Raw genomic sequence first — 72,089 nt, 5'->3', positions numbered from 1 at the left:
CTCCTTGATCAGACTCCGAGGCCTCCGCTGGGCTTCCTCCCTCAGATGGGTAGGTTCCCTGTGCATATGAATCATCTTCTTCTTCTTTTTTTTTTCTTATACAGCAGGTTCTGATTAGTCATCAATTTTATACACATCAGTGTACACATGTCAATCCCAATCGCCCAATTCATCCCACCACCACTCCCAACACCCCGCCACTTTCCCCCCTTGGTGTCCATACCTTTGTTCTCTACATCTGTGTCTCAATTTCTGCCCTGAAAACCAGTTCATCTGTACCATTTTTCTAGGTTCCACATATATGCATTAATATATGATATTTGTTTTTCTCTTTCTGACTTACTTCACTCTGTATGACAGTCTCTAGATCCACCCACATCTCAACAAATGACCCAATTTCGTTCTTTTTTATGGCTGAGTAATATTCCATTGTATATATGTACCACTTCTTCTTTATCCATTCATCTGTCAATGGGCATTTAGGTTGCTACCATGACCTGGCTATTGTAAATAGTGCTGCAATGAATATTGGGGTGAATGTGTCTTTTTGAATTATGGTTTTCTTTGGGTATATGCCCAGTAGCAGGATTGCTGGATCATATGGTAATTCTATTTTTAGTTTTTTAAGGAACCTCCATACTGTTCTCCACAGTGGCTGTATCAATTTACATTCCCAGCAACAGTGCAAGAGGGTTCCCTTTTCTCCACACCCTCTCCAGCATTTGTTGTTTGTAGATTTTCTGATGATGCCCATTCTAACAGGTGTGAGGTGATACCTTGTAGTTTTGATTTGCATTTCTCTAAAAAGCAGTGATATTGAGCAGCTTTTCATGTGCTTCTTGGCCATCTGTATGTCGTCTTTGGAGAAATGGCTAGTTAGGTCTTCTGCCCATTTTTGGATTGGGTTGATTTTTTAATACCAAGCTGCATGAGCTCTTTATATATTTTGGAGATTAATCCTTTGTCTATTGATTCATTTGCAAATATTTTCTCCTATTCTGAGGGTTGTCTTTTTGTCTTGTTTATGGTTTCCTTTGCTGTGCAAAAGCTTTGAAGTTTCATTAGGTCCCATTTGTTTATTTTTGTTTTTATTTCCATTACTGTAGGAGGTGGGTCAAAAAAGATCTTGCTGTGATTTACATCAAACAGCGTTCTTCCTATGTTTTCCTCTAAGAGTTTTAGAGTGTCCAGTCTTACTTTAGGTCTCTAATTTTGAGTATATTTTTGTTAATGGTGCTAGGGAATGTTCTAATTTCATTCTTTTACATGTAGCTGTCCAGTTTTCCCAGCACCACTTATTGAAGAGACTATCTTTTCTCCATTGTATATCCTTGCCTCTTTTGTCATAGATTAGTTGACCATAGTGCGTGGCTTTATCTCTGGGCTTTCTATCTTATTCCATTGATCTGTATTTGTTTTTGTGCCAGTTCCATATTGTCTTCATCACTGTAGCTTTGTAGTATACTCTGAAGTCCGGGAGTCTGATTCCTCCAGCTCCGCTTTTTTCCCTCAAGACTGCTTTGGCTATACGGCGTCTTTTGTGTCTCCATACAAATTTTAAGATTTTTTGTTCTAGTTCTTTAAAAAAATGCCATTGGTAATTTGATAGGGATTGCATTGAATCTGTAGATTGCTTTGGGTAGTATAGTCATTTTCACAATATTGATTCTTCCAATCCAAGAACATGGTGTATCTCTCCATCTGTTGATATCATCTTTAATTTCTTTCTCAGTGTCTTATAGTTTGCTGCATACAGGTCTTTTGTCTCCCTAGGTAGGTTTACTCCTAGGTATTTGATTCTTTTTGTTGCAGTGGTAAACGGGAGTGTTTCCTTAATTTCTCTTTCAGATTTTTCATCATTAGTGTATAGGAAGGAAAGATTTCTGTGCATTAATTTTGTATTCTGCAACTTTACCAAATTCATTGACTAGCTCTAGTAGTTTTCTGGTGGCATCTTTAGGATTCTCTATGTATAGTATCATGTCATCTGCACACAGTGACAGTTGTACCTCTTCTTTTCCAATTTGCATTCCTTTTATTTCTTTTTCTTCTCTGACTGCCATGGCTAGGACTTCCAAAACTATGTTGAATAACAGTGGTGAGAGTGGACATCCTTGTCTTGTTCCTGATCTTAGAGGAAATGCTTTCAGTTTTTCACCATTGAGAATGATGTTTGCTGTGGGTTTGTCGTATATGGCCTTTATTATGTTGAAGTAGGTTCCCTCTAAGCCCACTTTCTGGAGAGTTTTTATCATAAATGGGTGTTGAATTTCTCAAAAGCTTTTTCTGCATCTATTGAGATGATCATATGGTTTTTATTCTTCAATTTGTTAATATGGTGTATCACACTGATTGATTTGCATATATTGAAGAATCCTTGCATCCCTGGGATAAATCCCACTTGATCATGGTGTATGATTCTTTTAATGTGTTGTTGGATTCTGTTTGCTAGTATTTTGTTGAGGATTTTTGCATCTATATTCATCAGTGATACTGGTCTGTAATTTTCTTTTTTTGTAGTATCTTTTTCTGGTTTTGGTGTCAGGGTGATGGTGGCCTCATAGAATGAGTTTGAGAGTGTTCTTTCCTCTGAAATTTTTTGCAAGAGTTTGAGAAGCATGGGTGTTAGCTCTTCTGTAAATGTTTCATAGAATTCACTTGTGAGGCCATCTGGTCCTAGACTTCTGTTTGTTGGAAGATTTTTAATCACACTTTCAATTTCATTACTTGTGATTGGTCTGTTCATATTTTCTATTTCTTCCTGGTTCAGTCTTGGGAAATTATACCTTTCTAAGAATTTGTCCATTTCTTCCAGGTTGTCCATTTTATTGGCATAGAGTTGCTTGTAGTAGTCTCTTAGGATGCTTTGTATTTCTGCAGTGTCTGTTGTAACTTCTCCTTTTTCATTTCTAATTTTATTGATTTGAGTCCTCTCCCTCTTTTTCTTGATGAGTCTGGCTAATGGTTTATCAATTTTGTTTATCTTAAAGAACCAGCTTTTAGTTTTATTGATCTTTGCTATTGTTTTCTTTATTTCCATTTCATTTATTTCTGCTCTGATCTTTATGATTTCTTTCCTTCTGCTAACTTTGGGTTTTGTTTGTTCTTCTTTCTGTACTTCCTTTAGGTGTAAGGTTAGATTGTTTGAGGTTTTTCTTGTTTCTTGAGGTAGGCTTGTATAGCTATAAACTTCCCTCTTAGAACTGCTTTTGCTGCATCCCATAGGTTTTGGATCGTCGTGTTTTCATTGTCATTTGTCTCTAGGTATTTTTTGATTTCTTTTTTGATTTTTTCAGTGATCTCTTGGTAATTTAGTAACATATTGTTTAGCCTCTATGTGTGTGTGTTTTTTACGTTTTTTTCCTGTAATTGTTTCTAATCTCAGTGTTGGGGTCAGAAAAGAGGCTTGATATGATTTCAATTTTCTTAAATTAACTGAGGCTTGATTTGTGACCCAAGATGTTATCTATCCTAAAGAATGTTCTGTGCGCACTTGAGAACAAAGTGTAATCTGCTCTTTCTGGATGGAATGTCCTATAAATATCAATTAAATCTATCTGGTCTATTGTGTCATTTAAAGCTTCTCTTTCCTTATTTATTTTCATTTTGGATGATCTGTCCATTGGTGTAAGTGAGGTGTTACAGTCCCTCACTAGTACTGTGTTACTGTCGATTTCCTCTTTTATAGCTGTTAGCAGTTCCCTTATGTATTGAGGTGCTCCTATGTTTGGTGCATATACATTTATAATTGTTATATCTTCTTCTTTGATCCTTTGATCATTATGTAGTGTCCTTTCTTGTCTCTTGTAACATTCTTTATTTTAAAGTCTATTTTATCTGATATGAGTATTGCTGCTTCAGCTTTCTTTTGATTTCCAGTTGCATGGACTATCTTTTTCCATCTCCTCACTTTCAGTCTGTATGTGTCCCTATGTCTGAAGTGGGTATCTTGTAAACAACATATATGTGGGTCTTGTTTTTGTATCCATTCAGCCGGCCTGTGTCTTTTGGTTGGAGCATTTAATCCATTCACGTTTAAGGTAATTATTGATACGTATGTTCCTATAACCATTTTCTTAATTGTTTTGGTTTTTTTTTCATAGGTCCTTTCCTTCTCTTGTGTTTCCCACTTAGAGAAGTTCTCTTGTGTTTCCCACTTAGAGAAGTTCCTTTAGCATTTGTTGTAGAGCTGGTTTGGTGGTGCTGAATTCTCTTAGCTTTTGCTTGTCTGTAAAGCTTTTGATTTCTCCATCAAATCTGAATGAGATCCTTGCCGGGTAGAGTAATCTTGGTTGTAGATTCTTCCATTTCATCACTTTAAGTATATCGTGCCACTCCCTTCTGGCTTGTAGAGCTTCTGCTAAGGAATCAGCTGTTAATGAGAGTTCCCTTGTATGTTATTTGTCATTTTTTCCTTGCTGCTTTCAATAATTTTTCTTTGTTTTTAATTTTTGCCAGTTTGATTACTATGTGTCTCGGCATGTTTCTCCTTGGGTTTATCCTATATGGGACTCTCTGTGCTTCCTGGACTTGGGTGGCTATTTCCTTTCCCATGTTAGGGAAGTTTTTGACTATAATCTCTTCAAATATTTTCTCGGGTCCTTTCTCTCTCTGTTCTCCTTCTGGGACCCCTATAATGCGAATGTCGTCACATTTAACTTGTCCCAGAGGTCTCTTAGGCTGTCTTCATTTCTTTTCATTCTTTTTTCTTTATTCTGTTCCACAGCAGTGAATTCCACCATTCTGTCCTCCAGGTCACTTATCCGTTCTTCTGCCTCAGTTATTCTGCTATTGATTCCTTCTAGTGTATTTTTCATTTCAGTTACTGTATTGTTCATCTCTGTTTGTTTGTTCTTTAATTCTTCTAGATCTTTGTTAAACATTTCTTGCATCTTCTCGATCTTTGCCTCCATTCTTTTCCAAGGTCCTGGATCATCTTCGCTATCATTATTCTGAATTCTTTTTCTGGAAGGTTCCCTATGTTCACTTTATTTAGTTGTTTTTCTGGGGTTTTATCTTGTTCCTTCATCTGGTACATAGCCCTCTGCCTTTTCATCTTGTCTCTCTTTCTGTGAATGTTGTTTTTATTCCACAGGCTGCAGGATTGTAGTTCTTCTTGCTTCTGCTGTCTGCCCTCTGGTGGATGAGGCTATCTAAGAGGCTTGTGCAAGTTTCCTGATGGGAGGGACTGGTGGTGGGTAGAACTGGCTGTTGCTCTGGTGGGCAGAGCTAAGTAAAACTTTAATCTGCTTGACTGCTGCTGGGTGGGGCTGGGTGGGCCTGGGTGGGGCTGGGTTCCCTCCCTGTTGGTTGTTTGGCCTGAGGCAACCCAACAGTGGAGCCTACCTGGGCTCTTTGGTGGGGCTAATGGCGGACTCTGGGAGGGCTCATGCCAAGGAGTACTTCCCAGAACTTCTGCTGACAGTGTCCTTGTTCTCATGGTGAGCCACAGCCACCCCCTGCCACTGAAGGACACCCTCCAACACTGGCAGGTAGGTCTAGTTCAGTCTCCCCTGGGGTCACTTCTCCTTTCCCTGGGTCCCGGTGCACACAGTACTTTGTGTGTGCCCTCCAAGAGTGGAGTCTCTGTTTCCCCCAGTCCTGTCAAAGTCCTGCAATCAAATCCCACTAGCCTTCAAAGTCTGATTCTCTAGGAATTCCTCCTCTCATTGCCGGATCCCCAGGTTGGGGAGCCTGACGTGGGGCTCAGAACCTTCACTCCAGTGGGTGGACTTCTGTGGTATAAGTGTTCTCCAGTTTGTGAGTCACCCACCCAGCAGTTATGGGATTTGATTTTATTGTGATTGCACCCCTCCTACCATCTCATTGTGGCTTCTTCTTTCTCTTTGGATGTGGGGTATCTTTTCTGGTGATTTCCAGTGTCTTCCTGTTGACGATTTTTCAGCAGTTAGTTGTGATTCTGGTGTTCTTGCAAGAGGGACTGAGAGCACGTCCTTCTACTCCGCCATCTTGGTTCAGGCTTACCCTACAGTACTTTTTATTACACTATTTGGCAGAGTTCCTAACCATAGGGATGCTATTAATAACCTGTTTATTGCCATATACTGTATGAAACATACCTTCACATGCCTGAGACCTTGTCTACATGGAAATCTTGGTTAATTTAGTGCAAAAACTAGCTTGAGCTATTCATTTTACATAGATTCAATAAGATGTTTTACCAAATGGATTGAATTGGCAGGTTTTAGATGTGAGGACACAGAACATCAGAACTCAGCAGGTAATACTTAAACATGAAACTGAGTTCACTTACTTTTTCTTATTGTGATAAACACGTAACATTTACCATCTTAACCATTTTTAAGTGTACAGTTCAGTAGTGTTAAGTGTATTCACATTGTTGTGAAACAGATCTCTAGAAGACTTTCATCTTGAAAAACTGAAACTATTGATATATACCCATTAAACAACTCCTTTCCCCCCTCCCTTCAGCCCTTAGCAACCACCATGCTACTTTCTTTTTCTATAACTTGAACAACTTTAGATACCTCATGAATGGAATCCTATAGTCTTTTTGTGAGTGGCTTCTTTCACTTAGCATAATGTCCTTGAGGCGCATACATATTGTAGCATGTGACAGGATTTCCTTTTTAAGGCTGAATAATATTCCATTCTATGTATATGTCACACCTTGTTAATCTGTTCATCTGTCGGTGGACATTTGGACTGCTTCCACCTTTTGTCTGTTAACAGTGCTGCTATAAACATGGGTTTGCATATGTCTCTTTGAGACCCTGTTTTCAATGCTTTTGGATATATGCTCAGAAGTGGGATTGCTGAATCATATGGTAGTTGTATTTTAAATTTGAGGACTTTCCACACTCTTTTCCATAGTGGTTGCACCATTTTCCATTCCCACTAATGGTACCCACGGGTTCCCTTTTCTCCACATCCTCGCCAACGCTTGTTATTTTCTGTTTTGTTGTTGTTTTTGTTTTTGATGGCAACCAGCTTAATAGGCATGAGGTGGTCTCTCCCTGTCCCCTGCACTTTCTTTTTTTTTGTCTTAATGAAACCAGTGTTGGGGGGAATTTCATCTTCATTATTAAAAGCATTAATAACCTAATTTGGGAGAAAAGTAACATATTAGAGACAAGATTTTTCCCTACCCTCTAGGGGCCTCTAATTTAATAAAAGAATGATCACTACCTGTATAAACTTCATTTACCCTTTGGCTTGCAGATGATATAAAAATTCTGTGAATAAACCAGCTCCTAGAATTTGAATATTTAGGCAGAGGAAATTCTAGAAATTTCTTGTCCAGTAGTTCATGGTGAAAAAATATGGAATGTAATGGTTTTTGAAAAACACGGTAAAAAGCCTAGTGATTTGGGGGTGGGGTGGCGCCAAGGGATGGGTGACTGGAATTTGGGCCAAATTGAGAATGCAGTTGCGGAGTGAGCTGTGCCTTGGAGAACCCCAGAGGCAAGAGTGACATGAGCAGATAGTCAGAAGAGCAAATTTGCTTGGACGGTGTAGAAAAGCTGGCTTGAGGAGCTGAATGAAAAAAGGAAATAAAGATTCAAGTCTTGAGGCATAAGGCACCGTGGGAACCCATCATCTTGTCTGTATCTCCAGTTCAGTGGTACGCCGATAGAGGCCTAAAGGAGCTGGTGGAGGAAAAAAATCCACTTTGACCTAAATGTTGAGGTTTGAAGAAGGAGATGGGTAGTTCTTTGAATGTGTGCTTCACAGGTAGAGATGGTCAAGGTCTCGTCTGTGGATCTCACTGCAGGGGCGGAAGGGAGGAAGTGCAGGGTTATGTCTTCTGGTTTGTTCACGTCTCCTTTTGATCTTCACAACGACTTTCACCTTGGCTCTTTCATAGTTTGTCCTGTTATGTGCAGGCTTTCTGGCACAGGAAATGGAGTACTTGTTCCAGAACACCAGCATCTGTTGTCATCTTTCTAAAGGAATAATAATGTTTCATCTTTTAATCCTTGCGTTCTGTTGCTAACATCGTGAATGTACATGGCTTGCCTTGTGTTCTTTGACTCTTGTGCTGTATAATTTTTTAATGGCTATGTGTGCCTATTCTTTCTCCCAAATGACCTCTTTCACCCTGTTAGACTTGGGAGGAAGATTGAATGCTGGCTATTTTATTTGGCTTTTGTTGTTTTTCTCAGTGGAAACGAGAAAAGAGTCTGTTGGTTTAATGACACTGAATTCCTTCAAGAAAATCTTAGTTATAGAGCCAAGAAGTTTTTTTCCATTGCCTCATCCCTCATGGTCCTTTCAATTTTTACCTTCTGTGTAACAGTTAGGTTTCATTTCACTGCCTTCCATTTCCTATGGAAGGCTGACAGCAATCCTTAACCAGATTCAACAGCCCATTTTATCTCTATCATTGTTTAAGATGTAAGAATTTAATCAAAGCTGCGCTTCAGGAGAACTGCTAATGTTCTGTACATAAAAGTTTCCTGATACTTATTGGGGTTTTAGGAGGAATTAATAAACAGCACCCCCTCTTATCTGTTTTCTATTTAAAACTTATTAAAAATGATATAGGAGTTTTTAAAAAATAAGGATAAAATGTTTTATTACTGACAAAATTGGCCTGGACATGCCTTGACCTGGCACCTGGTAGCCAACTGGGTTTAAGTTACTCCCTATTCCTCAAGCTGAAACTTATCTGACTGCTCACAAGTTACCTTTCTATGTCTTGCAGCTACTTCTCCCCTCACAGTGAGGATTTCCTGTTTCCTGTTCTTGACTGACAGGAACTGCCCCTACGTTTCCTTCTGCCCCAGGTGGTACTTGCCCCTCCTCTTCTCTGGGGCAAAAAATAGAATGGCTGCAGAGAAAGAACAATTATCAAGAAGGACAACTATGCTAGGAAGTATTTTAAAAATATTCTGAATGGCGTCTGGTCACTATTCTGTCCCTTCTGCCTGCCTGCCACCCCAAACCCCATGCTTGCTTTCCCAGAACATATGGTGCCGATTTTTCACAAGTGACCTCTTCCACCCTCTTAGGCTTAGCCTTTGCTTGGGAGGAAGAGAAGCCATAAGCCCATGAGATTTTTAGAGGGTCCATGGCAGTGTTACACCTTGAATTACAGGCTAAACATCCAGGGCAATCAGATGCTTGCCGAGAACACAGACGTTTCCAAAAGCAGGACGAATCACTGCAATTGGTGAAGCTAGAAGGATAGGTTTTTGAGTAGGTCTAATTTTACAAGATCTTGGTAAGTTCTATAACTCTACACACAGAGACAGAAAACTAAGTAACTTAAAGATGGAATTTTCCTGCTTTTCTATCAAGCACGGCTTGTTCCCACCCTTCTAATAATCATCAGGTTTAATGATGTCTATTTTCTCTTCTGAGGTAAAGATAAAATGGAGAAACTATGACTATTAAGCAAGTGTCAGTAAGATCTGTGTGTTCTTTTCCAGAAAGAGGAAATTCATGTATGGTAACCACTGGAACAAGTCACTTTAGGAATTCATGCAAGAATCTTCCCCCTAAATTGGGCCGGCTGCTGTCCAGCACCGCTACTCAAGTTCTGAGCCTGGTCTGTCTTGGGCCACTTAGAGTCAGGATTAGCCGAGTCGTGGTTATCCCTAGTAGGCAAAACACTTCTGTGGATGTGCGCTCTGCATCTTGTTCTCTTTGCCACCCCCTTGAGTCCACAGGCAAAGTGTTGAGCATGGGGGGCGATCCTGATCACAACCTGGTGTTGGGGGGGTGGGCAGCGGGTCAGGGGGAGGGGGATGGGAACTCTAGAAGAGGGATTGTGGACTCCACTGCCCGTGGCGCCAGGCAGGAAACATAAGTAATCAGGTATCTAAAAATACAACAGTAGCACAAGATGGCTTCAAAAGGCAAGCTCCATGACGGGGAAGACAAAAGGGAGTGGTGGGGAGTGTGGTGAATGGGGAGCACAGTCCTGTCTAGGGAGGCGTCCTCTATTCAGCTCAGGCAGAATGTTGGCTCAAGTACTGCTGGGATCTCTGAAGTCTAACTCTTAAAGGATGGAAAATAATTCAAGTATTTAAAAGCACTAGACAAGCACAAGGAAATTTGTCTGCAGGCAAATTTCACTGATTTGGGTCATTATAAAAAGACCCAATGTTGTAAAGCGAGAGAGGGGCTTGCAGGACTAACACACAAGAAGCCTGGGCTTTCTCTTAATATTTATCTTCTCTCCACATATTCCCTCCCACCAAGTCATAGTTTTCTCTAACTCAGGCTGCCTTTGATTAAGATAGTAAAAAGAGGGGCTTCCCTGGTGGTGCAGTGGTTGGGAGTCCCCTGCCAATGCAGGGGACACAGGTTCGTGCCACGGTCCAGGAGGATCCCACATGCCGCGGAGCGGCTGGGCCCGTGTGCCATGGCCACTGAGCCTGCGCGTCCGGAGCCTGTGCTCCACGGCGGGAGAGGCCACAACAGTGAGAGGCCCGCGTACCACAAAAAAAAAAAAAAAGATAGTGAAAAGATATAGAAGGAATGAGGTTCTCAGCCCTTCTTTTAAGGAGAAAGATTTGAAACGTGTGACATTTGTATCTTCATGGCCGTCTCACTGATTTTTCACACGGAACCTCTTCAAATGTCACAGACCTGTGTTCTGTGTTGGAACCACAGACACACATGTCTACTTATACAGAGGAGAAATTTAATTCACACATAATCTTGTTCTATGAAATAGAAACCAATTCCACTTCTTCAGGAGATACCTGAGTTGTTGACACACACCAGAGTTCTCAAGAGGTTTCCTGCCGACCCCCGAGATGCAGCAGATGTCACTCAGGATTAGTTTAAAACGTTACGTTTGAATGTCGGCAGACAGGCCTCTCCAGGTTTTCTCAGCCCCCAGTCCTGTGGTCCACCTCTTGCCCCACACAGTGGTCTGACCTGCATGAGCCCTGTGGCCATTTGGATTTGTGACTCCTGACTGAAGTATACTTTTCGAAGATCAATCATGAGAGAAATAGATTCCGCACCGTACAATCTCACACCCTCTTCGCCGTCAATATAGACAAAATAAGGTTTACTCTAAAGAGTCATTTGAGTTTAACATGAAGTGTAGCCAGTTACTAACTCCTCACTTCATGTGTCTCTGAGACCTTTTTTACTCTCAATGCTGCCAACCCCCTCTCCGCTCTGAAGACACCAGTCATTTAGGATTATTTTAATTGTATGTAAATTCCGAAGATGCAGAATTTGGAATACAGGCTATATTTGGCCTTAAATGCCTTGGCAGCTGGGTGGGGAAGAAACAGTGTTTAAAATATTTTAAGAAGTCCCTACTCCGTGGTGCCCCGGAAGCCCCATCCACCCTCTAACGTCCTGTAGCCGCGACTGCTTCAGACATAGGTGCTCTCAGCCTGTTGGCTGTGAACATCTGGGTTTGTGGCCCCTGCTTGCTACAAATATAGGGGTTCAGGCTATAGCCCTAGTCAACTGCTTCCCCAGCATCACCATCAGGAGCTTTTGGGAGAGTGGCCATAGATTGATTCTAGGGTTGACCACTCTGAAGACTTGGACCCTCTCTAGGTTGCATCTTCCAGGTTCTCTGAATACTGGAGAATCCCTTGTTCTGAGAGCTCAAGAAGCCTCAGGAAGTCAGGCTTCCGGATGGAGGTCTATGTCTGAATTCTACTCTTCATCCTTCCATGAAAACATTGTATGTCTCCACAGTGTATGTACCTGTCTGTCACAAGGGTAATATCTTCAAAATTTATTAATTCGCTTTCTGCTTTTCCCTTTCTGGATACAAGCTCTCTAGCTCAGCCTTCCGCAGGCAGCCATGGGGCAGAGGGATGGGCTGGGGAACAGAATGTACTACAAAAGAGATGCTGAGGGGAAGAGCAAGGGCATGCTCAGATTTTGATATTTAAAAATAGGTTGTGAGCCATGATACGGTCTTGAGAAATGTTTCCATTCCCTCATCTCCCCTTAATATTCACACATACGACTGGATGGATCAACAAATAAGCCGAGTCCTTCTAGGTGTGAGGAAGATGCCTTGTTTGTTCACGCCAGCTGGCTCCTCTGAGGGGGGATGGGTGGAGAGGACAGGATGCAGGAGAATTAAGAGGGCGCCTAATAAGCACCTACTGTATAGCACAGGGAACTCTACTCAATACTTTGTAATGGCCTATATGGGAAAAGAATGTAAAAAAGAGTGGATATATGTATTACTGATTCACTTTGCTGTACACCTGAAACTAACACGACATTGTAAATCAACTATGCTCCAATAAAAATTAAAAAAAAAAATAGGATGCCGCCTCTGTTTGCTGTCTTGTAAAACTGTGCAGAGAATAGAGAGAAAAGGGAGGAGGAAGATGGTAAGACGCGCGCTGCTCCTTTTTCTTTCACCAGGTTTAGGCTTGAAGAGAAACAGGTATGTGGGGTAAGTGAAGCTAATGCCAGACAGAAAAGACTCCCTGTTCCTTGTTTCTCTGGAGCACGGCTGTGGGAAAGCATGCCGAGTGCTCAGCATAGAGAAGCTGGTACTTGAGCCTTCCTGAGTTGCCCTAATTCCTCTGTTAGGATTGAGAGCCAGTGGGTCCGTGAAGGGGGCTGATACAGCAGCGGTGACCCTCGACTGAGGATGGAAGTAGCTCGTGGCCTGAATCCCATAGTCGCCAAACTATGGTGAGTCAGCACAGAGCACCATCTGAGTCAGAAGAATGAGCCTAAATGACACCAGCTTCAGCAGAGCCCAGGGACCTAGGCCGACTAGGACTATTGTTCTAGAGGTCAGGCCTGCCAATGCCCACAGAGCCCCAGTACAAGATCGGGGGACGCCCCCCCCCCCCGATGTCCCCAGGGACTCAAATACTTGACTCCCCCATCCACCTTGACGCCAAGTCAGGGAGAGAAGCAGGGGCAGGTAGAGGCAACCTGGGACGCTGAGCATCCTTCCCTAGAGAGACTGAATGCTATTCTGAGGAACCATTTAAATAATTGAATCAGATTATGTCTAAAGTGGACTGAGAAGACGTTAGGGACTTGGAAGAAAGATATTAATCATAGACTAATTATTTGTCTACCTTGCACATCTGAGTTGTGTGAGTTAAATTTTTTGACCCTGTTGTACGTATAGACAGATGGAAAAAATCTGGTCCTTCCTCTAAGAAGTCAGCACAATTTTTAGCTACGGGAGTTTTTAGCTAAGGGAGTTAATTAGTTAGCTAGGGGAATTAGATGAACATTTCAAGCCAGGAGACTGTCATTTAGAAAATTATCTCTTGTACTTAATACATAAAAGGTACAAGCCAGCTATGAAATACTGCAGCCCTTTTGAAGGCCAGCCACCAATTCTTTGCTTACTGAATAATGTATCTGTATAATTCTTTGTTTATAAGACACTTTCATAAGAGAAATCTCATTTTATCCCTTTCATGGTAGGAATTCCTGTGAGCTAGATAGGCATGCATATTTTATAGAGAGATGGTAAGGCAGAGCACTAAAGTCATTCGCCCAAGGTACGGAATTTGTAAAGAGTGTAGCTAGGACTTCACCTCACCTCAGATTCCAGGTCTGGCTTCAGCCCAGGGGCCTCTTAGTTTGCTGTTACCAACTTCTAGGCTGGTGGCACACCCAGAGGTGGACAGATGTCAATGCAGTATAAGGAGAATTGTGATAGTGGTAATCACAGGGCTGTGAGGTATGGTGGTAGGGTCAAAGAGCTCGAGCCAATGGAGGATGGTGGACCCAAGCATGCCCTGAGGCTTTCTGTCAGGTCGATTGCACATCCGGGAAAGGTGATGGTTCTGTAAAAGATGGATTCTGTCAATTTGACCTGTTTCTTATGTATTGATATTAATCATTGAAAACATTCCCTTTTGAGATTCCTCAGGTTGCTGAGACCTGATAAGGGCTCCTGCGTCTCAAGGTCAGTGTGGTTCCACAGAACAGGAGAGACCAGGAGTGCTGCGGCAGGAGCGTATGTTCCACACTTGGGTCTCGAGCTAAAAGGATTTTGAAAATGTGTCAACTATGAAACCAGGACATGTGTAAATGGAAACTGGGGTATTTGTGAGAGTTGACTCCGTCCAATGGACAAGACCCCAGTGTAGGACCCTTGGAGGGTGGATCGAGGAAGCGTTCAGGAGGAGAAATGCCCGGGCTGAGGCATAAAAGGCAAGTGGGCATTGAGCAGATAGTGTAGGTGGGTGATTCCAGGCAGAAGAAAGAATACCTACAAAGGACAAGAAGTGAGAGGGGAAAAAGTAACATTGATACGACTTCAAGTAGGCTAGCTTGGCTGGACCATATATCGTCGTCTACCTCTTAAAATCTATCTGGAGATATAAATGGGCCAGATTGAAAAGACCCTTGAGACCCTGTTAACCATTAAAGACGTTAAAATGGCAAGAATCCACCACTTCACACGATGGGCTAGGCACAAAGGGTTTTATAGGTAATTCAAAGCACAAGTTGACTTTGCTGTATCTAAGTGTTTCCAGAACATAGTAAAAAAAAAAAAAAAAGGAAAGCTGCTTGAATCATTGTACAGGGATAGATTACCTTTGATATGCAAACCAGACAAGAACACAAGAAAAATAAAATTATAGGACCATTTCCTTTATGAACATAGATACAAGAATCTTAATATAGTGCATAGACAAATCTAATAGCATTTTTAATGCGTCGTGATTAAATATAGTTTCTCAAGAGAAGGGTGATTCAACATCAGAAAATTTATGAATGTGGTTTACTGCACAGACTGAAAGACAAAAATACCAGAATTAGCTCAGTGATTCCTATTTGCTATGCTTTTTCTTCAAAAAAAATATTTCTTTCTGGATAGGCTTGAAAGTTGAGCTTTAATTTTTATTCTGTTGGTTACTCCTAAGTTATTGAAAGCTGTATTTTCAGTTGTTTCCCCTATCACTTTATAAAGTGTGTCAGTACTATGGCTCCCAACCAACACAAGGGTAGGACTTATAGCACACTCTCATCTTCCTATGGTCTCTTCCTGCCCCACCTCCATTTCCTAATTCCTTTGTTAGTATTTTAAGGTGTTTTTCCCCCTCCCAGATTGTTACAATTGTAGTTTTTCTTTTCCTGTTGTCCCTTTCGATCACCCTCACCTGCACCGCCGTCTCTGCCGCCGTCCTTCCCACCTTCCATCTTCCGTCCTCCTCTTTATTTAAACCACGAACTTCATGAATTTCTTTTTTTTTTTTTGCTTACTTCCAGTATCTCTGCTTCCTTCTGCATTCATTTCTCTTCTTCCTGTAGAACATCTTTCAAACGGCTTCAGTGATGGTGGGTTTTTTTTTGACATCTCACAAGTCTGAAAATGTATTTAGTATGTCTTTGTTTTCAAATGCTAGCATAGTAGGATATAATATTCTAGAGTTAACGATCTTTCTTTTCAGCAGTTTGAAGATACTAGCACTTTGTGTTCATGTATCCAGTGCAGCTGAGACAACTGACATCAATTTCAGAGTGTTTTTGGAAGGACGTTTGCATCCCTCATGTACTTCAGAAGCCTTTGTCTTAATTTTTTTTAATTGGAATGGGTCTCAGTAATGACTGTCTTCTCAAACTTCCTTGCAGTTGGAACTCTTCCCATCTGTGACCTCAAGTCTGTCTTTATTTCTGGAAAAGTCTCATCAGTCATTTTTTCAAATAATTTCTCCCCTTTCTCTTTTTTGACACTCCTACTGTCCTTCATATCTTTTATCTTTATGTTTTCTTTTTCTATACTTATGTCCTTCATGAGGTTTGGGTTGAGGAACTCTCCCAGGAATCTTTCAGCTCACTAATCTGTGATTTAACTTTGTCCATTCTGCTGTTAATTCGTTCTGCTGAGTTTTCATTTCAATGTAACAACTTCCATATCTAACTTAAATTCAGTGACGTTCCAATTCTTTTATCCCACTTTTATGTGTTCAACATTTATTTGGCTTTATGTTCTGTCAGTTCTATGTATTCGTTGTACTTGTTTAAAATCGTCCCATTTAGTTTTCTTCATACATAGGTGGTTCTATTAGTTGTGCTTATGCTTCATAGATAGTCAAGCTGGGCCCGACTGTCTGCCCTTAGCAGCTCATGACCACAGCCCCACAGCCTGAGCAGAGCATCTCATTCTACTGTGGACTCATCAGCCCCAGTGTCCTAAAGGGAAGATATTAGGCAGTGTTATAAGCGGCATGTTTGTGTTTCTCCCCAAGTCCATTTATTGAAGCTCTGACCCCCAATGCCATGGTATTTGGAAGTAGAGCCTTTGGGAGATAATTAGGTTTAGAGGAGGTCATGAGGGTGGAGCTCCAGTGATGGGATGGATTAGTGTTTTGTTTTGTTTTGTTTTGCGGTACGCAGACCTCTCACTGTTGTGGCCTCTCCCGTCGCGGAGGACAGGCTCCGGACGCGCAGGCCCAGCGGCCATGGCTCACGGGCCCAGCCGCTCCGCGGCATGTGGGATCTTCCCAGACCGGGGCACAAACCCGTGTCCCCTGCATCGGCAGGCGGACTCTCAACCACTGTGCCTCCAGGGAAGCCCTGGATTAGTGTTTTTTATGAGAGGGGGAGGAGACTGGAGGTGCTCCCTGTCTGCCATGCGAGCGCACGGGGAGCAGGCAGCCATGTGCGAGCCAGGAAGAGCACTCTCACCAGAGCCTGACTGTATTGGCACCCTAATCTTGAACTCGCAGGCTCCAGAACCATGGGAAAGGTGTTACTTATTGCCGCCTAATCTATGGTGTTTTGTTCTGGTAGCCTAAGCTAAGACAGGCACTCAGAAACTCCAATGGGATCTTCATGTTCTCAGTGGATAATTCCCTTGAAGACACTTACCTGTTAGGCACACAGTCTGGCAGGAATGATGAGGGTGTGGCTAATTTAGTGTGTATGAAGTTCTTTCACTTTAGAGAATTAAAAAAAAAAAACAAAACACTGCTTTATTTCCCATAAAAGTCATTTGTAGGGTGGAACACACAGCATTTGTGCAGTTAAAGCAAATAAAAATGTAAAACCAAAAAGTAAGCTAAGGCTAGTAGAAAAGATGAGGAAAGGAAAGACTGTGTAAGCTGTCTGAGGCAGAAAGAAACACTTATGGATATTAAAATGTAAATTCATGAAAAATCTATATCTTTAGCTCTTTATCCAATAGCTTGAGGGAGAAACACATTTTTTATTCTGTCACTACTTTGACTTCATAGCCTGTCAGTCTCATCAACCAAACTGAGACAAATTCTCTTGAAAACCAGTAGGAACCCAAAGTCAACCTTCAGGGCCATTAGCCTCTCCGTCATCCTCTGCTAATGAAGTCAGATACCTTTTCAAATAAACCATGGATTATCATTTTAGTGCAAACTCTCCTCATTTGCACCTAAGAGGAAAGCAGCAAAGTCATCACTTGGGTTAGCTACAGCCAGCAATCAATAATTCTATCAGCTCTTTTCTGGCAAGTTTATTGTCACCCTTGCATTTTATTTCCCTAAAAAATTTCCTTATTTTCTACTCGGTGCTTTACTTCTAAATACCTCACTTTCTTTCCCCATAGGCTCCTTTTGTAATACCCCATCTTCTGTATGTCTGCTTCTTGTATTAATTTCAGGAAGCATTATTTAAAATACTAGTGTGTTTAGGTTGAACGAAGAGATAGAAGTGGGTAATGGTTTTTATAGTAAATAACATTGTGTATGTGTAAAATAGGGTTAATCCCAGTGCTACTAAAAAAAAAAAACTCATAAGAGTAGGAATTAGATGTTCAGTGGATATCTATACTAAAATCTAGAAAGACCAGAGCTGCATATATAGTCATAAAAATAAGTATGTGTAATTCGAATTTGAGTGGTAATTGAAATGTTTACTTGTTTGCATGTTTTTCTTCCCTAATAGAAATTACATAGTATAAGATTGGAAACCTTGTCTTATACATCTTCATATCATAGAATCTAGGTGTTTCTTATCCCTAGTAGAGGTTCAATAATGTTTTTATAATTAATTAATGAATGAAGATGTGAATTAGCCATGATACTTGAGGTTGACTCTGATCTTCCATAAACTATCCTTGTAACGTTATTGTAAAAGCTAAGAAATGGGAGATGTCAGTTGCACTTGAGCTTAAATCCTGAGATTTCAATTTTGTAGCTGTATTATTTATCAAATTGCTGCTGCATAACAAATTATCCCAAACATTAGTGGCTTAAAACAATATTATTCCTCAGTTTCTGTGTGTCACGAATCCTTACTTGCATCTTCACTAGCTGCAGTCAAGGTGTTGGCTTGGGTTGTGGTCATCTCCAGACTCAACTGAGGGTAGATTAGCTTCTAATTCTAAGCTCGCTCACCTGGTTGTTGGTAGGATTCATTCTCTTTTGGGCCGTTGGATTGAGGGACTCGGTTTACTGCCGGCTCTCGGCCAGAAGCCACCCCTCAGTCCCATGCCATGTGGACTTTCCATAGAGCAGCTCACGTTGTGCATCTAGCCTCACTGGAGCGAGCAAGCTAGAAGAACTAGAGAGAGAAGGCCACTAACTCCAGTCAGTCTTTTGTAACCTAATCTCAGAGGTGAGATCCCATCACTTTGGCTGTATTCTATTTGTTAGAAATCAGTCACTAGTAAATATGAATACCAGGGGGTCATTTCAGAAGACCGCCTACCACAACAGCCATGCAACCTTGGTAATGACACTCTTTTGTTCAATTTCCTCTTTTACAAACAGGGCTACTAATAGGACCTACCTGATGAGGCTGTTGTGAGAAAAAATGAGAATATGCATATCAGTGGCTTAGGAAAGGGCTCAACTCAGAGCAGAAGTCAGTGTATGCTACTACTGTTACTTTTTAGTTATGCCATCTCTTCTGCATGTAGATTCCTTATTTGTAAAGTAACTGAGGATTAGATGACCTCCAAGTCCCTTTGTAAACCAGAGGAATCTATTGATTCTCTAGCCCCTGGAGTTTAACACTTCTTGGACTCAACATTAGTGTTTTTTCCCTCATCTTTATAATATCTCATTATGATCATGTTTTCAAAACTTGTTGTAATTGAAGGAGCTGTCTTATTATTAATGTTTGGAGCAATGCAAACATTGATGTAGGGCCTGACCCTAAGAGTCAGAAGATACATTTTAAGAGTTATATCGTCCCCATACTGCAGACAAGTCCTTTAACACTTCTCAGGCTCAGTTTAACTCATGGGTAGGGGTAGGTGAGTTGGACTGGATGATCTCTAGTACCCCTTCTAGTTATAATAGTCTTTGGACATAATTTCCATTTGCTGCCTATATTGGTCCTTAATTTTTCTTTCCATGTATTTCATACATATTTACTTAGGGGCAACTTTATGAGATTAGTTTTCAGGCATGTTTTAGAATATCCTCAATTCCATAAAGATTACAGGTTTGATAGAAATATAGTTGTATAACTTTAGAAGGAGCTATTAAAATGTAAAGAAAATTATTGTGAGAATTAGTAAACCTCCAGGATATCCTTACAGAGGTCATTTCTATAAAGTCAAAGAAAAATGAAGTCAGGTGATTTCATCTGTGTGCATCAGGGGAAAAATGTCTCCCAGTTGAAGAAAAAGATTTTTGGGCCTTTGGACTGACTGGAATCCAAAGTGAAAATAAAACTGGATTTTTTTTTTCCTGTAACAATCCTAGTCATTGGATTGTAATGGTAGTTTCCTGAGGTCTAACTTGTGCCTTCTTAGAAACTCTAGACATATATAAGCTGCTGCAATAAAATGAGGAAACTTGAATTAAAAACAAACCAGACATTGTCCACCCAAAGACGTTCAATCTCTTCCAGTCATTTTGGTAGGATGCTATTATAGCTTCATCAATTTTGAAATTCCATTTCTGAAACTACCTGCAGAATCTGAGGCAAATCCCTTTGAACATGCTCATTGATTGAAAACTCTGTCCATTTTCTGAAAACAAATCCATATTCAAAGAAATATCATTTAAAAGTAAGCACAGTGGATTGAGTAATCAAACTGGTTGATACTTAGCATATAAAATAAAGAACAACGTGAGAGTGGTTTTATGTTGTACTTAAAAACTAGCTCTACAGGCAATTCAAAAGATAACCTCAAATTGTTTAGAATGAGGAGTCTACATTGAAGAAAAACTCTTACATGCTTTTTGATGTTTCTGAAAAAAATACCACTTTCAGTTTGTATGAAGTGTTACTTGAACCTGAAGCATCTTTACAGTCGATTCAAATTTTGGTTCTGCCCCTTTGGAACTGTGTGAAATTAGTACCCCTGGACTTCATTTTCACTTATAATATGGAATAATAATGTCAGAGATGTGATGAGTATTAAATGAGGTGATAAGTGAATCTATCTTACAAACTCCAATGGGTAATCACCAGGACGGTTATCAACATTAATAGTGTTATTTTATGCATAATTTCATATCTTGATTTTACAAACTCACTAAACTGATAAGTTATATAATATTTCAAAGATGATGATAGTAATAATAATAGTGACATTCTCGGAATTCTTACTGCCTGCTGGCATCATGCCAAGCCCTTAAATAAACACATATTAACTGAGTTTCCATTTTATAGATGAGAAAACTGAGGTTTCGCGAGGTTAATTTTGCCCAGATTATGAAACCAGCAAGTGACAGAGCTGAGATTCAGACCCAGATCCAAATGACCCCAAACCAATTCTCTTAAGCCCTGTGCTAAACTGCTTCCATTTCCAGCACCCGATATAAAGAGAAAAAAAATGCAGGAGCCCTACTGGTTATATTACACCAGCAATTCACAAACACAAGTGGATTACCTGGGAAATTTTAGAAAAAAAACCCAAAGTCCAGGACAGACTAGAAATCTATTTAATCAAATTCCCTGGGGGTTGAATCCAGATATTAGTATTAAAAAAAACAACTCTTCATCTGATTCCAACATGCAGCCCAGTTTGAGATTCTGTGTCTTAAACACTCAGCCCCTGAGGTAGACCAGCAGAGTGATTAAGACTTTGGGCTTGGGAGTAAGATGATTCCAAGTCCTGTATGGTTGTTCACAAGCTGTGCAAACAAGGACAGGTTACCTCACTTCTCTGAACTTTGAAAATGATACTAACAACATTGTATATTTGTGGTGAAAATAAAATAACCCATGAAATGTTCGCAGCATGCTGCCTGGATCATAGGTCATGTCCAGACCTACGTATCTCACATTCGTGCCCTGCACAGATTTTTGTTGCTTTGTGAAACCTTTAAGCACACATTTTTCTGTCCCTGGGTGGAAGTTGGAGGCTATTACTGGGCCCTAAAATCTCTCCCAAATTGTTAATTTTATGCCATTTTTAAAGAATAGCATGAGATGTATTTTATGTAATAAGAAATTGACAATATTTAGCAACAGAAGCAATAGGTTGCTTATTCTGTGAGTAACCCAGGTCACTAACAAGAAGAATTTGATGCCTTGATTAGTTAATATTGATGTTCTGGAAATGACCATTTACAGGCTTTTATAAACAGGTTGTTTTTTTTTAAAATATAGATGTTGCCTTTTCCCCTTATAACTTGTTTACTTTCCTCCCACAGGTGTAGGCAGTGGGTTGTTTGAATTAGTCTTTTAAGTGAGTGTTTAATGGAGATGAGTAATTGCTTGCAGCTGCATATATCTGTAGGGATTTGTTTCTCTTTTAGTAGGGGACAAGATAATTTGCCAGGCAACTTTGGAAAGTGTAGTCTCCGTTGTCCCTGTATGCTTGAGGGTGACTTTGCCTCTTGAATTGAAAAGCCACTGAAGCTTCCCACCTCCACCATAGGACATCATGGCACCTGGGGCACAGGCAGCCAATTTTATCTTGAGAGGGTTTTTTCCCCTTCAGTATGGTTTCGTTTTGAGTGAAGATTATAAATATGGATAGTTGATAGGTTTTCCAAGATGCAGAAGAGCGATTTCAAGGGACTGGACCCTTCCAACTTAGCACCTAAAATATCTTTTGAAGATGAGGTATTCGGATGTGATAGATAGAACTTGAATATATAGATGTGGGCCTGAGGAACACTGGGGTAGGATGAGCCACTAGAATACTGACGTGATGATTTTGGGAAGAGCCTCTCCACCACCTTCAGATTTTACTGGAAGTTCTGAAAATAGCTATTCCATTGCCTCCCGATTGTAAGGCAAAGTAGGATGTGTGTCCTCCAAATGCAGCAGTGCAGTTACTGATCCTGAGAGCTGGCAGATGAAGATTTGTTTCTACGTGCTGATGGATTTAAAGGTAGACGTGAGGATTCACATCTACCTGCTTCCCCTGTCCTAATCTCTCTGTGGCTTGGAGGAGCCATGGCTGACTTAGGAACAGGAAAAGGCAACAGTGGCTCCTTAAAAATGTGGAACTCTGGCCTGATCAACTTCCAGCTTGTTTGCATTCCTCCCCTAATAAAGACTGGCTTTTCCATTGCTGGCAGTGTTGAAAGTAGGCTTCAAGATCTACTTAGAAACAGGATTTTCTAGAGACTTTGTTTACAGAGACCTTGTAGGGGAAAGAACAGGATTGGCAGCGAAGGATGGGGTTTAAGGGTCATAGTTCTGACATTTCCTGGTTCTGTGATCTTGGGTGATGCACGTAACCATCTCGGCCTCGGGTTTCTAAAGTGAGGGATAACACTTTCCTGTGTCAGCATTATTGTGAGGAGGGAAATAGTCTTCCGGAGTTGGAAGGAACCACTCACCGTAAAATGCTGAACAAACGAGAGCAGTTTGCTTGTTCATTTTTCTTTGCATGGCAAGCAAATAAATTGAGTGGGTAGGAAGAATTTTTTATTAGAAATTCATATTTTGATTCTTGGGTGGTAGCTCACTTCTCTATCCTCTAAAACCAGTCAGCCTGGTCTTACGTGTTGAAGGGTGAGCTGTGACAAAGCGAGAGAGAGGCATGGACATATATACACTACCAAACGTAAGGTAGATAGCTGGTGGGAAGCAGTCGCAGAGCACAGGGAGATCAGCTCGGTGCTTTGTGACCGCCTGGAGGGGTGGGAGGGAGGGAGACGCAAGAGGGAAGAGATATGGGGATATATGTATATGTATAACTGATTCACTTTGTTATAAAGCAGAAACTAACACACCATTGTAAAGCAATTATACTCCAATAAAGATGTAAAAAAAAAAAAAAAAGAGTAAGCCATCAGTGATAACACAAGTCTTAAGTCAACATTCCCCTCTACATGCTTTGGGTTGCCTGAGGGAGGTGATACCACATAGTAGTAGCAGGGTGCAGTTGGAGTTAAGTGTCTGGGTTCAAGTGCCCATTGGGCCACATAAAGCCATGAGACCTTGACCTTTCTGTTGCTGATTTTCTGGTAGGATATTTGTAGGATTAAATATTTCATGTAAAGTATTGAAAACCGTGGTTATCATACAGTAAATGCTATTATTTCAAAGAATTACTAAAAGATATAGCATTTGGAGATAGGGTCTTATGTTCCTATCTTGGTCATTAGATTGGAAAAGAAATTATTTTTCATAATTCTTCCTAATGACTTTTCATGTATAGCTTTAGTTTCTCTGGCATGTGTAAACGGATACAGACTTATACCTAACGATAGACATGATTTATTAAGAAGCTGTTCTATGCCAGGAATTACAAAATTTCTCCCACTCTGTGAGCCAGGTAATTATTTTTATTCCCAGTTTTATAGATGGGGCAACTAAGGCATCATAAAATCGAGGGACTTGATGAAGATCCTTAACTAATAGCAGGGCTAGATCTAAACTTGTATCTGGGGTCCTCCAAACCATGTGTCCTTTACTCCACATAACTCCCAAACATCTTGCCTTCTGAAGAGGCAGAATCATCCTTTCTTCCTTAAATGGCAATGGAAACCTACATACTCATCTTATACCATAGGTATTCCTACAGTTGTGGGCAAATGTTTCATTTTTGTAAAATGATATTGCAAACGTATAAGGAACATTTAAACAGAATCCTATCATAAATCTTTAAAATCTGGGATAAATTTAGCTATTACTCAGTGAGGCTTAAACATAGTCATATTAGCGAACCTTCTTACGAATACTGTTCTAACGTGCTTGTCCATGATACCGTAGGATGATTTAGTTTTTAGCAAAAAGAAATAGTTATTTTGTGAAGCTGCTTTGGTTGAGGAGAGTGCTCTCAATATGACAAAAGAAAACTGACCAAACAGGCAAGTTCCGCTGTATCCACCTAGTTTCCTGTCCTAGCCACTAGAGGGTAGTGTTGGCATTGGAATGACTCTAAGATAAAGTTTTCAAATTGAGAAAGCTGTGTGTGAGCACAGACTATTGCTAAATTTAGAATATATAAAATGATTTGATGAGACAATTTGATATGACAGGAGATACCACATAATTGAAATTGGATTCTGTGTTACAGACAACGTACATCCTGAAGGAATTTCTTGAGGTCCTGTGCCTGTAGGTGGTGGGGTCTGGGAAGCAATTAGTCCCCCCACCAATTGGCTTTAGTCCCAAATTGCATTTAGTCCCATGCAATTTGGGACTAAAACCTTTCCTTTTCACCTTTCTATTTCAATTCCTGTTTCACTTTTCCACTTGCAAATTGTTGGCATGGGGAAATCCCTAGTGTGAATTAGCTTCCCTTCCTTCAAACTGCAATCATGACCACCACAGACATCGATTTCTCGCTTAATAAATCTCTTGAGAAATTCAATCCTTGTCACAGGTGTCATCCTGCTTATCTTGGTTAGAGCTCTGTGAGGTCTATGGGTGGGGGGTGGGGGGCATTTTGTCGAACTTGGAGTTGATTGAGTGACTTTCAAGGCCAGGCAGTGACTTCTAGGTGTGTGACCTTCCTTATCCTTTGTCCACTATGCGGCCCCTAGCAGCCCTGCAGAACAATGAGGCTGGATGAGTATCCAGAACAAGATATTTAGATTAAAAAAAAAAAAAAGTTTGCTTGTTCAAAATTGTATGCATGTTATTTCATGAAGCATGCCACCTTTTTAAATTAAAAATTTAATTTTGAGGGGCTTCCCTGGTAGCGCAGTGGTTGTGTCCGCCTGCCGATGCAGGGGACACGGATTCGTGCCCCGGTCCGGGAAGATCCCACATGCCGCGGAGGGGCTGGGCCTGTGAGCCATGGCCGCTTAGCCTGCGCGTCCGGAGTCTGTCCTCCGCAACGGGAGAGGCCACAACAGTGAGAGGCCCGTGTACCGCAAAAAAAAAAAAAAATTAATTTTGAGTTTGTGGATCTCAAGATAGTAGCTTTTCATGCAACTGTAAGAAATAAGGCAGAGAATCCCATACACCCATCACCCCGTTTACCCCTTTGGGAGCATCTTGCAACACTATAACACAACATCACAACCAAGATACTGACATTGATACAGTCAAGATACAGAACTTTTCCATTACCACAAGGATGCTTCGTGTTGCCGTTTTATAGCCACACACACTTCCTTACCCCTTCGACCTCCTACCTAACTCCAGGCCACCACTGAGCTCTTCAACATTTCTGTGACTGTGTCATTTCGAGAATGGTGTCTAAATAGAATTAGACAGTATGTAACCTTTTGGGATTAGTTCTTTGTACTCAGCAGATTCCTCTGGACAGTTATCAAGTTGTTGTCTCAATAGTTCATTCCTTTTTATTGCTGAGCAGTATGCCACGGTATAGGTATTCCACAGTTTAACCATTCACTTGTTGAAGGACATCTGGGTTATTTCCAGTGGAGACTATTAGATTAACACCATGTTGTTTGTTTTTAAATTTTATTTTCTTGAATAACACTAAATGCTATTGTTTTTTAACTTCCAGTGTCCCTAGTGTTCATTGCTAGTATATGGGAATACAATTTTGTTTGTTTACCTTGTATTCTGTGACTCTGCAGACTCAGTTTTAGAAAGGTTTTGTTTTGTAGAGGTTTGGGAATTTTTCACATAGGCAATTGTGTCATCTGCAGTCAGGGATGACTTATTTCTTCCTTTCCAATCTGTGTGCCTTTTATTTGTTTGTTTTGCTTTATTACACTGGGTAGAACTTCCAGTACAGTTATGGATAAAAGTGGTGGAAGCAAGCATCCTTGCCCTGTTCCTGAACTTACGGAGAAAGCAGTCATTCATTCACAATTAAGTCTGTTAGCTGTGGGTTTTTGTAGAATCTATGGATCAAGTTGAAGAAGTTCTCTCTCCTTACTGAGAGGTTTTTCTTTTTCTTTCTTTTTTTTTAAATGATGAATGGATATTGAGTTTTATTGAATGCATTTTCCATATTAATTGGTAGGATCAGGGATTTTTCTTCTTAGGCTGTTAGTAATATAGTGGATTATACTGTTTGACTATCAAATCTTGAACCAGGCTAGAATAAACCCCAGTTTGTCATGGTGTATAAGTCTTTTTTTTTAAATAAAGAATTACAAAATTGAGGTATAAATGACATGTAATTCTTATGTGTTGCTGAACTCTATATGCTATTTTGTTAAGGATTTTTTTGCGTCTATATTTATGAGTATATCTGTGATTTTTAAAAATATTGTCTGGTTTTGGTATCAGGGCAATACTGCCTTCATAAAATGAATTGGGAAGTGTTCTCTCCTATTTGCTGAGAGGGATTATGTAGAATTGATATGAACTCTTCTTTAAATGTTTGGTAGAATTGTCCAGTGAAACCATCTTGGCCTTGCAAATTCTCTTGGGAGTTCTAAAATTATAACTTAATGTCTTTAATAGTTACAGGCTTATTCAAGTTTTGTATTTCATACTGGATGAGTTGTGATAGTTCGTTTTTGAGAAATTGGTCCATTTCATCTAAGTTGTTGAATTTATGCTTGCAGAAATATTCCTAGCATTCGCTTATTATCCTTTTGAAGTCTGCAGAGTCTGTAGTGATATCACATGTTTCATTCCTGCTATTGATAATTTGTGTTTTCTTTCTTTGCCAGTCTTGCTTGAGGTTTGACAATTTTATTGATCTTTTTAAAGGACCAGTTTTTTTCCTATTAACTTCACAATTGTTTTCCTACTTTCAATTGATTTTTGTTCTTTATTTACTTCCCTGTTTGCTTTGAGTTTATCTTGTTCTTTTTTAGGTTCTTGAGGCAAGAGCTTAGATTGTTGATTTGAGACTTCTCTTTTCTAACATGTTCATTTAGTGCTATAAATTTCCTTCTTAGCACTGCTTTAGCTGTGTCCCACAAATTTTTATATGTTGTATTTTCATTTTCATTCAGTTCAATATATTTTTATATTTCCTTTGAGACTTCCTCTGTGACCCATGGATTATTCAGAAGTATTTCATTTTCAAGTGTTTGGAGATTTTTATGTTATCTGCTATTGATTTTCAGTTTGATTTCATTGTGAATATCAACTCTATATAATACCAGCTGTTCTGAGTTGAGGTTTGTTTTATGGTCCAGAATATGGTCTATCTTGATATATGTTCTGTGGGTGCTTGAAAAGTATGTACATTCTGCTGCTTTTGGGTGGAATGCTCTATAAATGTTTATTAGGTCCTGTTGGTTGACGTGTTATTAAGTTCTTCTACATCCTTGTTGATTTTCTGAGTAGTTACATCTATATTGACAGTAGGCTCAAAGTATGATTGTGGATTTCTTTTTTTCCCTATCAGTTTTACAACTCTATTGTTAGAAGCATGCATAAGTAGGATTGCTGTGTCTTTTTTGTAGATTATCCCTTTTTTTTTTTTGGTCTCTGGTAATTTTCCTTGCTCTAAAGTCTACTTGTCTAATATCAAAGGAAAGCAAGGATAGCTATATTAATAATTGCATGATATATTCTTATCTTTTTTCTTGCTACCTGCCTATATTACATTTAAAGTGAGTTTTTTGCAGAGAGCATATAGTTGGGTCATTTTTAAAAATCGACTCTGCCAGTCTGTCTTTTTAGTTGATGTATTTAGACCATTTAATATAACTTTTTACATATTTTAGGGCTTAAATCTGCCATCTTAATTTTTGATTTGTTCTGTATTTTTTTTAATATTCTTTTTTTCTGCCTTTTGTGGGTTACTGGAACAACTTTTCAGAATATTGAATTATCTATAATATTCTCGAATGTCTGTCTTCTCTCTACCTATCAGAGTCTTCTTATGTTGTTTTTATACACCATGTCCAGGGGTTTTAGTTATACTTGTCAGGAGGAAGAGGGAAAAGTATGTCTACTCCATCTTCCTGAAAGTGGAAGTCTGACCCTATTTTTATTAACAGCTTTATTGAGATGAATCACATGCTATACAATTCACCCATTTGAAGTGTACAATTTAGTGGCTCTTGGACAGAATTGCACAGTTGTCTCCAAAATCAATTTTAGAACATCTTTATCACCACAGAAGAAAACTCCATACCCCATCACCCCTTAGCCCCTCCAACTTCCGTCAACCATAGGCAACCACTGCAGAGAACGTTGGGCTCTCAACAAGAGACCAGAGGTCTACTTCGCTTGGCTCTTCTACCTGTGCAACATGGGGCAAGCAACTGAACCTTTCAGGATGGTGTTATGTAATAGAAGGGAGCTGGATTAAGTGCTCTTGATTCATCTCTAGCTGAGTTCAGAGGAGGAAAAAGATAGTAGGTTTGGGTTGACCTGAGACGGCTTTATGAAAGAGGCTAGATTTGAATTAGGTCTTGAAAGATACACCAGGCTGTCTACATCAGTGTAGTAGGCTGAGTACTCATCTTCTTCCCCCTGCAGGACATCATAAGGTAAACCAACCTGGGTGAAAACTCTCCAGAGGGGAGAGTTGTTGTGTCAAGACCCAGCTGGCAGCGCTCATAGCCGGCATTCATCTGCATGTACACTGGGCCTCCCGCAGCACCCTCCAGTGCTCTTTTTGTATCTGTCTCCAAGAATGGCCTCCTCCGTCTCTCCTGCCTTTGCATATTCTAAAAATTCTTTGAGACTTATCTCGGGGTCTTCCTCCTCCAGAAATGAGCTTCTGAACCTTTATATTCCTAGAACTCGCATTATGTATGATACTCCTATAGCTCATATAACACATACTGCTCTGTTGTGTCTTAACTGTCTAACTATATTTCAAGCTCCTGGAGAGCACAGGCCATATCTTCTATCTACCAAAGCCCTGGAAGGGACTTAAATGATGACTTAGAAAGGTGGCCCCCTAGTTGATTATCACTGGGGGTTTTCAGAGATAGAGATTCTTGGGCCCTATCTTACATGTAATGAATCTTATTTTGTGGGTTTGTCTGTAAGCATTTGCTCAGGGCAGGGTGGGTTAGGGGCAGGTGAGAGGAAGCTGTGTCTGTTTTGCTTTGGTTCTGTTCTGCATTTACTGTCTACAAAATATAGTGCCTCCTGATATATATGCGTGGCACCTGTGATGTACAGCTTACTTGCTGGTTCTTCATTTGACACAGGACATTGAAGTTTCTGTTACTTTTCCATGACCCTGACTCCAATTCAGAAAAGAGGGATTATTCTGCATTCTGAGAATGGACAGCAAGCCCAGCTCAGTGTCATGCCGTTCTCCTACAGAGCTCTCCTGTTTACACACTTGGAATTGTACCCTGATGGTTGTACAGTAGCTTGTTCTGTATGTCCTGGGCCAGAGAAATGAGACCCTGAGTTTTACTCTGTACCTTCTATATGGAAGTTTAGGAGGACTGCAATGGGCCTGAAGACTCAGTATATTATAATGCATATCCAATATGTGCTTTCGTTAAATAAATCTGATAAAGCATAGAGTTAGGTTAGAAAAGATAACGTCCAAATAAAAATGTCTAGCTAGAGAAACGTGTTTTTCCTCTGCTGAAAGGCAAAGCATGATTTCAGCATTTGGTGTCAGGAATTACTCAGGAAATACAAGTCAAACTTCTATAAAGAAGGACTTTTATTCCTTTGTAAATCTAGTGGAAAATTAATCATACAAAATACAGTGGTGCCAAGAAAGCATTTAAGAGCACAGATGCATGAATATGAAACATTACATTTTCCAGGCAGCGTGTTTCCTTAGCGGAGTAGACTCCTTCATGACTGAAGCGATCATTACACCACAGTGATGGGTGACAAAGAGTCATGTTTTCCTATGTTTTAATCATTTATTTGGAACTGACTGTGGAAGCAGGAAATGCAGGGGGAAAATGCCCCTTTGCTTTGCAGTGCATGTTACACAGTGAATGGGACATTTCTGAGGATTTTCCCTCCTCCCTGCTTCAGGGTAGTGTCTATATGGACTGAACTGAATTTAGAGATATCTGCCATCCTGTATTCCAACTGTCTATCTAATGAAGTAAATGCTCCGGTTGATAAGAATGCTTTGGCACTGTGTGAGAGGAGGAAGGAACAATAGCGTGAAAGTTTCTGTCTGCTTCAGACCATTTAGGAGGGAGTAAATTTATATGGTGCCCTGGAAGCTCAGTTCCCCCTGATGTGGCACAGCTCCGGTGGGAGCAGCTGGTGTGGCCACATTCCAGTGGCTTACACCCCAAAACTACTACTGCTACTTGCTTCCCTGGGAGATTTGTTCAACTGTTATCTTCTGAGACACTGAATTATGATGTATATATGTATATGTATATATATCCCACAATATATACATATATATGTATATATAGGATTTTTAATTACCACAAATTGTCTGTTGTTCCGTACTGTTCCATTTTAGTTTTTTTCTCTTTTTAACATCTTTATTGGAGTATAATTGCTTTACAGTGGTGTGTTTCCACTTTTGAACAAAGTGAATCAGCTTTGTTATATATATATATATACATATCCCCATATCTCCTCCCCTAGCGTCTCCCTCCCACCCTCCCTACCCCTCCAGGTGGTCACAAAGCAGTGAGCTGATCTCCCTGTGCTATGTGGCTGCTTCCCACTAGCTATCTATTTTACATTTGGTAGTGTATATACGTCCATGCCACTCTCTCACTTCATCCCAGCTTACCCTTCCCCCTCCCCGTGTCCTCAAGTCCATTCTCTACGTCTGCGTCTTTATTCCTGTCCTGCCCCTAGGTTCTTCAGAACCATTTTTTTTTTTTTTAGATTCCATATATATGTATTAGCATACAGTATTTGTTTCTGTCTTTCTGAGTTACTTCACTCTGTATGACAGACTCTAGGTCCATCCACCTCACTACAAATAACTCAATTTCGTTTCCTTTTATGGCTGAGTAATATTCCATTGTACATATGTGCCACATCTTCTTTATCCATTCATCCAATGATGGGCACTTAGGTTGCTTCCATGTCCTTGCTATTGTAAATAGAGCTGCAGTGAACACTGTGTTACACGACTCTTTTTGAATTATGGTTTTCTCAGGGTGTATGCCCGGTAGTAGGATTGCTGGGTCATATGGTAGTTGTATTTTTAGTTTTTTAAGGAACCTCCATACTGTTCTCCATAGTGGCTGTATCAATTTACATTCCCCCCAACAGTGCAAGAGGGTTCCCTTTTCTCGACACCCTCGCCAGCATTTCTTGTTTGTAGATTTTTTGATGATGGCCATTCTGACTGGTGTGAGGTGATGCCTCATTGTAGTTGTGATTTGCATTTCTCTAATGATTAGTGATGTTGAGCATCCTTTCATGTGTTTGTTGGCAATCTGTATATCTCCTTTGGAGAAGTATCTATTTAGGTTTTCTGCCCACTTTTGGATTGGGTTGTTTGTCTTTTTGATATTGAGCTGCATGAGCTGCTTGTATATCTTGGAGATTAATCTTTGTCAGTTGATTCGTTTGCAAATATTTTCTCCCATTCTGAGGGTTGTCTTTTTGTCTTGTTTATGGTTTCCTTTGCTGTGCAAAAGCTTTGAAGTTTCATTAGGTCCCATTTGTTTATTTTTGTTTTTATTTCCATTTCTCAAGGAGGTGGGTCAAAAAGGATCTTGATGTGATTTATGTCATAGAGTGTTCTGCCTGTTTTCCTCTAAGAGTTTGATAGTGTGTGGCCTTACATTTAGGTCTTTAATCCATTTTGAGTTTATTTTTGTGCATGCTGTTAGGGAGTGTTCTAATCTCATTCTTTTACATGTAGCTGTCCAGTTTTCCCAGCACCACTTATTGAAGAGGCTGTCTTTACTCCACTGTACATTCTTGCCTCCTTTATCAAAGATAAGTTGACCATATGTGCGTGGGTTTACCTCTGGGCTTTCTATCCTGTTCCATTGATCTATATTTCTGTTTTTGTGCCAGTACCATATTGTCTTGATTACTGTAGCTTTGTAGTACAGTCTGAAGTCAGGGAGCCTGATTCCTCCAGCTCCATTTTTCCTTCTCAAGATTGCTCTGGCTATTCGGGGTCTTTTGTGTTTCCATACGAATTGAGAAATTTTTTGTTCTAGTTCTGTGAAAAATGCCATTGGTGGTTTGATAGGGATTGCGTTGAATCTGTAGGTTGCTTTGGGTAGTGTACTCATTTTCACAATGTTGATTATTCCAATCCAGGAACATGGTATATCTCTCCATCTGTTTGTATCTTCAATTTCTTTCATCAGTGTCTTATAGTTTTCTGCATACAGGTCTTTTCTCTCCTTAGGTAGGTTTATTCCTAGATATTTTATTCTTTTTGTTGCAGTGGTAAATGGGAGTGTTTCCTTAATTTCTCTTTCAGATTTTTCATCATTAGTGTATAGGAATGCCAGAGATTTCTGTGCATTAATTTTGTATCCTGCTACTTTACCAAATTCATTGATTAGCTCTAATAGTTTTCTGGTAGTATCATTAGGATTCTCTATGTATAGTATCATGTCATCTGCAAACAGTGACAGCTTTACTTCTTCTTTTCCGATTTGGATTCCTTTTATTTCCTTTCCTTCTCTGATTGCTGTGGCTAAAACTTCCAAAACTATGTTGAATAAGAGTGGTGAGAGTGGGCAACCTTGTCTTGTTCCTGATCTTAGTGGAAATGCTTTCAGTTTATCACCATTGAGGATGATGTTGGCTGTGGGTTTGTCATATATGGCCTTTATTATGTTGAGGAAAGTTCCCTCTATGCCTACTTTCTGCAGGGTTTTTATCATAAATGGGTGTTGAATTTTGTCGAAAGCTTTCTCTGCATCTATTGCGATGATCATATGGTTTTTCTCCTTCAATTTGTTAATATGGTGTATCACGTTGATTGATTTGCATATATTGAAGAATCCTTGCATTCCTGGAATAAACCCCACTTGATCATGGTGTATGATCCTTTTACTGTGCTGTTGGATTCTGTTTGCTAGTATTTCGTTGAGGATTTTTGCATCTATGTTCATCAGTGATATTGGCCTGTAGTTTTCTTTCTTTGTGACATACTTGTCTGGTTTTGGTATCAGGGTGATGGTGGCCTCGTACAATGAGTTTGGGAGTGTTCCTCCCTCTGCTATATTTTGGAAGAGTTTGAGAAGGATAGGTGTTAGCTCTTCTCTAAATGTTTGATAGAATTCTCCTGTGAAGCCATCTGGTCTTGGGCTTTTGTTCGTTGGAAGATTTTTCATCACAGTTTCAATTTCAGTGGTTGTGATTGATCTCTTTATATTTTCTATTCCTGGTTCAGTCTTGGAAGGTTGTGCTTTTCTAAGAATTTGTCCAGTTTCTCCAGGTTGTCCATTATATCGGCATATTGTTGCTTGTAGTAATCTCTCATAATCCTTTGTATTTCTGCAGTGTCAGTTGTTACTTCTCCTTTTTCATTTCTAATTCTATTGATTAGGCTCTTCTCCCTTTTTTTCTTGATGTGTCTGGCTAATGGTTTATCAATTTTGTTCATCTCCTTTTAGTTTTATTTATCTTTGCTATTGTTTCCTTCATTTCTTTTCCATTTATTTCTGATCTGATCTTTATGATTTCTTTCCTTCTGCTAACTTTGGGTTTTTTTGGTTCTTTCTCTAATTGCTTTAGGTGTAATGTTAGGTTGTTTATTTGAGATGTTTCTTGTTTCTTGATGTAGGACTCTATTGCTATAAACTTCCCTCTTAGAAGTGCTTTTACTTCATCCCATAGTTTTGGGTTGTTGTTTTTTCATTGTCATTTGTTTCTAGGTATTTTTTGATTTCCTCTTTGATTTCTTCAGTGATGTCTTGGTTATTTAGTAGCATATTGTTTAGGCTCCATGTGTTTGTATTTTTTACGTATTTTTCCTTATAATTGGTATCTAGTCTCACAGCGTTGTGGTTGGAAAAGATACTTGATACGGTTTCAATTTTCTTAAATTTACCAAGGCTTGATTTGTGACCCAAGATATGATCTATCCTGGAGAATGTTCCATGAGCACTTGAGAATGTATTCTGTTTTTGGATGGAATGTCCTATAAATATCAATTAAGTCCATCTTATTTAATGTATCATTTAAAGCTTGTTTTCCTTATTTATTTTCATTTGGATGATCTGTCCATTGGTGAAAGTGGGGTGTTAAAATCCCCTATTATGATTGTTTACTGTCGATTTCCCCTTTTATAGCTGTTAGTATTTGCCTTATGTATTGAGGTGCTCCTATGTTGGGTGCATAAATATTTACAGTTGTTATATCTTCTTCTTGGATTGATTCCTTGATCATTATGGAGTGGTGTCCTTCTTTGTCTCTTGTAATAATGTTTATTTTAAAGTCTATTTTGTCTGATATGAGAATTGCTACTCCAGCTTTCTTCTGATTTCCATTTTCATGGAATATCTTTTTCCATCCCCTCACTTTCAGTCTGTATGTGTCCCTCGCTCTGAAGTGAGTCTCTTGTAGACAGCCTATATACAGGTCTTGTTTTTGTATCCGTTCAGCCAGTCTATGTCTTTCGGTGGGAGCATTTAATCCATTTACATTTAAAGTAATTATCAATATGTATGTTCCTATTACCATTTTCTTAATTGTTTTGGGTTTGTTATTGTAGGTCTTTTCCTTCTCTTCTGTTTCCTGCCTAGAGAAGTTCCTTTAGCTGTTGTTGTAAAGCTGGTTTGGTGGTGCTGAATTCTCTTAACTTTTGCTTGTTTGTAAAGGTCTTAATTCCTCCATTTAATCTGAATGAGATCCTTGCTGGGTAGAGTAATCTTGGTTGTAGGGTTTTCCCTTTCATCACTTTAAATATGTCCTGCCACTCCTTTCTGGCTTGCAGAGTTTCTGCTGAAAGATCAGCTGTTAACCTTATGGGGATTCCCTTATATGTTATTTGTTTTTTTTTTTCCCTTTCTGCTTTTAATATCTTTTCTTTGTATTTAATTTTTGACAGTTTGATTAATATGTGTCTTGGCATGTTTCTCCTTGGATTTATCCTGTCTGGGACTGTCTGTGCTTCCTGGATTTGATTGACTATTTCCTTTCCCATGTTAGGGAAGTTTTCAACTATAATCTTTTCAAATATTTTCTCAGACCCTTCCTATTTCTCTTCTTCTTCTGGGACCCCTATAATTTGAATGTTGGTGCATTTAATATTGTCCCATAAGTCTCTGAGACTGTCCTCAATTCTTTTCATTCTTTCTTCTTTATTCTGCTCTGTGGTAGTTATTTCCACTATTTTATCTTCCAGGTCACTTATCCGTTCTTCTGCCTCAGTTATTCTGCTATTGATTCCTTCTAGAGAATTTTTAATTTCATTTATTGTGTTGTTCATCATTGCTTGTTTGCTCTTTAATTCTTCTAGGTCCTCATTAAGCATTTCTTTTATTTTCTCCATTCTATTTCCAAGATTTTGGATTATGTTTACTATCATTACTCTGAATTCTTTTTTCAGGTAGACTGCCTATTTCCTCTTCATTTGTTTGGTCTGGTGGGTTTTTTCACCTTGCTCCTTCATCTGCTGTGTGTTTCTCTGTCTTCTCATTTTGCTTAACTTACTGTGTTTGGGATCTTCTTTTTGCAGCCTGCATGTTTGTAGTTCCCATTGTGTTGGGTGTCTGCCCCCGGTGGCTAAGGTCAGTTCAGTAGGTTATGTAGGCTTCCTGGTAGGGGGGACTGGTGACTGTGTTCTGGTGGATGAGGCTGGATCTTGTCTTTCTGCTGGGCAGGACCACGTCCCGTGATGTGTTTTGGGGTGCCTGTGACCTTATTATGATTTTAGGCAGCCTCTCTGCTAATGGGTGAGGTTGTTTCCTCTTGCTAGTTGTTTGGCATAGAGTGTCCAGCACTGTAGCTTGCTGGTCGTTGAGTGGAGCTAGGTCTTAGCGTTGAGATGGGGGATCTCTAGTAGGGCTTTTTCCATCTGATATTACGTGGAGCCGGGAGGTCTCTGGTGGACCAATGTCCTGAACCTGGCTCTCCCACCTCAGAGGCACAGGCCTGACACCTGGCTGGAGCGTGAAGACCTTGTCAGCCACACGGCTTTTGGGAAGTCTGAGGTCTTCTGCCAGCATTCGGTAGGTGTTCTGTAGGAGTTGTTCCACATGTAGATGTATTTCTGATGTATTTGTGAGGAAGAAGGTGATCTCTATGTCTTAATCCTCCGGCATCTTGAAGGTCTCTCACAGACGCTTTTAATAGTGTTATTACTGTGAATTTTTTCCGTCACTCTTCCTGAACTTGGCTTTCAAGCTCTTCATGTTTAGTCCATTCAGCCCTCCAGAGCTCTAGAGGAGACTTTCAGCACCCCACCTAGGTGGCGGCGGCTTCCAGGCCCTACTGGCTGCGCCACCCTGCCTGCTGCTTCCCCAGGAAAACATGGCCACTGGGCTCCCCATTTTAGTTTTTAAGGCACCTCATTCTGTTTTCTTTTAAAAGTGTTTTATTTTTACTTTTCTGAAATATTTCTTTGGAATATTTCACAGTTAGATTCACCACATTTTAAAAGGCATATCAACTTTACTGATAATAGCTTTTGCCATTGTGATTTTTACCAGTGTTATTGAGATATAATTGATATATAACATTGTACAGGTTTAAGGGATACACCAGATTGAGTTGATACTTATATATTGCAAAATGATTAACACAATAGTATTAGCTAACACCTCCATCACTTCACATAATTACCATTTCTTTTTTGTGGTGAGAACATTTCAGATCTATTTCTTAGCAACTTTCAAGTATATAATACAATATTACAAACTATAATCACCATGTTTACATTAGATCCCCAGACAATCTCTCCATTTTTTTTTTTTTTTTTGCCACACCCAGCCCCTAGTGACAACTCCTCTATTCCTATGATGTTGGCATTTTTAGATTCCATGTATAAGTGAGATCATAGAGTATTTGTTTTTCTCTGACTTATTTTACTAGCATAATGCCCTCAAGGTCAATCCATGTTGTTGTAAATGGAAGGATTTCCTTCTTTCTCATGGCTGAATAATACTCCATGCATCTGTTGATGGACACTTAGGTTTTTCCATATGTTGGCTATTGTGAATAGTGCTGCAGTGAATGTGGAGTGCAGGTATCTCTTCAAGATCCTGTTTTTATTTCCTTTGGCTATATGCCCAGGAGTGGGATTGCTGGACCTTATAGTAGTTCTATTTTTAATTTTTTAAGCAAATTTTACACTGTTTCCTATGACGGGTATATTATTTTATATTTCTGCCTATCTTTTCTCCACATCCTCACCAATGTTCATCTCTTGTCTTTTAGATGACAGCCATCTTAATAAGTGTGAGGTGATATCTCATTGTGGGTTTTTTGGGGTTTTTTTTGCTGTACGTGGGCCTCTCACTGTTGTGGCCTCTCCCGTTGCGGAGCACAGGCTCTGGACACTTAGGCTCAGCGACCATGGCTCATGGGCCCAGCCACTGCACGGCATGTGGGATCTTCCTGGACCAGGGCATGAACCGGTGTCCCCTGCCTCGGCAGGCAGACTCAACCATTGCACCACCAGGGAAGCCCTCATTGTGGTTTTGATTTGCATTTCCCTGATGCTTAGTGATGCTGAGCACCCTTTCATATACCTGTTTCTATTTATATGTCTTCTTCGGAAAAATATTCAATTCCTCTGCCCATTGTATAATTGGATTGTGTTTTTGCTATTCAGCAAATTCTTCACATATTTTGCATATTAACCCCTTATCAGATATATGATTGGCAAATATTTTCTCCTATTATGTAAGGTTACCTTTTCATTTTATAGGTTCTTTTGCTATGCAAAAGCTTTTTAGTTTGATGTAGTCCCACTTATTAATTTTTGCTTTTGTTGTTTGTGCTTTTGGCATCATATCCAAAAAATCATTGCCAGTGTAAGAGAGGGGTTTTCCTATGTTTTCAAGTCTTTAATCTATTTTGAGTTAATTTTTGAGAGTTGTGTAAGGTAACAGTTCAGTTTCATTCTTCTGCATCTGATTATCCAGTTTTCCCAACACCGCTTATTGAAGAGACTGTCCTTTTGCCATTGAGTATTCTGGGGCCCCTTGTCAAATATTTGTTGACTGTATATGTGAGGGTTCTGATTCCATTGGTTAGTGTGTCTATTTTTATGCCAGTACCATACTATTTTTACTATAGCTTTGTATGATAAGTTTGAAATCAGGAAGTGTGATGTCTCCAGCTTTATTCTTTCTCAGGATTACTTTGGCTATTCAGAGGTTTTTTGTTTGTTTCCATACAAATTTTAGGATTATTTTCTCTATCTCCATGAAAAATGCCATTGGAATTTTGATAGGGTTTGCATTGAATCTATAGATGGCTTTGGGTAGTATGGACATGATAACAATATTCTTCTGATCCATGAACACAAGATATCTTTCCATTTGTTTGTGCCTTCAATTTCTTTCAACAAAGTCTTATTATTTTCCATATAAAGATTTTTCACTTCCTTGATTAAATTTATTCCTAAGTAGTTTTTTTGTGTGATGCTACTGTGAATGGTGTTATTTCTTTTTCAGTTATTTTGTGTTAGTGTATAGAAATACAACTGGTTTCTGTATGTTAATCTTGTATCTTGCAACTTTAGCGAATTTGTTGATTAGTTCTAACAGATTTTTTTTTTTTGGTAGAATCTTTAGGATTTTCTGTACAAAAGGTGATATCATCTGCAAACAGAGACAGTTCTACTTCTTCCTTTTTGATTTGGCTGACTTTTATTTCTTTTTTTGCCTGATTACTCTGGCTAGGACTTTTAATACAGTCATCCTTCAGTATCTGCAGGGGACCGGTTTCAGGAGCCCTGCAGATACCAAAATCCATGGATGCTCAACTCCCTTATTTGAAATGGTGTATTTGCCTATACCTATGTACATCCTCCCATATACTTTAAATCATCTCTAGATTATGATACCTAATACAGCGTAGATGCTATGTAAAAAACAATGTAAACACTGTGTAAATAGTTGCCAGTGTACTGCAAATTCAAGTTTCGCTTTTTGGAATTTACTGGAATTTTTCCTCCAAATATTTTTTGATTTACTGTTGGTTGAATCTGTGGGTGTGGAACCCATGGATATGAAGGGCTGACTCTACTGTGTTGAATGAAAGTGGAGAGAATGGGTACATTTCTCTTGTTCCTGATTTTAGGGGAAAAGTTTTCAACCTTTCACCACTGAGTATAATGTTAGCTGTAGGCTTGTCATATATGACCTTTATTATATTGAGGTATGTTCCTTCTATACCAATATAACATTTATTGATTTTGCATATGTTGAACCATTCTGGCATCGCAGGGATAAATCCTGCATGATCATGATGTATTATCCTTTTAATATGCTGTTGAATTTGGTTTTCTAATATTTTGTTGAGAATTTTTTGCATCTGTATTCACCAGGTATTTTAGCCTGTAGTTTTCTTTCCTCATAGTCTCATTATCTGGTTTTGGTATCAGTATAATGGTGACCTCATAAAATGAGTTTGAGAATATTCTCTCCTCTTCAATTTTTTGGAAGAGTTTGTGAAGGATTGGTGTTAATTCTTTAAATGTTTAGTAGAATTCACCGGTGAAACCATCTGGTCCTGCACTTTTCTTTGTTGGGAAGTTTTTAATTACTGATTCATTCTCCTTACTCATTATTGGTCTGTTCAGGTGTTCTATTTCTTTATGATTCAGTGTTGGTAGGGTGTATGTTTCTAGAAATGTATCCATTTCTTCTAGGCTTTCCAATTTGTTGACATATAATCGTTCATAATGGTCTCTTTATGATCCTTTGTATGATATCAGTGGCAAGGTCTCCTCTGATTTTATTTATTTGGTCTTTCCTACTTAGTCTAGTTAAGATTGGTCAATTTTGTGTATTTTTTCAGGAAAGCAGTTTTTAGTTTTATGGATCTTTTCTACTATTTTTTCTGGGGTCTATTTCATTTATTTCTGCTCTGATCTTTATTTCCTTCATTTTGCTAACATTGGACTTAGTTTGTTCTTGCTTTTCTAGTTCTTTGAGGTGTAAAGTTATGTTGTTTGAGATCTTTTTTCTTCATGTAGGCATTTATCACTGCAAACTTTCTCTTAGAACTGCCTTTGTAGCATCTCACAGGTTTTTGGGTGTTGTATTTCCATTTTTATTTGTTTCAAGATATTTTTTGATATCCGTTTTGGTTTCCTCTCTGACCCATTTGTTGTTCAGGAATGTGAACAACTGTATGTTGGTGAATTTTCCAGCTTTCCTCCTGTTATTGATATCTAGTTTCATGTCATTGTGGTGGGAAAAGATACTTGGTACGATTTCAGTCTTTTTAAGTTTGCTAAGACTTACTTTGTGACCTGTCATATGAACTCTCCTGGAGAATGTTCTGTGTGTGCTTAAGAAGAGTATATTATGCTGCTATTAAATGGAATGTCTGTTTATGTCTCGTAGGTCCATTTGGTCTAAAAAATAGTTCAAATCCAAAATTTTTTCGTTTTTTATGTATGATTGATCTATTCATTGTTGAAAGTGGGATATTCAATTCCCTACTATTATTGTAGTGTTGTCTATTTCTTCCTTCAGATCTTTTAGCACTTGGGAGTGGTGGCGAACTCCCTCACCTTTTGTTTGTCCTGGAAAGCATTTATCTTGTCTTCAGTTATGAAAGAAATCTTTGCTGGGTAAAATGTTCTTGGTTGGCAGGTTTTTTTCCTTCAGCACTTTGAATATATACCATCCCATTCTCCTCTGACCTGTAAGGTTTCTGCTGAGAAATCTGCTTATAGCCTTATTGGGGGTTTCCTTGTAAGTTACATGATTGCTGCTTTAAGATTCTTTTTCATTTTGATCTTTGATATTTTTATTGTAATGTTTCTTGGAGAGTGTCCCTTTAGGTTGATTTTTATTTGGTGATCTATCAGCTTAACTTGGATGTTCTCTGCTATCATTTCTTTAAATAAGCTTTCTACTCCCGTCTCCTCCTTCTCCTTTGGGAACTACAATAATTAAAAAATTGTGACTTTTGATGGTAATCTATAGATCACATAGGCTTCACTCCTTATCATTTTTTTCTTTGTTCTCCTCTGATTGGATAATTTCAAATTCCTGTCTTGTATCTCACAGATTTTTTTTTTCTGCTTGATCCATTCTGCTTTTGATGCCCTCTATTGAATTTATTTATTCTTCAGCTCTAAAATTTCTATTTGGTTCTTTTTTATGGTTTTTCTTGTTCTGTTCATGTATTGCTTTCCTGATTTTGTTACATTGTCTCTGTATTTTATTGTGGATCACTGAGTTTCTTTAAAACAGCTACTTTTTTTTTTTTTTTTTTTTTTGCGGTACGCGGGCCTCTCACTGTTGTGGCCTCTCCGCGGTGGAGCACAGGCTCCGGACGCGCAGGCTCAGCGGCCATGGCTCACGGGCCCAGCCGCTCCGCGGCATGTGGGATCCTCCCAGACCAGGGCACGAACCGGCGTCCCCTGCATCAGAAGGCGGACTCTCAACCACTGCGCCACCAGGGAAGCCCTAAAACAGCTACTTTTAATTCTTAATGGCTAAGTCACAGATGTCCATGTCTTTAGGTTTGGTCACTGGAAAACTAATGCTTTGGTGTGATGTTATATTGATTTTTTCATATTCCTTGAAGTTCTGCATTGCAGTTTGTGTTTGAAGTAGCGGTCACCTCCTCTAGTCTTTAATAACTACTTTCTGGAGAGAGATGACTTCCATTAGTTTTGCTAGAGATTCTGAAGCTATCTCAGACCTTCTATGGGTAACCAGCCCCATGCTTCCTCCCTCTTGTTGCAGAACTCTTAAACTGGTATGACTTTTCCAGATCCTGCAACACACCAGGTTGAGTGCTGACAGCCTCTTGTGTTTTTCCAAAGATGATGCTGAAATTCAAGTTTTGGTCTCTCTGGGTCTGGTAGATTTGGACTGGCTTTTTGTGCATGCTACTAGCTGTCTGCCAAATGTTGTTCTTGCTGCCACTGTTGGGAGCATGCACAGGGAGCCAGCCACAGGATGGGAGGGTCTGTGGGTGAGGCATGCAGAGTTCTGTGGGGTGCCCATGGGCCAGATGGGGAGATCTGTGGATGAGACATTCCCAGCAACTCATGGACAGGATTTTAATGAAGTTTCTGATGGAGTTAGTTCCTTTAATGCTCTCCTAGAGACATATCTGCCATTCTCCCAGTCTCTTCTGCCCCCTCCCCTTACCTCCCAGTCATGTAGCTCAAAATCATTACTCTGGATGGGATGAGAGAGACATTAACCTCTTTGGCAGCATCCTGCATAGCTGGAGAACCCTGTTGCTCACTCACATACCCTCTCTTTCTCTTGCAGGAGAAATCACAGGCAGGAGAAGATCTCTTGGCCCTAACCTGTGCCATATTGGAGGAGGGGTGATGTGAGTAAAGTCGAGTTGTTTTTCTGACCCACTTCAATGCATCCAGACTCATATTTTATTTTGCTTCACCGGTGTACTGGAACTTCTACTCTGGAAACTCGGACTTCCACAAAGAATCTCTCATCCATGGGTGAGTGTTTAAGACAATGTTTTCCAGGCACTCTTGGACTATGGCTGAGAGGTCACAGCACCTTCTCCATACACTGCACAAAGCTGTTTTTGCATTTCAGTTGCGTTTTTACCTTTCTTGAAATAATAAAGCATGATAGGCCGAAAGAAAACAAAATCTGGAATCAGATCATGGGCTACTGCAAAGTCCATAGGTGAGACTGAGGTCTGTCTGCCTGTTACTTGATTTATGGGTCCCTTGGTGTATGGTGCTGGATCCAGATCCCTCAAGGGCACTTTTGTCCATGGATGAATGCTGAATTTTGAGGGGGAGGGTTTGGAAGGGAACAAAAGTGAGGGACATCTTGTGTCACCATGGTGCTGATATCACCTCCAAGTACCACATTCTTGTAATGTTTCCAAAAATCTTCTCTTGGAGCACGATAGTTCATAGTTCTTTTCAAAGATTCTTCTCTTCTCTGCATTATCTCTGACTCTTCCTTGTATCTTTGCTTTTTCTGTCTGTTTTGGATTGTGTCTTCATTTTAGAGGTATTTCTTAAATATCTGGTTGTCCTTGGCTGTGCATTTTGAGACTGGGGCATTGAAATGCTCCTTGGAAAGTTTCATGTGATCATGGGGCTTGCCCACTTTTGTGATCAGGTGTCACCTAGACATTTCATTGTGGAGTGGTGGATGCAAAATATTAATATATTTAGGTCTTTCTCTTGAGTTGTAGTTTTTCCTAGGGATGATTCTCCAATCTTCTGGCTGAGGAGCATATGCCTGGCTGCTTTGCCTTTTAGGAGTTAAGTTGCGAAAAGAACTAGGGATTTCATATTCAGCATGTGGGTTTTCACTGAATTCCCATAATCTCAGAGGCACTTGGTACCTCCAAGGAATTCCTGAGCCTAAGGAATTTGCCCTGCCTTACTTTCTTTCTTTCTTTCTATCTATCTATCTATCTATCTATCTATCTATCTATCTATCTATCTATTTATTTATGGCTGCATTGGGTCTTTGTTGCTGCACGCAGGCTTTTTCTAGTTGTGGTGAGCGGGGGCTACTCTTCATTGTGGTGCATGGGCTTCTCATTATGGTGGCTTCTCTTGTTGTGGAGCAGGGCTCTAGGCATGTGGGCTCAGTAGTTGTGGCTCACGGGCTCTAGAGCACAGGCTAAGTAGTTGTGGCGCACGGGCTTAGCTCCTCCGCCGCATGTGGGATCTTCCCTGACCAGCGATCGAACCCGTGTCCCATGCATTGGCGGGTGGATTCTTAACCACTGCACCACGAGGGAAGTCCCTGCCCTGCCTTTTAATTTTTTTTTTATTTTTTTATTTTTGCGGTACACGGGCCTCTCACTGTTGTGGCCTCTCCCGTTGCGGAGCACAGGCTCCGGACGCGCAGGCTCAGCGGCCATGGCTCACGGGCCCAGCCGCTCCGCGGCATGTGGGATCTTCCCGGACCGGGGCACGAACCCGTGTCCCCTGCATCGGCCCACGGACTCTCAATCACTGTGCCACCAGGGAAGCCCCCTGCCCTGCCTTTTGAAATGAATTCACTGTAATCTCAGTGGAATTGGAAGTGAAAATAAATGTGTGTTCAAGTTATGTTTAATTGGAAGCCCAAGGTTGATATTCAGTTTTATGGAAAATTCACATATACAATTTCTGTAGGAGAACTTTAGCTCTAAGGGGCATGTGTAGTTTGAGAAGCAACTGATCAGTTAGTGATTCTCTGGCACCAAAGAATTTTAAGGTAGTTAAGGGCTCAGAGATGAATGCCTTCTAAGACCTCTGGCCAGGGATATGGGTTTTCAAAATGTACTAAGGATATAATTTAGGTTATGAAAGAATTTGAGGACATGACACTCTCTTTCTTGTATTCAAGGTCTTGAGCTTATTTCAATCTGCGTTGTCTCCAAATTATCTTGTCTTCAGCTTTGCAGACTGGACCCCCCTTACAGTTGCTGAGGCAGTATGTTATACTTGTCAAAGCCTTTTCACGTATATTTGACCTTCAGGTTTTCTTTCAATTATGAAAAATAAATGTGTAACATACAGATGTACTGTTAATGCTTCAGTAGTTAAAAAAAAAAAGCTTCACAAATATCAAATTGGTTATATATTAGTGTCTTGGGTGACAGTCCTAACAGTGGGGTGGGTAGAAGTTGAAAACCGCTCATTTTAGAGTTTCAGAAGAGCAGCTACTTAACCAGACGTTCATAATCATTCTTTATTCTGAACACCATCATCCCCCATCCTGTGGGCCTTGAGCTGAAGACAGAGCAAATTTTCCTTTCTGGACTTCAAAAGGGTTGAGGCTTCTTGGTACCCCAAAGCTAAACTGTTTGACTTTATAATTTAAAGTGTGTCTTTACAGCAAACAGAATTGCACCTCAGGATCATTTTTCCTAGAATGTGCTTCTTTTCTATGCATAAATTTGGATTTCCCTGTATCAATATAGTCTTGCCTTTGCTCTGGATAAGTTCATGTGTATTTAAGCTGCTGCTGATAGGAGAGAAGAAGCTGAGACCTGCCATGGCTGGAAACATGTGCAGATATGATCTTTACCTCATGTGTCCTGAGTCTGGTGCAGCTCTGTCCAAGCTAGACTGTTGAGGTCCCAAATCTTTACATTCAAGACTCAATATCCAGGAATCTAAAAAATAAAACAAATGAATGTATACAACAAAATGGAAAGAGAGTCACAGATACAGAAAACAAACTGGTGGTTACCAGTGGGGAGAGGAAGTGGAGTAGGAACAAGATAGGGGTATGGGATTAAGAGATACATACTGCTATGTATAAACTCGATAAACAACAAGGATATATTGTACAGCATAGGAAACTTTAAAAAAAGAAGTGGATATCCAGGCTTGGGCATCTGTACAAATTCATGTGTATTTATGGGCTAACTCAAAGGAAGACCCTAGAGCAAGACCTTAGCTTGGAGGTTTCCCCTCGAAAGGGAGAGGCTGGTCCAAGGTCATGGAATGAACACTAGGAAGTGAGAAATAAACTTCTTTGTCTTTCTGGGCCTTGGGATTAGGAACTTGTTTTATTGAAAACCAGGATATGTTTAAGGACATTCCACTAGCGTACATGTGCGGTTCATAAGCAGGTTCCTAAAACATGGTCTAGATGGGAGAAGTACAGTTATGGATCTCTTGAAATTAGTGTTGGGTCTTGGCTTGTAGGTTTTGTGGGCACCATATCTAAAAGCAGTGTCAATTTTACTGCCTTCTTTTTTTAAAAAATTATTTTATTTATTTACTTGGCTGTGCCAGGTCTTCGTTGCAGCATGTGGGATCTTTAGTTGCAGAGTGCAGGACCTTTAGTTGTGGCATGCGAACTCTTAGTTGCAGCATGCATGCGGGATCTAGTTCCCTGACCAGGGATTGAACCTGGACCCCTGAATTGGGAGTGCAGAGTCTTAACCGCTGGACCACTTTATTTCTTTTTCTTCAACCCCTCTATTATCCTCAACACAGCAAAAAAATTTTGTTTATTTGATCTGTTTTACCTGGAACTCGAGGAAGCATCTGTACCCAGGTTTTAGACGAAGCAGTCTAAAGGAGAGGAGTGGCAACCTCTGATGAGGTGGCAGGAGGTCATATATGCTGGAGCAAGTGATGGTCCACAGATAGAAGCCTGAAGCCAGGGGACAATCACGATGGATTTGAAGAGTGTGAAACATTTCCCAGGGAGTCCAGAATACCTGAGGATGATTTAACCAGGCAAATGGAATAAGGATCTCAGATATCATCATTTGGTGAATGGGGATACATGAGAGAGAAGGACTGTGCTGGTTATACTGATAAAAGAAATTACTTTGTAGTTTTCATCCCCCCTTTTTAAATACAAGATAGGCTTTATTCTTTTGCTGTGTTCTTCTAAACCTTATTGAACAGCAGATGTGAATTACAATTCTTAATGACTTTCTCTTTCCCTTCTCTCTCTTTTTTTTTTTTTTTTGCGGTACACGGGCCTCTCACTGCTGTGGCCTCTCCCACTGTGGAGCACAGGCTCCAGATGCGCAGGCTTAGCGGCCATGGCTCACGGGCCCAGCCGCTCCGCGGCACGTGGGATCTTCCCGGACCAGGCCATGAACCCGTGTCCCCCGCATCGGCAGGCGGACTCTCAACCACTGCGCCACCAGGGAAGCCCTCTCTTCTCTTTTTAATGAGATCCCAACAAATGTTTTCTTGTTCCCTTTTGTGTCTAGTCTGCTCTCACTCACCAGTCCTAAATCCTTCACACACAGTTTTAAGGTCTCTAGTACCTTTGAAGAAACTGCTGCTGCTCCTTCTTTCTCATCTCCACCCCCATCTCTTGAGCAGGTACTGTACCCCCCTCCTTTTTCCTTGACTTTTATTGTTGGCCTTAACAAAAAAATTATGTATAACTTCCTACGTGCTATCTCTACTTTCCCTAATTCTTCTCAATTTTTGAAGATTCTTCAGGAAGTCCCTACAAGCTCTGCTAAACCCTGAGACTTTAACCCGTACATCAGGATCTGCTGGTTGCACTCACGTGTATCTGCTGTATCTCTGGGCCATCAGTGTTTCCATCCTCTGCTTGGCCGTGTGTTTACTTTGCTCAGGGCTTTTCCTGTTAGCACTTCATCTCTAGGCTTAGGGAAGCCACAAGAAGCTCACCTTTCACAAAATGTCTGAAGAACCCCAGCCTAAATCACTCCGTTTCTTTCTTGTAGGTGTAAACCTTCTTTGTAAAGGTACTTCACACGCCGGTCGCCTGGTTTTCCTTTTTGTTTTTGTTTCTGATCTGTTTTTTTCATTGCCAAATCTCTACTCCTTCGTGCAGTGCCTGGCATGTAGATGCTCAAGAAATGCTTGTGGAATGAATGAATGAACGAACGTAAGATGAACCAGAACTCTGTCCCAGTTCTAAATTCTCAAGAAAGGAGGTGGGCCTGACTCTAGATAATTTCAGAGTAGGTCAGGATTCTCTGGCACCCTCCTTTCTAAATTTTATTCTGCGGTCTCCAACCCTCGAGAATTCCATGCTTCTCTAAAGTCTTCATAATGTTGCCCGTGAAAGCCTTCCTCTCACCTATGTGAGGAGTGAATGGTGACCAAGCAGTCACCCTGTCAGGCAGGGTGTGGTTGCTTTACAGGTACTATGTAACTGGATTCCTACAATAAACTTCGGAGGTAATTGATTTCATTTCCATTTGTCAAATGAGGAAACTGAGGTACAGAAAGGTGAGATCCTTGGCCAGTGTTCCACATTTGGGAATCTTGTTAGGATCCAGGATTTGAATGTAAGTAGAATAAACCAGGGCCCATACCCTTTACAGTTACACTATCATCTTTTCCCGCCCCAGGTTCCAGAACATTCTTGCCATCTGTTTCCTTAATGTTAGCATTAAACACACACACACACACACACACACACACACACACACACAAAACTACTGGATTTATGCAATGAGGAAACACTCATGAAATAATTCATGATTTTCCTTTTAATAATTAAGAAGATATTGGCACCCTAAACATTGTGATGGTTTTTGGTTTGTGAGTGTGATCTAATGATGGTTGACTGTTTTATAGCATACACTTAAAATTATTAGTATGTTTATAAATACTTTGTATCATAATAGTCTAGAAAACCCATCTTTTCATTGGTTAGTCATCTCTTCGGCACTCGCCACACCCCCTCACGCCTGCATTTGTTAAACACCTTTTGAGAGTTGGGCACCATACTGGACACTGGGATTATAAAGATTCTCAAACACTTACGTACAGATTCCTCCCCATTTTAAATCTCCTCAATGTCTTGTCGTTTTGGGAGGTTTAACTGCAAACACCTATGCGTGACTTAAAACCCTTCATGACCTGGCTCCTGCCTCCCTCCCTCCATTTTCATCTCTTCCTTATTCTCTACTCCCTACCTACTTCCCGCCCTTGAATAAATGAACTGTCCTGAACTTCTTTTAATGATTCTTTCCTCCCCAGGTTTAACATATGTCATTCCTCTTCCTGAAACACTATTCTCCACAGTGCCTAAACTTGATATTTAGTTTTTGACTTGGATACCACTCTGTGCAGGAAGCTTTTCTGACCCCCAGAGTTTGGGTTAGGGAGCCCTTCTCACCACTTCCACGTACCCTGTGCTTCACTGATTATAGGCAGGCGGGGTCTCTCTCCCTCTTCTCACCATTTTATACCTTCAGGTAGCACACAGCACTGTTCCAGGTAGAGACATGGTAGTCTGGTGGAGAGGCGTGGAAGGGGATCAGGTGTTTGCTTTTGAGTTTTACAGTGTTATTGTCTACTTTCTTTAATTAGAGGAAAGCATCAGTTATTTTATTATATATTTCCTTCCAAATAACTATTAGTATTAGCTTCATTTGTCTTTGCCTTTCTGGAATGACCACAGTTCAGCCCGTAGTCCTCTCTCTTCTTTGAGCTCAGTGTATGCTAACACTTTACAGAAAGCAAAAAGAATTGGTGACAGGAAACCCCTTATTTTGGCAAAATTGTTGTATTAGACATCTTGGATGTGAAGTTTCTTGCTAACTTCAAAATGCCTTTGTCTAATGTTGTGTGTTCTTTGAAAGAAACAGGGAGCCGCCCTGGAATCTCTTGGATTAATCACAGGGCAAATGAAACCACCACTGAGGTTCCCACAAGTGTCTGGATGGAGTTTCCAGCTGTTCTACAAGCTACTAGCTGACCACTCTCTTGGCCCTGGCTGTCGGGAGTAGGGTGGGAAGTCTAAATTCCAGACGAGGGTTGGGGTCCTTGGAACAATGATGAGCTCCTTCCAGCATTGCTTCTTAGTGGGAGAGGATTAGGGAACTATTTGTTTTCTTTCCTGTCTCTACAACGGACTCAGTTGGATTTAACTTTATGAAAAATGCAACAATGACAAGTCATTTCTTAGAACTACTCATATACGTAATTCTAGGCATCATAAGAATGCTATCTTTGTGTGTCTTAGGAGGTAGGAAGTTAATTTTGTTGGGAGTTTTATTTAATTACAAAACAAAGTTTCATATATGCTCAGCCTTTAGAGTTTGACGTTTATGTTAACTTAAAAAAATTTTTTTTTAAATCAAGAAAGTATTATTTCTCAGTCTGTCACTTCTCGTGACTCAGCTGTTAAAGTTCTGAGCAAGGGTGATACATCCAAATGATGTGCAGGGGAATGCTGCTGTCGTAAGGAGAAGAGAAATATTTTCTTGGGACGGTCAAGTGTCACCTGCTTAACATTTGACCTGGTTCATGCTTATAGCAGGACAAAGGTGGAGCTATAGAGGGGGAAAGAAGTACCAACCAGAAGCACCATTTTTCTCCCTAGCTCCCTTCCGGAGTGACCTCTAGGACTCCAGCTTTGATTTCGGCCTGCCTTTTCCTTATGACCTCCACCGAATTCAGGAGTGGGTGGAGCATCTATTCTCCTGGCCGTGGTTGTCAAGTACTCACTTCCAGTGCGGGGATGGACCTGCTGCTCCTCTTCTCAGAGCTGCCTTATCCCAGCTCCCTCTTCTGCTTCCTGCCCACTGCAACCACGAATGACTGCAGTTCCCATAGCCACGCTGAGCCTCAAGGCCATGGCTGTTCTGCACATGAAATCTGCCCAATAGTGAAGCCAACAGAAAAAAAGCAGAGCTCAGAGCTGAAAATAGAGGTAGTCATGGTTATACTGTTTGGACCCTCAGATCCAGCCATATGTGAAGCCAGCCCTACCTTTTAGACATTATGGTGATGCTAGATTTAATAGCATTTTGACAGCCTTCGAATCTCAGCTCATAAGGGCTCAACTCATTTTGTCAGTACTGTAGTCATAAAAAACCCTGACTCCTTTCCTAGCAGCTGATGCGCGCTTATGTATTGACAGTCCTACCTGGACCCATGGCGGTGGTGTCAATAAATAAAAGTCTTTATTTGCGGCTCTAAGTTCTTCTTTTTTTTCTTTTGGCTGCATTACGGGGCAGATTCCATGTGGCATCAATGAAGGCCACTAGCTCAGGACTCTCATCCTCCTAGCTCCAGTGCCTCAGCAGAAAGAAAGCAGTTTTTTTTCTTATAGAACTGGTAGAAAGATCCCAGAGAAGATCCTGACGGGCTTGGCTCCAACCAGAGACTAATCCTTAAAACAATCATAGTACTGGAGGTGGGGGACTTATCGATAGGACCTGCCTCCAGCCTTCTTCAAGGCTGAAGAAGAAAGGGATTTGGGGAATATCTGTCCATTTGTTTGCTACAGGGCTATCCTTTGCCTTAATCTTGGCATTGAACCCAGGTCCCTGGGAAGTTCATGAAGACTCTCATGTTTCTGGGAAGAGTGGGCTGTGTCCTCCTACCTCTAGAAGGCTTGCTGCCTCCCTCACAGGTTTCTCTCCCTGGTGTGAATACCACGGCTGTGCCTGTCGAACATTTTCTGTCTTATCCTGGTTTCTAAATCAAAGCCTGAGGCAGAGGCTTCTGTGCTACTTCTTTATTAGAGAATATAATCCCGGGGAACAGGAGGGAAGGAAAATGGAAATGAGTCAGGAAAGGAGGGAAAGCCAGTATAAAGGTACATTATTAAGCCCACCACCACTTGGTGTCAAGAGCAACTGGGAGCTGAGTCTTGCAGAATCATCTTAGAGATTGTATAGATGACTGGTCTGCAAGAAAAGACTGTCTTCCTCCAAGGGATGAAGTGAGAAGAATTCATCCACTGGCTCCTGCCTGCCCTTGGTCAAAATTTAACCTCATGGGTGTTGATTCCTCTGAACATCTTGGATGTGCATACATGGGCTCTGTGGCATGTCCCATCTTAGTAACAACAGGAAACCCTGGGCAGGAGGCAAGAAGTACATGGTGCAGGTATGAGAACAGACGTTGTATTTGGCTCCTATAATACAAAATGGTGCCTTCTCTGGGAGGGGAGGGCACAAGTCCAGTCAGTCAGAGGATCTTTCAAGGAATAGGCAGCTCAAACTCTGAAAAGACTTGGTTGGACAAGAAGGTTAATGGCGCAAATGACAGTTGCTAATTAACATGTATCATCTCCCTCCTCCACCATCTCTTCTAGATTTCTCCTACCTGTGGCCAACACTTGAGTAGGTCTGGTGTGTCCCAGTAAGAGGACTCAAACCTTCATTCCTGATGTTTTCTGTGCATTGTTTGTGTCAGGCTGTGATTGCTACAGTTGTCTGTTTACTGTTATTACTGACTGAGAAGCACCAAGGGATGTTCTAGGGAATCCTCTGCTTCTAGACGTGCTCCTCCTTCATCCATTGTGTGGCAGCTACCTCAGGTCCTCATGGCAGTCAGGGTTGATTGCTCTTATCAGTAGGATGATTCTCTTCTTTGTCAGTAGCATAAGGAAGTCAGTGATCTATGGTATTACAGTGAGGAGTTCACTGGAACCATTATGTGTTACATGATGGAAAAATTTGTTCTTCACACTGCTCACTTTTTCCCTCCCCGCACCCTGAATTAGGACATAGGATGAGAAACACAGACTCCACAGTGGGTCATCAGGAGTGACAATTAAAGGGGCCTTTCCTATTCGTACCCCTTGGTTCTTGGACTCCCGTATTCTACATATTGGGAACACAGCCCTTTTGGTTAAATACATATACCACATTTTAGACAAGAAAGCTTCAACTCCATAAGAGTAGTCTTCAACCTGGCACTTCAGCTGAGGCTTTAACAGCCTGTTTTGTTAGGTTGACTGCTTTTGGGTGATGAGCAGTTGATCACATGTTCATGTACCTATTGTTGAGTGTTCTTGAAGAGAAATGGGTCTCTTGGTCCAAGGCAATGTTACATGGGATGTCATGTCAGGAGAAGAGACATTATGAAAGTCCATGGGGGCTGATATTGGCAGAGGCTCTGTAGTGTAGCAGGGAGGGAAAACCTATATGCAGAGTAGACACACATTCTGGTTGGGATAAATTGCTATCTCCTCGAAGGTGGAATGGATATGGTTAACTCGTCATCAAACAGTTGGCTGGTCCCCTCCAAAATGGTGCCGTATGAGGGCTCAGCATTAGTCTTTCCTTCTGGCAGTCTGTGCATTCAGCAGTAGTAGAACTGGATCAGTGTTGCTGAGAAGGAGTCTGTGCTGAGGGGTCCTTGTACAGCCTCCATTCCCACCACCATGATGGCTCTGTTCATGGGCTCATCATGCCACCTGTGATACGCAAGGAGACAGCCTGGCTGACATCCACAGGACACGTCATTCCTATCGTCTGGTCTTTGAGAGTCTCCTTTATGGTGAATCCTCTCTGGAGGACATTCACATTCTCTGGAGGACGTGAGATATAACCTTTGCATACTTTGTGCCCGTGCTCAAGTGTCCATCATTATCTCTCTCATAGGCCTCTTTCTCCCCAATATTCTAATCTTTACCTTCTGGGACGCTGACCAGCCAGCCAATTCATTGCCCAGGATTCCTTGTATAAATATACTTTAGGCGATTTCTCCATACAAAGTGAATGATAAAATATACTGCTCACGGCTCTGCCCACTAGGATTTCATTAACCACTGCCCTTTAAGGCCCTTCCGGGGTGGGCAGGCCCGAAATCCTCGGAAGCAGGAGTGAGGGAAAGGGGAAGTGAAGCAAGGAAGGTGGACAATTTAACATGACGATGCATTACCCAGCTGACATTGGCCCTATACATGACCATTTCTCAGGATGGTCTGTTTGGGGAGGGAGGGAGGGAGAAGACTTTGTCCACTGGTCAGAGTATCACCTTGAGTGTTAATTCTTATGTAATTTTGCATTGCATGTGTGTGGGTTTCAACTGGGTCCTGTAGTGTCTCAATCTTCCATGATACAGGTGTGTGGTAAGATGCTGTTGGGTTGTACCCAAATGAGATTGGTCAGATTTCCCACAGAGCTGGTAGCTACTGCAGCCACTGAGGTTAGAACAAGTGGCCAAATGCCCTGGGCATAGATGAATACCAGAGGGCGTGACATGGTGCATAAGAAGTGTCTGATTCTTCTTCCCTCCTTATGGAAACCTTCCTTGTAGGGTGATGGTATATTCCATACAACCCCCATGGCTCTGCAAACACCTCTGAGAAGTAGGCAGGTATGCTACTGGGGCACATATAATGTATCCCCAGGCAAGGCTGAGGACACAAAGCGGAATAAGACCTGGTCAGTTTTTTCTCTCAAGGAGTTTGAAGTCCATTATATCCTCATTTGACAGATGGGAAAATGAAAAGAGATGGTGATTTTCTTCAAGTCATTCAACCAGAACTTGGCAGAGCTGGACCTGTTAACATTTTATGACTACCATTCCAAATAAATTGTGCTGCTGGTACCAGTTACTGGAGTATTAAAACAGAAAATGACTGGCAAGCATGGGTTCATGACTCATTGCACAGTTACAAGTTTAAACAATGCTTCACAGTACATGAGATTTTAAGTTCTTCTGTGATAATACCACCAAAGGTAGATTGTTTTTTATAAATGCTAATTTGCAGCAGGTGAGAGGACTGACAAATTTATTGTCAAAGGGCATCTATCCATCTGATTGCAAAAAACAAATACCAATTGTAATATCTTTAGAAAATAGTTATAACCAAAAAATACAAATAAAGCAAATAACACCATATATAATCTTTTTGACCTTTATATGTTGTGACTATCTTTCTAAATCATTTAAAATTTGACTATATCTTCATTTTAATGACTTTATAGTATTCCATTATATGGTTATATCATAATGTGTTTAACAGTTATTTATTGGTGGACATCAATTTTTTTCAGTGTTTCAGTATTAAAAAAAATAATGGTTAAATAGCCAGAGAGGTATATCTTTGTGAAATCCATGATTTTTTAAATAATAACTTCTTCATCATGAAACTCCTGATTCAAAATGTATGCACTCTGATACGTACACATACGAGAGTGTCCATTTCCTTCCTAATTTGCCAGCCTCGGGTATTATAATTTTTAAATATTTGCTCATGTGATAGGAGAAAAATATAAAAATACAAATCCTTATTTTAATGACCGCAGAGAAAGCTTTATTTTGCTAAAAGATAACAGGACTTCTAGTCCAAACAAGGATAAAATTAACATGTTTATCTGACAGTTGCGTATATTCATTGTTGTAAAGTTTTTCAAAAGTGGCTACAATTGTTTCCCTCGCCATATCCGACTTTTGCAATGTGATTTTGCCGAATCTTCCGTCAAGAAGTAGAGTCCGTTTCCTCACTCCTTGGATCTGGGTTGGACTTGTGTTGGTTCGCAAATTGGCTCCCATACACAGAGGGCAAGGAGAGATGGAGGAAAGTGGCAGACCACTCCAGATTGGGTAGCTGGCAGGTTTAATGAGCAAGGGAACTTACATATGGGGCTTGTCTTAGACGGCTGCAAGACGAGTAGATTTCCCCACCCAACCGCTGGAATCTTAAAAGTTGCTGTAGAGGCCTTAACCACAGCTGGATGGTCTCCACAACAGCTTACTTTCTCAAGGGTGCATCCTTGTCCTTGAAGTGGCTGCTTGTATGGGAATAGTAGGTGGGACCTCCATTCCAAGAAGAGGTGAGGTCATGAGGAACCTCCAGTTATCTAGGTCAGCCAGCAGTCATGTCCTCTCGATGACCACCTCCAACAACTTGTGACTTGCTTTGGCCGATAGAATGTAGCAAGTGGTTTGCTCTCTCCGAGCCTAGGCCCCAAGAGGCTTTTACACTTTCATCTGCCATCTTGGAATCACCATGTGAATAGGCCCAGGTCGCCTGCTGGGTGATGAGAGATCCATAGGCCGGGGACTCTGTCATGCCAGCAGCCAAACGGTCAACCCCCAGAAGCAGAACTGGGTAGCTGATCTGTAGTTGAGCACAAATGTGTGAATGAGTCCAGCTGAGATCAGAACCCCTCAGGTAAGCAAAGCCTAAATTGCTGACCCTTAGATTCCTGAGAAAATTAAATGATCGCTGTTCTACATTACCGCGTTTCGAGATAGTTTGTTACCCAGCAAAAGTTAACTGAAGCACTCATCACAGTATTATGGTGGAGAAGGTAACATTCATATGTGATGAAAAGTGATCTTAGTTGAAAAATAGGATGAGTGTTGTTTCAATAACGAAAAGATCAGTTCTTTATAAGCATGGTATTATAACTTATAAAGTGATGAAAATGAAAATAAGAAGTTGTGCACCCTGTCAGTTATTAAACATTTATGAATCCATTTCCCCTGTACATATCCTCGGGAACTATTTTAGGTGGGCAATTCTGAGAGACTGTTGACTGAGAATATGATTCTATAGGGTTTAGTCTTAACTCTGGAACAAGAAAGCCATGTGAGTTGAGAAGTGAGCGCTTTATATTTGTGGACCTCATTTTTTACAACTGCAACATAAAGAACTTGGAATAACAGCAACAGTAGCTAAGATTTATTGACTGCTTAGTCAGTGTGACAGGCTCTGTTCTATGGACTTTCATGCATTATCTAATTTCTTACAGTGGTGCTTCAAATTTCTCACCCATAAAAGATAAAACACAGTCTTCTCTGTGGTGAGGATTAAATGAAGTGGCCCTAAATCACCTCTGGGCTTCAATGGTCCTGTCTGATGCTGATCGATATTTTCTTTATAAGGCAATATAACTAAACGCAATACTTTGTCTTTATTTACCACATTGATTGCTAAATAATTATGAGGTAGGCATTTTTTTTTTAACAGGTCTTTGCTTCATTCACTGGGGATCTTTTGGGACTGGAGTTCTCAAGCCAATGTCAATAAATCTTATATCAGCAGTATGTGGATGACTCGAAGGTCTAGGTCAGCCCTTGGCTCAGTTTTGGGAAAAGTCAATTTCAGGGAAAACCTGAGAAATGTTGCCATTTGTATGACTTTAAAGATTGACTATTTTGAGTGATTTTCATACCAACAGATGCCACGGTGGGGACAATTTGCACCCATCAGAGGCAGACTGTCACTTGCTGGGATTCCTGAACACGTAAAAAGCGCTAACTATAAGGGGAAAATTTGACTTCCGGACTCTGAGTTAGGAATGTCTCTTTATTAACAGACACTATTTAGAGAATGATAAGGCAAATTGCAGAGTGGGAGATGGCATTTGCACTACCTACAAACATAAATATTCTTACCCCACATGGCAATAAGAAAAAGATGTGTGAATAGAAAAATGGGCAAAATACTTGAACAGGCACTTACAAATACCCAAAATGTCAATAAACACATTAAAAGGTACTTGAAATGGTCAGTCATGGGGGAATTACGTTAAATCACAATAACTGGAATGGCTAAAATGTACAAGGCAATACCAGATGTTTGCAAAGATGTAGAGGGACTGGAATTTGCAAATACTGTTGATGGGAGTGTCCATGTGTACAATAGCTTTGGAAAATGGCTACATGTACTGACAGTGAAGGCATGTACATCCTCTCAACCAGTTATTTTACTCCCGGTTGTAACTCAAGAGGAAATGTGTACCTTATGTTCACCAGAAGACGTGTAAGAATGTTTATGGAAATGCTACTTGCAATAGAACAAAGCTGGATATAACCAAATGTCCATTAAAAGCAGGTAAACAGTGGTATATTCATAACCTGTAGTGCTTTATAGTAATAAAGAATAAACTGCTACATGCGACAACATGGATAAACCTTATAGACCTGTTTAGTAGAAAAAGGCACAAAAGAGTCCATACTGCATGATTCCATATATAAAGCTCAAAAGCAGGCACAACAAACCTATGGTGTTCAAAGTCCAGATAATTGTTATTTGGGGGGAGGCGGATGATGAGTGGGCGGAGCAAATGTTTATCTTGGGGATTTGAATGGCTGGGAAAGGACGTGAGGGGCTTCTGAGGCGCTGCAAATGTTCTATTTCTTGATCTGAGGGGAAATCATACACACGTGTTCACTCTGAATATTTAATGAGTCGTTTATAACTCATGTGTGTCTCTGTTCATGACACTTGAGTGGGTAAGTTCATCTTTTTAAATAAATGAACTTATGGGAGCTTTTGGAAAGTGTCCCACAGAACAGCCATGGGTTATAAATAGCAATGGCACCCAGATATGGCCCAAGCAGAGTGAGCTGTTTCACGAGAAGGACCGGCATGTTGGTACCCGGTACTGGCTCTCGAGTGGTTTTGGAATCAAGTAACTCAGAAGGGGCCAGGCCCAGGCACTTTGGCTCGGGTTGGTGATGCAGCATATAGGCAAAGATCACGAGTGGGGGGCCTGGGGGGTTGTGGAACTGCTGGTGGGTAAATCCTGTGAATTCAGAGAGCAACGATGAGGTCAGAGAGGAAGGAGTAAACGCCGAAGAGAGTGGGAGAGTCGAGAGTGACATCCAAATACCCCGGGCATATAGAAGGTGGTGTGGATAGGAATGCAGATTTACAAGATGTTTTAGCCTGCCTGTTGATCCAAGGGCAGCAACTGTTTGCTCTGGTGGGTGAGAAGTGTCCTCCCTGGTGAGGAAAAGGCTATTTGGCTCCTCAAAGTGAGGCAAGATTTGCTAGGGACCAGGTGGTTGAAGCAAAGAAGGAGGGTGAGAACTCTCTAGGGCAGGAGAGCTCAGTTTTAATGATTGGATGATTCAGGAAGGAAGGAGAGTTACTTCTTATCATTCTGTCAGTGGCAAGGGAAAATGTATTGCTGTGTGGGTGCTGTGCAAAATAATTAGGACCAAAACCATATAATTGGAAGATGTCCTACCTTAGCTGCTATGGCTTCTGGCACAAGAACAAACAACAGTTGGTCCTCAGATGGTAATCGTGATATGGCGTGAATCCATCTCACTGAGCATGAACCAAGCACGTGTTAGGAAGTGGCGAGTAAAATACTAATGCTTAAGTAATACCTCATCTTATACAGCACTGTTATCCTTTCAGAGGACTTTCACAAATAAGATCCCATCTGAAGCTCAAAACATCCTTGAGGGGAGGGAGGGTTTGTATTCCTACCCACCTAAACAGATGACTCAGCTGGGCCCCAAAGCGGAAAACGTGATCTGTCAAAGGGCTTACAGTGCGAGAGCTCTGGCATCACTTTCCTCGTATGATGCTTTCTTGGCTAAGCTGTGGTGCATGTTGGCCATGGGACGCTAACTAAAGGCAGCATGGTACATTGAGCAAAGATCTTTCTTTTAGTTTAGGAGATTTCACATGTAGCTGATGCAGGACTTAGAAATGGAAGCCTGACTTTTGAGGTCGACTTTTTTTTTTTTTTTTTTTTAAAGCTCTGTTACCTAAGAACAAGCAACCCCTGGGTTCCCTGGAGTCCAAAGACTGGCTTGTGCTTCCATCGATAAGACCTCAGAGCCCTTTGCTGGAAGCTCATCACACAGGATCCTGCTTCTCAGACTTTCAAGTGCCTAAGAATCACCTGGGTTGGTGGTGGTAAAATGTATATTACGATTCATTAGTTCCGGCTATACGCGCAGCAGTAAGAACACAATATGCTTTTATGGTCACTGTGAACTGAGCCCTTTAGTGTGGAGCCCTAGGGACTAAGACATCTAGAAACTGGATCTTTATTAAGAAATAGGCTCAGGTTCCCACATAAAGCCACATTTAGGAATCTTCCTGCTTTCTGGATCTGCTTTAAAAAAGAAAGCTTAGCAATTTTTATTTTACTTTTTGTCTCCTGTTTGGCAGTAAACAGAATTTATAAGTCCAGGTGCTTAACTCAATCATTCCTGGAATGTCTACTATAGCGCAGCCACAATTGTAGACCCTGGGAAGAGAGGAGAAAACAAAACGGAAGATGTCCCTGCCCTCAGGAAGTTTACAGTTTAGTGGGGGTGGCGAGAAGGGGAAAGTCGACAAAAAGTGAATATGTAATGTGTAGGATGGTTGTAAGGGATACAGATAAAAATGTTTTTAAAAAGCAGAGAAGGCAGATATGGTAGAGGGTGTGGGGTTGCAGTTTTAGGTAAAAAAAAAAAAAAAAAAAAAAGCCTCATTGAGCAAAAAAAAGCCTCATTGAACCAAAAAAAGAAAAGCCTCGTTGAGCAAAAAAAGTCTCCTTGAGGACGTTGGAGCAAAGACAAGAAGGAGGTGAGAGAGTGAGCTTGTGGGGAGATCTGGGGAGAACATTCCAGGCGAAGGGAGCCACAAGTACAGAAGCTTTGAGATGGAGCGAGCCTGGCATGTTTACAGAATAGTGAAAAGGCTGGTGTCATTAGAGTTGGGGGCCAGGGGACTGTGGTGAGACGAAGGTAGGAGGGGAAAAAAGGCAGCTTAGAGCCTAAGGAGCCACTGTATGGACTTTGGCTTTTAATCTGAGTAATATGGGCTGTAATACGTTACGTGGTTTTGAGCAAAGGAATGAATGACAGGATCTGACTCTTGTTTTAAGAGAATCATTCTGGCACCTGTGCTAAAATCTGTAGAGGATAAAGGTATGGCCATGTAGGGGGGTATCAGTCACCCAGGTGAGAGATGAGGATGGCTTGGGTCGTGGCAGTTGCTGGTCTGGTGATGAGAAATGGTGGGACATATATTTGGACAGATGTGATTTTCCTGTGTGTTTCCCTGGGTCAGTGGGGAACTGGGATTTATTAATCTGGGTGCTTGACTCATGAAACTCCTGGAAGTTGCTTGACAGTTATAAGGGGTTTTGTTTGTTTTGGGGTTTTTTTTTTGTGGGGGGGAGGGGGGAAGCATACCATTTCATTTTGTCTCTGCTGCTGGATTATCACTTCTTTTATCATTAAAAAAGATTATGGAATGTTGGAAGCGGTGGTGTTTGAGGTTAACCTTTCCCAATACAGACTTCAGAAAAATGGAGCAGCATGAATTCCATTTTTAAGTTTTATATCACAGATGGGTGCCTTTCCATTAAAAAATAAATCAGGAGTGGCAGCAATTGTCAATGTTATTTTTCTTCTTATAACTCTAACTTGAGTATTAAAGATAGAAACTCTCGAGAGAATTCACTACTCTGGGATGGCCAATACGTAGCAAATAGCGTCCCCCGACCTCTTTCTTACCAAGGGCAGACACTGCTAACTGAGCACAGCATTCTTTTTCACTGAGTCCTGATGGGGCGTTGGAATCTTTATCAAAACAATCACAAATAGATCAGAGCTGGCATGAGTTAAAACCTATTTGCCACACCAGTGTGTAATTGCTCTTACTGACAGCCTAATGGGGTTGGACAGGAAGCCATGCTTCACAAACGTGCAGCTGGAGCCAGACGTCATCTTCGTCTTGTCAAATCCTGTCTCCGTGGCTGGCTAGCTCTTCGACCCTGGACTGGTAACTTCACATTTCAAAGCCTCAGTCTCTTCCTGTATAAAATGGGGGAGATAATACCTATCACATAGGTAGCTAGAAGACGTAAATACTATATATGAAGTGCTTAATGCAGAGCCTTACCTGATTTATTGAAACCTTTAGTACATCTCAAACATTGTTATTTGAATTAGTTTAATTCATAGACTGATGTCTTGGGACAAACCTAGAAGTATCCTGGCTCTGCCACCTTTTTTTTTTTTTTAATTTTTAGCTTGTAAGCATGTTCATACTGTCTCCAGGAAAGGAAACCATTTCTTGCTTGCTCTCCCTAAGCCCACACAGGTGGTATTGGAACCCTTCATCCTGCTTCAACCTCCTCTGAATTTGGGGTTGGGGGGATTCAGCATCCAGGGGCAGGAGAGCTGGTAGACACATGGTGAAAGGGGAAAGCCATGGCTGGAGGAAAGGACTGTGGTCTTGTAGTCCTCGGTCTTCCATTTTACATTGGATCTATACGTGGACGTTCCCTTAGGGACAAGACACACAGTGAGGTGGTACCCAGTGACGTGTATTCCATTGTTCACCATGAACAATGCGGATTTTTGTCTGTTATGTTGGTTTGGGAGTTAAGCTCTCCATTAACACTACTTGTGTGGGAAAATATACCCCAGGTTCCAAAAAGTTTTATGTACTCTATAGTATTTTAGTAATAAAACTCACATCCTTAATGGATTCTGCCTTTAAAAAACCAGTTATAATTACGCTGTACACCTATACACATAAATGCCACGCCACTGTCGGGGAAGGTGGAGTTAATTGGGGCCAGTCTGGTATTAGATCCCTTGAGTTTCACCTTCAGTCTTCATACCATAGAGATCAACTTCCTTCTGCCAAGTTGAAGGGGGCATGTTTGGGTCCCAAGTCCTGGCGCTCCAAGGATGTTGGTGAAGACCCCTTCAGCAGTATTATCACCAGAATTGCCATTCCATTTATTAAATATAAATTTTTTTTTACAAGATACGTTGTATGTATATTAGCTTGATTCTTGGAACAGCCTCATTAAATAAACGTAAAGGCATTTATTTTGACTTTTTGGCCCCAGAAAGGTATTTTCTGCTGTGGGGCAATAATATTTCACTGGGCCTTACGGTAGCCTAGATTTTGGGTGGATAACACACACACACGCTGAAGCTTTACTTGCCTTTCTTCTGTCAATGACAGACAGCCCTAAGGACTTTTTTTTCCCTCTGCTGAGAATGAATGGACTTAAAAATCCTTCCAGGGGAACATAACTAGGTGATGGAAGAGAACATACAAAATAGAAACTTTGTCTTCTCTGGCCTAAATCAAACCCTTATTTTTTAATTCATTCCACCAAGATTTTATTCTGGCTTCTATTCTTTTCTTTTCTTTTTTTGGGGGTGTGTGTGTTAGTTTCTACTGTATAACAAAGTGAATCAGCTATATGTATACATATATCCCCATATCACCTCCCTCTTGCATCTCCCTCCCACCCTCCCTAACCCACCCCTCTAGGTGGTCACACAGTACTGAGTTGGTCTCCCTGTGCTACGTAGCTGATTTCCACGAGCAATCTATTTTACATTTGGTAGTGTATATATGTCAATGCTACTCTCTCACTTCGTCCCAGCTTACCCTTCTCCCTCCCTGTGTCCTCAAGTCCATTCTCTATGTCTGCATCTTTTTTTTTTTTTAACGTCTTTATTGGAGTATAATTGCTTTACAATGGTGTGTTAGTTTCTGCTTTATAATAAAGTGAATCAGCTATACATATACATATATCCCCATATCTCCTCCCTCTTGCGTCTCCCTCCCACCCTCCCTATCCCATCCCTCTAGGTGGTCACAAAGCACTGAGCTGATCTCCCTGTGCTATGTGGCTGCTTCCCACTAGCTATCTATTTTACATTTGGTAGTGCATATATATCCATGCCACTCTCTCACTTCACCCCAGCTTACCCTTCCCACTCCCCGTGTCCTCAAGTCCATTCTCTATGTCTGCGTCTTTATTCCTGTCCTGCCCCTAGGTTCTTCAGAACCATTTTTAATTTTTTTAGATTCCATATATATGTGTTAGCATATGGTATTTGTTTTTCCCTTTCTGACTTACTTCACTCTGTATGACAGACTCTAGGTCCTTCCATCTCACTACAAATAGCTCAATTTCGTTTCTTTATATGGCTGAGTAATATTCCATTGTATATATGTGCCACATCTTCTTTATCAATTCATCTGTCAATGGACAACTAGATGGCTTCCATGTCCTGGCTATTGTAAATAGAGCTGCAATGAACATTGTGGTCCATGAGTCTGTTTGAATTATGGTTTTCCCAGGGTATATGCCCAGTAGTAGGATTGCTGGGTCATATGGTAGTTCTATTTTTAGTTTTTTAAGGAAACTGCATAATGTTCTCAATAGTGGCTGTATCAATTTAAATTTCCACCAACACTGCAAGAGGATTCCCTTTTCTGCACACCCCTGCCAGCATTTACTGTTTGTAGACTTTTTGATGATGGCCGTTCTAACTGGTGTGAGGTGATACTTCATTGTAGTTTTGATTTGCATTTCTCTAATGATTAGTGATGTTGAGCATCCTTTCATGTGTTTGTTGGCAATCTGTATATCTTCTTTGGAGGAGTATCTATTTAGGTCTTCTGCCCATTTTTGGATTAGATTGTTTGTTTTTTTGATATTGAGCTGGATGTGCTGCTTGTATATTTTGGAGATCAATCCTTTGTCAGTTGCTTCGTTTGCAGGTATTTTCTCCATTCTGACAGTTGTCTGTTCGTCTTGTTTATGTTTTCCTTTGCTGTGCAAAAGCTTTTAAGTTTCATTAGGTCCCGTTTGTTTGTTTTTATTTCCATTTCTCTAGGAGGTGGGTCAAAAAGGATCTTGCTGTGATTTATGCCATAGAGTGTTCTGCCTATGTTATCCTCTAAGAGTTTTATAGTGTCTGGCCTTACATTTAGGTCTTTAATCCATTTTGAGTTTATTTTTGTGTATGGTTTAGGGAGTATTCTAATTTCATTCTTTTACATGTAGCTGTCCAGTTTTCCCAGCAACACTTATTGAAGAGCCTGTCTTTTCTCCATTGTATGTTCTTGCCTCCTTTATCATAGATAAGGTGACCATATGTGCGTGGGTTTATCTCTGGGCTTTCTATCCTGTTCCATTGATCTATATTTCTGTTTTTGTGCCAGTACTATACTGTCTTGATTACTGTAGGTTTGTAGTATAGTCTGAAGTCACAGAGTCTGATTCCTCCAGCTCCGTTTTCCTTTCTCAAGATTGCTTTGGCTTTTCGGGGTCTTTTGTGTTTCCATACAAATTGTGAAACTTTTTGTTCTAGTTCTGTGAAAATGCCATTGGTAGCTTGATAGGGATTGCATTGAATCTGTAGATTGCTTTGGGTGTATAGTCATTTTTACAGTGTTGATTCTTCCAATCCAAGAACATGGTATATCTCTCCATCTGTTGGTATCATCTTTAATTTCTTTCATCAGTGTGTTATAGTTTTCTGCATACAGTTCTTTTGTCTCCTTAGGTAGGTTTATTCCTAGATATTTTATTCTTTTTGTTGCAGTGGTAAATGGAAATGTTTCCTTAATTTTTCTTTCAGATTTTTTATCATTAGTTTATAGGAATACAAGAGATTTCTGTGCATTAATTCTGTATCCTGCTACTTTACCAAATTCATTGATTGGCTCTAGTAGTTTTCTGGTAACATCTCTGGATTCTCTATGTATAGTATCATGCCATCTGCACACAGTGACAGCTTTACTTCTTCTTTTCCAATTTGGATTCCTTGTATTTCTTTTTCTTCTCTGATTGCTGTGGCTAAAACTTCCAAAACTATGTTGAATAATAGTTGTGAGAGTGGACAACCCTGTCTTGTTCCTGATCTTAGAGGAAATGTTTTCAGTTTTTCACCATTGAGAATGATGTTGGCTGTGGATTTGTCATATATGGCCTTTACTATGTTGCAGTAAGTTCCCTCTATGCCTACTTTCTGGAGAGTTTTTATCATAAATGGGTGTTAAATTTTGTCAAAAGGTTTTTCTGCATCTGTTGAGATTATCATATGGTTTTTATCCTTCAGTTTGTTAATATGGTGTATCACATTGATTGATTTGCGTATACTGAAGAATCCTTGCATTCCTGGGATAAACCCCATTGATCATGGTGTATGATCTTTTTAATGTGCTATTGGATTCTGTTTGCTAGTTTTTGTTGATATTTTTGCATCTATGTTCCTCAGTGTTATTGGTCTGTAGTTTTTTTTATGTGTGACATTTTTGTCTGGTTTGGGTATCAGGGTGATGGTGGTATTTTAGAATGAGTTTGGGAGTGTTCCTCCCTCTTCTATATTTTGGAAGAGTTTGAGAAAGATAGGTGTTAGCTCTTCTCTAAATGTTTGATAGAATTCGCCTGTGAAGCCATCTGGTCCTGGGCTTTTGTTTGTTGGAAGAATTTTAATCACAATTTCAATTTTAGTGGTTGGGATTGGTCTGTTTATATTTTCTATTTCATTCTGGTTCAGTCTCGGAAAGTTGTGCTTTTCTAAGAATTTGTCCATTTCTTCCAGGTTGTCCATTTTATTGGCATATAGTTGCTTGTAGCAATCCTTCATGATTCTTCATATTTCTGAGGGTCAGTTGTTACTTCTCTGTTTTCATTTCTAATTCTGTTGATTTGAATCTTCTCCCTTTTCTTCCTGCTGAGTCTGGCTAATGGTTTATCAATTTTGTTTATCTTCTCAAAGAACTGGCTTTTAGTTTTATTGGTCTTTGCTATCGTTTTCTTCATTTCTTTTTCATTTATTTCTGATCTGATTTTTATGATTTCTTTACTTCTGCTAATTTTGGGATTTCTTTGTTCTTCTTTCTCTAATTGCTTTAGGTGTAATGGTAGGTTGTTTATTTGAGGTGTTTCTTGTCTCCTGAGGTAGGATTGTATTGCTATAAACATCCCTCTTACAACTGCTTTTGCTGCATCCCATAGGTTTTGGGTCATTGTGTTTTAATGTCATTTGTTTCTAGGTATTTTTTGATTTCCTCTTTGATTTCTTCAGTGATCTCTTGGTTATTTAGTAGCGTACTGTTTAGCCTCCATGTGTTTGTATTTTTTACAGATTTTTCCCTGTAATTGATATCTAGTCACCTAGTGTTGTCGTCGGAAAAGATACTTGATACAATTTCAATTTTGTTAAATTTACCGAGGCTTGATTTGTGACTCAATATATGATTTATCCTAGAGGATGTTCCATGAGCAGTTGAGAAGAAAGTGTATCTGTTGTTTTTGGATGGAATGTCCTATAAATATCAGTTAAGTCCACCTTGTTTAATGTGTCACTTAAAGCTTGTGTTTCCTTATTTATTTTCATTTTGGATGATCTGTCCATTGGTGAAAGTGGGGTGTTAAAGTCCCCTACTATGATTGTGTTACTGTCGATTTCCTCTTTTATGGCTGTTAACATTTGCCTTATGTATTGAGGTGCTCCTATGTTGGGTGCATAAATATTTACAATTGTTATATCTTCTTCTTGGATCGGTCCCTTGATCATTATATAGTGTCCTTCTGTGTCTCTTGTAATAGTCTTTATTTTAAAGTCTATTTTTTCTGTTATGAGAATTGCTACGCCACCATTTTTTGATTTCCTTTTGCATGGAATATCTTTTTCCATCCCCTCACTTTCAGTCTGTATGTGTCCCTAGGTCTGAAGTGGGTCTCTTGTAGACAGCATATATACGGGTCTTGTTTTTGTATCCATTCAGCCATTCTCTTTTTGTTGGAGAATTTAATCCATTTACATTTAAGGTAATTATTGATATGTATGTTTTTATTATCATTTTTGGGTTTGCTTTTGTAGGTCTTTCCCTTCTCTTTTTTCTAGGCCATGGTCTGCTCTTACTTCCTTAGAATTACCTCTCACTATCTATTTTCCTTTTCTGGAGCTCCTTCTAGATGTAAATTAGAGCTACTCATTTCTCTTTCATACATCCTAACTTTCTTTTTATATTTTCTAACTTTTTATTTCTCTCTTTTATTTAGATTTCCTCAGATCTATCTTCCAATTCATTAAGTCTCTCAAAGTATGATTAATTTGATTTTTTTTGAGATATAGTTGGTTTACAATATTATAAATTTCAGGTATACAACATAGTGATTCAAAATTTTTTAAGTTTATGCCCTAAAGTTATTATAAAATACTAGCTATATTCCCTGTGCTGTACAATATATCCTTGTAGTTTGTTTTGTATATAGTGGTTTGTACACTTACCCCTATCCTGCCCATCCCCCATTTCCTCTCCTCACTGGTAACCACTAGTTTGTTCTCTATATCTGTGAGTCTGTTTCTTTTTGTTATATTCACTGGTTTGTTTTATTTTTCAGATTCCACCTGTAGGTGATATCATACATCATTTGTCTTTCTCTGTCTAATATACTTCACTTAGCATAATACCCTCCAAGTCAATCCATGTTGTTGCAAATGGCAAAATTCATGCTTTTTCATGACTGATTAGTATTCCATTGTGTGTGTATACCACATCTTCTTCATCCATTCATCTGTTGATGGATACTTAGGTTGCTTCCATATCTTGGCAACTGTAAATAGTGCTGCTATGACATTGGAGTTCATGTAGTTTTTTGAAGTAGCGTTTGCATTTTCTTCACCTATTTATCCAAGAGTGGAATTGCTGGATCATATGGTAGTTCTGTTTTTACTATTTTGAAAAAACTTTATACTGTTTCTGTAGTGGTTGCACCAGTTTACATTCCCACCAGCAGTGTACTTGGGTTCCCTTTTCTCCACATCCTTGCCAACATTTATTTGTGGTCTTTTTGACGATAGCCATTCTGATGTGTGTGAGGTGATATTTCAGTGTGGTTTTGATTTGCATTTCTCTGATGATTAACGATTTTGAGCATCTTTTAATGTGTCTGTTAGCTATCTGTATGTCTTCTTTGGAAAAGTGTCTATTCACGTCTTCTGCCTGTCTTTTAACTATGCTGGGGTTTTTTGTTTGTTTTTTGATGTTAGTTGTATGAGCTGTTTATATATTTTGGATATTAACCCCTTATAGGTCATATTATTTGCAAATATTTTCTTCCATTCAGTAGGTCATCTTTGCATTTTGTCAATGGTTCCTTTGCTGCGCAAAAGCTTTTAAGTTTAATTAGGTCCCATTTGTTTGTTTTTGCTTTTGTTTCCTTTGCCATAGGAGATAGATCCAAAAAAATATTGCTATGATTTTTATCAGAGATTTCTGCCTATGTTTTCGTTTAGCAGTTTCATGGTTTCTGATCTTATATTTGGGCCTTTAATCCATTTTGAGTTTATTTTTGTATATGGTATTAGAAAATGTTCAATTTCACTCTTCTACATGTAGCTGTCCAGTTTTCCTAGCATCACTCATTGAAGAGACTGTCTTTTCTCCATTGTATATTCTTGCCTCCTTTGTCATAGGATAATTGATCATAAGTTCATGGGTTTATTTCTGGGCTCTCCATTCTGTTCCATTAATCTATAAGTATGTTTTTGTGCCAGTACTGCACTGTTTTAATTACTGTATCTTTGTAGTATAGTCTAAAGCCAGGGAGCATGATACCACCAGCTCTGTTCTTCTTCTGAAGATTGTTCCTGACTATTCGGGGTCTTTTGTGTTCCCATAAAAATTTTAAAATTGTTTGTTCTAGTTCTGTAAAAAGTACCATAGGTATTTTGATAGGGGTAATCTGTTTAAAATTTTATTGCCTACTTATTTGTTATGAGACATTATATTGGTGATTTGTTTAAGTTTTCCCTCATTTTTTACATAATGTCTCAGTCTCTTAAGCTTCTTTCCTGTTTATTTCTTTGATAACAATTATATTTTCTTTAAGATTGTGTAGTATTTGTTGAAGTTCTACTACTGAATTTAATTGTAGCCCGACTCTTGAATTTTACTACCTATTATTTTTTATTGTGTCTTATTCTTTCCTTAAGACTTTGATTCTTCCATTAGTGTATTTAATACTTTTAAGTATACCTTAAAAATATTTTCTTTCAGGTTGACATTCTAGCACAACGTTTTTGGAATACTTATGCTGTCTCTAGCTCACAGTGGATTGTTAGGTATTTTGTTGTTTTAGATCACAGTGTGCATGTGTAGATGAAAAGCTATAACTCAGGTTGAGAACAGAACACTCCAGAACAGTTTTCATGTGTATGTTTCTGCATGTATTCTTGACAAGTATTGCAGGAAAGTCTTGAGTCTGAACTTAATTTCTGTTAGTTTGTTGATTTGGAAATTCCAGGCCAATGCATATTTGAATTAGAAACCCAAAGGAAGTGAAGGCCTGGGTTTTAAACTTTTATAGAGAATTTTTATTTGTTTCATCCAGAGTCTTGAGAGAGAGAGAGAGAGAGAGAGAGAGAGAGAGAGAAATTATTCTGTCATCTCCTAGAGTGTTGGTGGGAATTTCTTTTCTGGTCAAACTTTTCAATAAAATTTGTAACACTTCAAGTATCCAAACTCAATTCCCCCTCGTCCCTTCACACTGGCCCAAGGCCTCAATCTCCTATTTCTGCATGAACACTGGACCCCCATCTCCTATTTTACCAAGATTGCTACCCTCCACCTCTCACCAAACTCTCCTAGGGAAGCTATAGCATTAGCAGCACATACTTGTCTGGTTTTCAGGGCTGCCTTCATTTCTAACATTTGGGAATTTCCCTTCTTCATCGTCAGCTTAGCTATGCATCTGAAATAATGTTTCCTATGTTTCATCTAGCATTTGCCTGTATTTGTAGTAGGAGGATTTTCAAGTTATCTTATTCTGCTCTCATTCCAAAATCAGAAGCCCTTCCATATCATGCATTTGTTGAACTCTAGTTAATACCAAGCACTGAACTTAGTACTGGGGATACAAAGACAAATAAGACATAGTCCCTGCTCACAAGATAGTACTCTAGTGGGGTAAATAACCATGTAATTTTTGGATAATATAGTGTAATTGGTACAAAAGGGATACATATATAATCCTTTTGAAACAAAACAGCACCACCAAAGCTATGGATGAGCTCAGGTCAGAGAAGTTTTACTGGAAGAAGAGGTACATAATTTGATCCTGAAGTGCAAATAGGAGCAAACCAGGCAAAGGTAGGGGAAGAGGGAGAAAAGTTCATGGTGAATTTGAGAGAACTGCAATCATGTCAGAACTATTGGAAGACAGAGTTCAAGGAAACAGCCATGTCTCATTGCTAGACTCAACAGATTTCTGATTACTGACTGTTCTTCTGGTGCCTTGATAACAAGGGCAGTGTCATGTAGATACAGCATTCTAGTTACAGGAAAGAGATGGTTACTCTGGACAGTCAACTCCTCCGGGAAGTGGATGCCAGGAAAGAGAAGTAAAAGAGATTTATTGGGAGTGATGCCTGTAAGAGACAAAGAGAAGAGAAACAGGGGAAGGCAGGGGTAGACTTCAGTCTGCTATGCGGATCTCAGGGGGAAAGCAGGAAGATTGGGTACGAAGAGCCTTAGATTATGGTGCAAAGCTGAGAAAATATTTGTCAAATGAAGCGAAGCTCTAGTGCATTGCCCATAAAAGAGTCTGCACTTGGCAGTAATAGCCAAGACATTGTGTCCCTGCTCAGTGCTGGACTCAGTATTTGACAGGGGCTGCCAGGTAAGAGCTATGCTTATCTCTTTTAGCCTTGGCTCAAATGTTGCGGCAGACCCCAAAGGTCTAACCATTCCTTGTTGCAGGTTCTCTCTTGAACCTCCATGGCTACCCACCCCCACTGGAAATTTCATAAACTAGTTTGTGATTTATATATGAGTCTCAGTGTGAATTTCATTATCGTGACCCTATCAGTAAGAGTATGTTCATGTCTGAGTCTCCAGTGCGTAGGCCTGTAAAGTTGATTGTAAGAATCACATCATGACAGATTTATCTGGGTGTTATGTCTAGGGAGGCCTAGGCCTCTAGATATCTTTCAACCTGTTAGTTTTTGGCAAAAAACCTCTGTCTCACTGTGTATCACGTGCTTACCTGTTTTGTTCTAAATTCAGTCCTTTCCACTACATTGTGCCTCTTTCCCTGGTGAGTCAGGCATCATTTTCACTCGAGGTACACTTATTGGACTTCCTTTGGCTAGACTAGGAGAAGGCTAAAGATCATACTATTTGAAAACTTTGAGAATAATTATGCATAAAGAGATTTGAGCTATTTTAGAAAACGGTACATCAGTATCAAAAAGATACTAGCAGATTACTGTCATAACCTTCCTCCCAGGAAATTTTTAATTGCTGAGGGATTTCTTAACACATGTCATGGAAAAATTGGTCACATAATTTGAACCTTTGAAATTACATGCTGTTTTAAAAAAATTTTTTAAAGAGGGAATGAGAGTGAATCATTGAGAATGAGTCATTTATGTTCCCTTTGTGCACTAACCACCTCATCAAGACTTAAGTTCACACACATACCTGTCCTTGAAATTCTTGAGCTATAAAAGCAAGGGATGTGCCTTTAAGGTTTTTATTTCCTTATTTTAGAGCACATAGAGTGAATGGATTAACAATGAACCTTGCCTGGGTGACACACATCTTGGTTTCTGACGTCTCTGTACAGAATATCATGTTCTGACACATTCTGTCCCTGAGGCTATTTATCTAGTCCCTTTCATTGTAGAATGACATTCTGTAGTGGCCAGATTTTTTTTCCTTTCTCCCATAGAGAATTCAGTTCTACCGAGCTTCATGAAATATCCCTTGCCTTCACTTGGACTCAAGTGGTATATTCTTGAGAAATGTGATATTTTAAAGCAAGTGATTTAGGCACAGATGAATCAAAACCACATCTTCCTTGAGAGCTGAGTCAAGCTGTCAAGTACCTAAGCACGTGGGTTCAAGAAAGAGATATTTATAGTTGCTGTGTGAGAGGATGGTGAGGAGGAAAAGGAAGGATACCCAAGGCTACCGAGAAAATAAGGTCAGAGAAATTATTCCTTCTTAAAGGTTTCCCTTCAGGCTAATGAAATGGACCCAGAGCTGCAAAAAGTTCTTCTAAAATTACATGACATTTTCATTTACAGTTAAATGCTAGAGGTTTTCCTGATGAGCTAATGTGCATGTTGAAGTCTCACTTAGGAATTTAATTGTAGACCTTGTGCCTACCATGGGCACCAAAGGTCTAACTCCAGCCAAACTCCCCTGTTTATTTCTTCCCTGTTGATGTTCCAGTCTCCTGTAATTATGCTCCACCTA

This window comes from Pseudorca crassidens, chromosome 14 (assembly GCF_039906515.1).
Source record: "Pseudorca crassidens isolate mPseCra1 chromosome 14, mPseCra1.hap1, whole genome shotgun sequence".
Taxonomy (NCBI): domain Eukaryota; kingdom Metazoa; phylum Chordata; class Mammalia; order Artiodactyla; family Delphinidae; genus Pseudorca; species Pseudorca crassidens.
This window is presented reverse-complemented; position numbering follows the sequence as displayed.